Genomic DNA, 72089 nt, shown 5'->3' on the forward strand with positions numbered 1-72089 from the left:
AATAGTTTTGAATGTTTGAATGAAATGGAATGGAATGTGGAACGGAATGTGGACTGCAATGGAACGCAATGTGGAATGGAATGTGCAACCGAATGTTTAATGGAACGTGGCATGAAATCTCGAGTGGAACGTGGAATAGAACATGCAATGGAATGGAATGGATCACGGAATGGAACGTGGAATGGAAGGTGGAATGGGGCGTGGAATGGAATGGAATGGAACGCAGAACGGAATGTGGAATTGAATGGAATGGAATGTGGAACGGAATGGATTGGAATGTGGAATGGAATGTGGAATGGAACGGAAAGGAATGTGGAATGGAATGTGGAATGCAATGGAATGGAATGTGAAATGGAATGTGGAATGGAATGCAACGGAATGTGAGATGGAATGGAAAGTAATATGGAATGGAATACAAGGGAATGTGGAATGGAAAGTGGAGTGGAATTTTGAGTGGCACGTGGAATGGAACGAAGTGCAATGTGGAATGGAATGTGAAATAGAATGTGAAATGGAACATGGAATGGAAAGCAATGTGGAATGGAACGTAGATTGGAATGGAATGGAACGCAGAATGGAATGTGGAATGGAAAGCGGAATGGAATGAAATAGAATGTGGAATGGATCGTGCAAAGGAATGGAATGGAACGTGGAATGGAATGTGAAATGGAACGTGGAATGGAACGTGTAATGGAGAGTGGAGTGGAATGTGCAATGGAAATTGGAAAGGATTGGAATTCAAAGTGGAATGGGATGTGGAATGGAATGGAAAAGAAAGTGGAATAGAATGTGGAAAGGAATGTGGAATAGAATGTGGAATGGAATGAAATGGAATGTGGAAAGGAATGTGGAATGGAATTGAATGGAATGTGGAATGGAACGCGGAATAGAATGTGGAATGGAAAGTGGAAACAAACATGGAATGGATCGTGGAATGGGATGTGCAATGGAATGTGGAAGGGAAAGTGGAATGCAATGAAGTGGAATGGAACTGAATGTGGAATGAATGTGGAATGCAATATTGAATGAAATGGAATTCAATGTGGAATGGAATATGGAATTGAATGTGGAGTGGAACGTCAAATGGAATGGAAAGGAATGTGGAATTCAACATGGAATGGAATGGAATGGACAGTGGAATGGAAAGTTGAATGAAAGGGAATGGAACGTGGATTGGAACATCAAATGGAACATGGAATGGATTGGAATGGAACGTGGAATGGAATGAGGAATGGAACAAGAATTAGAGACTGAAATGGAATGTGGAATGTAATGGAATGTGGAATGGAATGTAGAATGGAATGGAATGGAATGTGGAATGGAATGGAACAAAATGTGGAATGGAATGTGGATAGGAAAGTGGAATGGAATGGAATGCAATGAGGAATGGTATGTGTAATGGAACGTGGAATGGAATGGAATGGAAAGTGGAATGGAAGGTAATGGAATGTGCAATGGAATGTGGGATGGAATGTGGAATGAAATGTGGAATTGAATGGAATGTTATGTGGAAAGGAATGGAATGGAATATGGAATGGAATTGAATGGAATACGGAATGGAATAGAATGGAATGGAAAGGCATATGAAATGGAATGTGGAAGGGAATGTGAAATGGAATGTGTAATGGAACATTGAATGTAATGTGCAATGGAATGTGGAACGGAACGTGGAATGAAATGTTTAAAGAAATGTGGAATGGAACGTGGAATGGAATGGAATGGAATTTGGAATGTAACTGAATGGAATGGAATGTGGGATGGAACCTGGAATGGAACGAGGAATGGAATGTGGAATGGAAATTGGAATGGAAAGTACAACGGAATTTGGAATGGAACATGGAAGGGAACGTGGAATGGAATGTGGAATGGAACGTGGAATGGAAAGTGGAATGGAATGTGGAATGGAAATTAGAATGGAAAGTGAAATGGAAAGTAATGGAACTTGCAATTTAACGTGCAAAGGAATGTGAAATGTCATGTGGCAAGGAACTTAGAATGGCATGGACAGTGGAATGTGGAATGGAACGTGGAATGTAATGGAATGGAAATTGGAATGGAATGTGGAAAGGAATGGAATGAAAAGTGGAATGGAATGTGGAATAGAATGTGTAATGGAACGTGGAATGGAAAGAGGAATGAAATGCAATGGAATGTGGAGTTGAATGGAATGCAATGTGGAATGGAATGTGGAATGGAATGTGTAATGTAATGCAGAATAGAATATGGAATGGAAAGGAATGGAATGAAATGGAATGTGCAATGGAATGTGGAAAGGAATGTGGAATGGAAAGGAATGGAATGAAATGGAATGTGGAATGGAATGTGGAAAGGAATGTGGAATGGAATGTGGAATGGAACGGAATGACATGTGGAACGGAATGTGGAATGGAACGTGGAATTGAATGGAATGGAATGGAGTGGATTGTGGAATGCAATGTGGAATGGAATGTAGAATAGAAAGTGGAATGCAATGGAATAGAACGTGAAATGGGATGGAATGGAACGTGGAACAGAAACTGGAATGGAAAGTGGAATGGAATGTGGAATCGAAAGTTGAATGGAACGTGGAATGGAACGTCGAATGGAAAGTTAAATGGAATGGAATGGAATGTGTAATCGAATGGAATGGAATGGAATGGAATGTGGAATGGAGTGTGGAATGGAATGGAATGTGGAATGGAGTGTGGAATGGAATGTGGAATGGAATGGAATGGAATTTGGAATGAAATGTGCATTGGAATGGAATGAAATACGCAATGTAATGGAATGGAATGTGGATGGGAATGTGGAATGGAATGGAATAGAAGGTGGAATGGAATGGAATAGGATGTGGAATTTAATCCAATGGATTGTGGAAATTAATGCGGAATGGAATTTAATAGAATGTGAAATGGAATGGAATGGAATGTGGAATGGAAGGGAATGGAATGTGGAATAGAATGGAAGGGAAAGGAATGTGCAATTGAATGGAATGGAATGGAATGGGATGCGGAATGGAAGGGAATGGAATGTGGAATGGAATGTGCAATTGAATGGAATGGAATTGAAGGGAAATTGGAAAGGAATGGAATGCAATGTGGAATGGAATGGAATGCAATGCGGAATGGTATGGAATGAAATGTGGAATGGAATGGAATGGAATAATTAATGGAATGGAATGTGTAATGGAAAGTGGAATGGAATGGAATGGAAAGTGGAATGGAAGGTGGAATGGAAAGTCTAATGGAAGGTGGAATGGAAATTGGAATGCAGTGGAATGGAATGTGGAATGTAATGTGGAATGGAAGGTGGAAGGTAATAAAATGTAATGGGGAGTAGAATGGAATCGAATGTTGTATGGAATGTGTAATGAAATGGAATGGAATGTGGAATAGAATGTGGAATGTACCGTAATGGAATGTGGAAGGGAATGTGCAAATGAATGAGGAATGGAAAGTGGAATGAAAAGTAATATAATCTGGAATGGAATGGAATGTGGAATGGAATGGAATGGAATGTGGAAGGCAATGAGCAATGGAATGTGGAATGGAATGTGGAATGAAATGAAATGGAATTTGAAATGGAATGTGGAATGGAATGGAATGTGGAGTGGAATGGAATGGAATGTGGAATGGAATGTGGAATGGAATGTGGAATGGAATGTGAAATGTAATGGAATGGAATGTGGAATGGAATGTGCAATGGAAAGTGGAATGTAATGTGGAATGGAAAGTGATAAGGAATTTGTATTGGAAAGGAATGGAATGTGTAATGGAAAGTGATAAGGAATTTGTAGTGGAAAGGAATGGAATGTGGAATGGAATGTGGAAAGGAATGGTATGGAATGTGGACTGGAATGTGGACTGGAATGCGGAATTGAATGTGCAATGGAATGGAATGGAATGTGGAATGCAATGTGGAATTAAACGTGGAATGCAATGGAATGGCATGTGGAATGTAATAGAATGTGGAATGGAATGAAATGGAATGCAATGTGAAATGGAATGGAATGGAATGTGCAATGGACTGTGGAATGGAAAGTGTAATGGAATCTGGAATAGAAATTTAAATGGAAAGTGTAATGGAAAGGAATGGAAAGTGGAATGGAATCTGAAATGAAATGGTATGGAATGAGGAATGGAATCTGGAAGGTAATGTGGAATGGAATGTGGAATGGAATGGAATGGGAAGTGCAATGCATTGGAATGTGGAATGGAATGCAACATTGAATGGAATGGAATGTAATATTGATTGGAATGCAAAGGAATGTGGAATGAAATGGAATGGAATGGAATGCAAAATGGAATGTGGAATGGAATGTGGAATGGAGTGTGGAATGCAATGCGGAATGGAACGGAATGGAATGTGGAATGGAATGTGGAATGGAACGGAATGGAATGTGGAATTGAATATGAATGCAATGTCAAATGGAATGGAATGGATTGTGGAATGGAATCGAATGGAATGGTATGCAATATGGGATGAAATGGAATGGAATGTGGAATCGAATATGGAAAGGAACGTGGCTTGGAACTTGCAATGGAACGTGGAAAGGAAAATGGCATGGAATGGAATGTAACGTGGAATGGAATGTGGAATGGAATGGAACGGAACGTGAAATGAAATGTGGGATGAAAAGGAATGGAATGTGGAATGCAAGGTTGAAGGGATCTCTGAATAGGAAGTGGAATGGAATGTAGAGTGGAATGTGGAATGTAATTTAATGGAATGTGGAATGGAACGGAATGGGATGTGGAATATAAAGGAATGGATTGGAAAGTGGAATACAATGGAATAGAATGTGGAAAGCAATGTAATTGAATGGAATGTGAAATTGAATGAAATGGATTGTGGAAAATAATGGAATGGAAAGTGGAATGGAATGGAAAGGAACGTGGAATGGAAAGGAATAGAATGTGGAATGGAATGTGGAATGGAGTGGAATTGAATGTGGATTGGAATGTGAAATCGAATGGAACGGAAGGTGGAATGGAATGTGGAATGGAATGGAATGAAATGTGGAATCGAATGTGGAAAGAAACAGAATGGAACATGGAATGGAATGGAATGTGGAATGGAAGGAGGAAAGGAATGGGATGGAATGTGCAACGGAATGTAATGGAATGTGGAATGGAAAGGAATGGAATGTGGAACGGAAGGCAATGGTATGTGGAATGGAACTGAATGCAAAGGAATGGAACGTGGAACTGAATGGAATGGAAAGGGGAATGGAATTTTGAATGGAATGTGGAATGGTGTGTGTAAAGGAATGGAATGGAATGTGTAATGGAATGTGTAGTGGAATGTGTAATGGAATGTGGAATGGAATGGAATGCAATCGGGAAAGAATTGCGGAAGGGAATGTGGAATGGAATGTGGAATGGAATGGAATGGAACGTGGAATCGAGTGGAATGGAATGTTGAACGGAATGTGGAATGGAACAGACTGGAATGTGGAATGGATTATGGAATGGAATGTGGAATGGAATGGATTAGAATGTGGCATGGAATGTGCAATGTAATGGAATGGAATGTGGAATGCAATGTAGAATAGAACGTAATGGAGTATGGAATGGAATGTGGAATGGAACGTGGAATGGAACGTAAATTGCAATGGAATGGAACGTGGAATGGAACGTGGAATGGAACGGAAAGGGATGTGGAATGGAATGTGGAGTGGGATGGAATGAAATGTGGAATGGAATGAAAAGGAATGTGGAATGGTATGTGGAACGGAATTGAATGGAATCTGGAATGGAATTTTGAATGGAATGTGGAATGTAATTTGGAATGGAACGTGGAATGGAACATAGAATGGAATGTGCAATGGAATAGAATGGAATATGGAATGGAATGGAATGTGGAATGTAATGTAATGGATTATGGAATGGAATGTGGAATGGAATGGAATGGAATGGAATGGAATGGAATGGAATGTGGAATTGAAGTTGGAATGGAATGGAATGGAATGGAATGTGGAGTGGAATGGAATGGTATGTGTAATGTAATGGAATGGCATGTGGCATGGAATGTGGTATGTAATGTAATGTAGTGGAATGTGGAATTGAAGTTGGAATGGAATATAACGGAAAGTGGAATGGAATGGACTGGAATGTAGAATGGATTGTGGAATGGAAAGGAATGCAATGTGGAATAGAATTTAATGGAAGGGAATGTGGAATGGAATTTGGAATTGAAAGGAATGGAAAGTGGAATGGAATGTGGAATGTAATGGAGTGGAATTTGGAATGGAAGGTGGAATGGAATGGAATGGAATGTGGAATAGAATGGAATGAAACGTGGAATGGAACATGGCATGGAATGTGGAACGGAACATGGAATGGAATGTGGAATGGAACGTTTAACTGAAGGTGGAATGCAATGGAATGGAAAGTGGAATGGAACTTCGAATTGAAGGTGGAATGGAACGTGGAAAAGAATGTAATGCACTGTGGAATGGAATGGAATGGAAGGTGGAATGGAATCAAATGGAACGTGTAATGGAAAGGAATGGAAGGTATAATGGAAATGAATGGAATGTGGAATGCAATGGAATGGTATGGAATGTGGAATGGAATGGATAGGAATGGAATGGAAGGTGCAATGGAAAGGAATGGAATGTGGAATGGAATAGAATTGAATGTGGAATGGAGTGTAAAGTGGAATGGAACACAGTGGACTAAAATGGAGTGGAATGGATTTGGAATTGAACGTGGATTTGAATGGAATGGAACGTGGAATGGAATGTGGAATAGAAAGTGGAATGGAATGTGGTATGGAATGTTGAAGGGAACGTGGAAGGAAATGTGAAATGGAATTTGGAATGGAACGTTGAATGGAACCTGGAAAGGAATGTAGAATGGAACGTGGATTGTAATGGGGAATGGAATGGAATGGAATGTGGAAAGAATTTGAAATTGAATGGGCTATAGGATGGAATGGAATGTGGAAAGGAATGTGGATTGGAATGCAATGGAATGTTGAATGGAATGGAATGTGGAATTGAATGTGGAACGGAATGTAGACTGGAATTCAGTGTTATGCGGAATGGAATGTGAAATGGAATGGAATGAAATGTGGAATGCAATGATATGGAATGTGGAATGGAATTGAAAGGAATGGAATGGAATGTGGAATGGAATGTAATGGAATGTTGAATGGAATGGAATGGAATGTGGGAAAGAATGGAATGGAACGTGGAATGGAATGTAATATGGAATGTGGAATGGAATATGGAATGGAATGTGGAACAGAAGGGAATGGAATGTGGAATGGAATGCAACAGAATGTGGAATGGAATGGAATGGAACATCGAATGGAATGTGGAATGGAATGGAATAGATGGTGGAATGGAATGAGGAATATAATGTGGAATGGAATGGAAAGGAATGTGGAACGGAATGTTTAATGGAATGGAATGGAATGTGGAATGGAATGGAATTTAGTGGTATGGAATATGGAATGGAATGGAATGGAATGTGGAATGGAATGTGGAATGGAATGCAAAGGAACGTGGAATGGAAAGTTGAATTGAACGTGGAATGGAAAGTTGAATTGAATGTGGAATAGTACGTGGAATCGAACGAAGAATGGAACATGGAATGATATGTGGAATGGAATGGAATGGAATGTGGAATGGAAGGGAATGGAATGGAAAGGAATGTGGAATGCAATGGAATGGAATGTGTAATGGAAAGAATGGAATTTGGAATGGAATGGAAAGGTATGGAAACTGGAATGGAATGGAATGGAATGCAATGTTGAATGGAATGTAACGGAATGCGGAATAGAATGGAATGGAATGTGGAATGGAATTGAATGGAATTTGTCATGGAATGGAATGGAATGTGGATTGGAATGGAATTGAACGTGGAATGAAATGGAATGGAATGGAATGGAATCTGCAATTGAATGGAATGGAATGTGGAATGGAATGCAACAGAATGTGCAATGGATTAGAAAGTGGAACGAAATGCAATGGAACGGAATGTGGAATGGAATGCAATGAAATGGATTGGAATAGAATGTGGAATGGAATGAAGTGGAATGGAAAGTGAAATGCAATGGAATGGAATGTGGAATGGAATGGAATGGTATGTGAAACGGAATGGAATGGCATGGAATGTGGACTGGAATGTGGAATGGAAAGTGGACTCCAATATGGATTCTATTGGAATGGAATGTGTAGAGGAACACGGAATTGAATGGATTGGCAGTGTAATAGAAAGTGGAAAGGAACGTGGAATGGAACGTGGAATGAATTAGAATGCAAAGCGGAATGCAATGGAATGGAATGTGGAATGGAATGGAATGGAAAAGTGTATGGAATGAGGAATGGAATTGAATGCAGAATGGAATGTGGAATCGAATGCAATGGAATGTGGAATGGAACTGAATGTGGAATGGATTGGAATTGAATGGAATGTGGAATGGAACAGAATGTGGAATGGATTGGAAATGTGGAAATGAATGGAATGGAATGTGGAAAGCGATTTGGAAGGGAATGGAATGCAATGTGGAATGGAATGTCGAATGGAACGGAATGGAATATGAAATAGAATATGGAATGGAATGTGGAATGGAAATTAGAATGGATTGGAAAGGAGTATTGAAAGGAACGTGGAATGAAATGGAATGGAACGTGGAATGAAATGGAATGGAACGTGGAATGAAATGGAATGGAACGTGGAAAGGACCCTGGTATGGAACGAATAATGGAACATGGAATGGAACGAGGAATGTATCGTTGAATGGAATGTAGAATTGAATGTGGATTGGAACATGGAATGGAATGAAACAGAATGTGGAAAGGAAAGTGGAATGGAATGTGCAATTGAATGGAATGGAATGTGGAACCGAAATTAGAATGGAATGGAATGGAATGTGGAATGGAATGTGGAATGAAATGCAATGGAATGTGGAATGGAATGGAAAGGAATGTGGAAAGGAATGTGGAATGGAATGGAATGGAGAGAGGAATGCAATGTGAAATGGAATGTGGAATAGAATGGAATGGAATGTAGAATGGAACGTGGAATGGAATGTGCAATGGAATGTGGAATGGAACGTGGAACAGAATGGAATGGATTCTGGAATGGATTGTGGAGTGGAATGTGGAATGTAATGAAATGGAATGGGGAACGGAATTTGTAATGGAATAGGGAATTGAATGCGGAATTGAATGGAATGGAACGTGGAATTGATTGTGGAATGGAATGAGGAATGGAACAGAATGGAATGTAGAATGGAACGTGTAATGGAATGCAATGGAATGTGGAATGGAATGTGGAATGGAAAGAAATTGAATTCAATGGAACTTGGAATGGAATGTGGAATTTAATCTGGAATGGAATGTGGAAAGCAATGGAATGGAATGTTGAATGGATTGTGGAGTGGAAGGGCATGAAATGTGGAATGGAATGTGGCATGGAATGTGGACTGGAACGTCGAATACAAAGTGGAATGGAATGGATTGGAATGTGGAAAGGAATGTGGAATGGAGTGTGAAATGGAATGGAATGTGGAATGCAATGTGGAATGGAATGGAATGGTATGTTTAAATGGAATGTTATGTGTAATGGAATATGGACAGGAATGGAATGCATTGTGGAATGGAAAGTGGAATGGAATGGAATGGAACTTGGAATGGAACGTGGAATGGCACGTGGAATGGAATGTGGAATGGAATGGAATGGAATCTGTAATGTAAGCGAATGGAATGCGGAATGGAATGTGGAATGGAATGGAATGGAAAGGAATGGAAAGTGGAATACAATGGAATGGAATGTGGAGTGGAATGGAATGGAACGTGGAATGCAACATGGAATGGAACATGGAAAGGAAAGCAGAATGGAATGGAATGGAATGTGGAATGGAAAATAATGGAACGTGGAATGGAACATGGAATGCAAATTGGAGTGGAAAGTGGAATGGAATGTGGAATTGAATGGAATGGATTGTGGAATGGAATGGAATGGAATGTGGAAGAGAAAGAATGGAATGGAATGTGGAATGGAATGGAATGGAATGGAATGTGGAATATAATGGAATGGTATGTGGAATGGATTATGGAATGGAATGTGGAATTGAATATAAGGGAATGTGGAATGGAATGGAATGGAATATGGAAGGGAATGGAATATGGAATGGAATGAAATGGAATGGAATGGAATGGAATGGAATGGAAGGTGAAAACTTATGTGGAATGGAATGTGAAAATGAATGTGGAATGGAATGTGGAATGGGATGAAATGGAAAGTGGAATGCAATGGAAAGGAACGTAGAAGGGAATGGAATAGAACGTAGAGTGGAACGTGGAATGGAACATAGAATGGAATGTGGAAACTAATGTGGAATGGAATGTGGAATGGAATGCAATGGAATGTGGAATGGAATGGAATGCAACGTGGAATGGAATGTGGAACAGAAGGTGGAATGGAACGGATGGGAATGTAGAATGGAATGTGGAATGGAAGGTGGAATGTAACATGGAATGCAATGTAATGGAACGGAAAGTATTGTGGAATGTAATGTGGAATGGAACATGGAATAGAATAGAAGGGAACGTGTAATGGAATGGAATGGAAAGTGGAAAGGTATGGAATGGAATTCGGGATGGAATGTGAAATAGAATGGAATGTAATGTGGAATTGACTGTAGAATGTAATGTGAAAGGGAATGTGGAATGCAATGTGGAATGGAATGTGGACTTTAATGCGGAATGAAATGGAATGGAATGCGTAATGGAACATGGAATGGAATGAAATGTAAGGTGGAATTGACAGTGGAATGCAATGGAACGGAATGTGGAATGGAATGTGGATTTGAATGGAATGGAATTTGGAATGGAATGTGAAATGGAATGTGGAATGGATTGGAATGGAATGTGGAATAGAACTTGGAATGGAATATAGAATGGAACGTGGAATGGAATGAAAGGAATGGAATTGAATGTGGAATAGAATGGAATGGAATGGAATTCAATGTGAAATGTAATGGAATGCAATGTGGAATAAATAAAGAGGAATTTGGAATGGAATGAAATGTGGAATGGCATAGAATGAGGAATGTAATCAAATGGAATGGAATGTGAAACGGAATGGAATGGAATGTGAAATGGAATGGAATGCCATGGGTAATGGAATGGAATGTAAACGAATGTGGACTGGAACGTGGAATGGAACGTGGACTGCAAATTGGAGTGGATTGGTATTTAATGTGGAACGCAACGTTCAACGGAAAGGAATGGTATGTGAAATAGAACCTGGAATGGAACGAGGAATGGAACATGGAATGGAACATGGAATGGAATGGTTTGGAATGTTTAATGGAATGAGGAATGGAATGGAATGGAATGTGGAATGGAATGTCGTCTGGAATGGAATGCAAGGTTGAATGGAAAGTGGAATGGAATGGAATTGAATGTGGAAAGGAATGTGGAAAGCAATTTGGAATGGAATGTAATGGAATATGGAATGGAAGGCAGAATGGAATGTGGAATGGAATGTGGAATGGAACGGAATGGAATCTGGAATGGAATGTTGAATGGAATGGAATGCAATGTGGAATGGAACGTGGAATGCAATCGATTGGAAAGTGGAATGGAATTTGGAATGTAATGCAATGGGACGTGTAATGGAATGTGGAATGGAAGGAGGAATCGAACGTGGAATGGAATGGAATGGATCGTGGAACGGACTGTGGAATGGAACAGGGAATTTTTTGTGGAATATAATGTAGATTGGAAAGGAATGGAATGTGAAATGAATGGAATGGAATGTGGAGTGGAATGGAATGGTGTGTGGAATAGAATGTCAAACGGAATGTAATGGAATCCAGAATGAAATGGAATGGAATGGTGTGGAATGTGTAATGGAATGGACTGGTGTGGAATGTGTAATGGAATGGAATGGAATGGAACGTGGAATGGAACGTGGAATGGAACATGGAATGAAATGTGGAATGCAATGAAATGGAATGTAGAATGGAAGGGAATGGAATGTGGAATGGAATGTGGAATGGAATGGAATGGATTGGAATGCAATGGAATGTGGAATGGAATCGAATGGAATGTGGAATGGAATTTAATGGAATGTGGAATGGAATGGAATGCGGACTGGAATGGAATGGAATGTGGAATGGAATGTAATTGAGTTCAAAGAATGTGGAATTGAATGGAATGGGAAGTGGAATGGTATGGAAAAGAATGGGGAACAGAATGGGTAATGGAAAGGAATGGAAGGTGGAATGGAATGTGAAATGGAATCTAGAATGGAACATGGAATGGAATGAAATGGATCGCGGAATGCAATGGAATGGAAAGTGTAATGGAGTGGTATGGAATGTAGAATGGAACGTGGAATGGAATGGATTGGAACCTGGAATGGAAACTGGAATGGAATGTGGAAAGGAATGTGGAATGCATCGTACAATAGGATGTGAAATTTAATTTGGAATGGAATGTGAAATGGAATGTGGAAGGCAATTGAATGGAATGTGGAATGGAATGTGAAATGCAATGGAATGGAATGTAGAATGCAATGTGGAATGGAATAGAATAGAATTTGGAATGGAATGGAATTATTGGAATGTGGATTGGAATGGAATTGAATGTGGAATGGAATGAGGAATGGAATAAAATGGAATGTGGAGTGGAACGGAATGGAATGGAAAGTGAAATGGAATGGAATGTGGAGAGGAATGGAATGGAATGTGAAAGGGAATGGAGTGGAATATGGAATGGAAAGGAATGGAAAGGAATTTAATGTGGAGTTGAATGGAATGGAGTGTGCAACGGAATGCTGAATGGAATGTGGAGTCTTATGTGGAATGGAATGTAATGGAATGTGGAATGGAATATGGAATGGAATGTGGAATGGAATGTGGAATGGAATGAAATTTAATGGGCAAAGAAATGTGGAATGGAATGTGGAATGGAATGTGGAATGGAATGCAATGGAATGTGCAATCGAGTGGAATGGAATGTTGAATGGAATTTGGAATGTAATGCAATGGATTGTGGAAAGTATTTTGGAATGTAATGTGGAATGGAATTGATTAGAATGTGGAATGTATTGTGAAATGGAATGGAATGGAATGTTTAATGGAATGTGGAATGGAAAGGAATGTGGAAAGGAATGGAATGTAGAATGGAATAGAATGGAATGTGGAATGGAAAGCAATGGAATGTGGAATGGAATGGAATGGAATGCAATGGAATGCGAAATGGAAAGCGAAATGGAATGTGGAATGGAATGTGGAATGGAAGGTGGAATAGAACGAAATGTAACGTGGAATGGAATGGAATGGAAAGTGAAATGATATGGAATGGAACGTGGAATGGAAGGTGGAAGACAACGTGGAAAGGAATGTGGAATGAAATAGGGAATGGAATTCAATGGAATGTGGAATAGAATGTAAAATGGAATCGAATGGAATTTGGAATGTAATGGAATGGAATGTTTAAGGAAATGTATAATGGAACGGAATGTGGAGTGGAATAGAATGGAATGTGGAATGGAATGTGATGGAATGTGGAATGGATTGTGGAATGGATAGGAATGGAATGGAAGGGAATGTGGAATGGAATGGAATGTGGAATGGAATGGAATGGAATGGAGTGTGGAATGGAATGGAATGGAACTTAGAATGGAATGGTATGTAATTTGGAATGGAATCAAATGGAACATGGAATCGAATGGAATGGAATGTGGAATGGAATGGAATGCAATGGAATTGAATGGGGAATGGAAAGGAATGATATGTGGAATGCAATTTAATGGAATGGAACGTGGAATGGAACGGAATGGAATGTGGAATAAAATGGAATTGAATGTGGAATGGAATGAGGAATCCAATGGAATGGAATGCGGAATGGAAAGTGGAATGCAATGGAATGGAATTTGGAATGGAATATGGAATGGAATGTTGAATAGAATGGAATGTGGAGTGGAATGTGGAATGCAAAGTGGAATGGAAGGGAGTGTAATGCAGAATGGAATGTGGAATGGAAAGTGTAAAGTAATGGAATGGAATGTGGAATGGAATGTGGAATGGAATGGAATGGAACGTGGAATGGAACGTGGAATGGTACGTGGAATGTAACGTGGAATGGAACGTGGAATGGAATGGATTGGAATGGAATAGAATGTGGAATGGAAGGTAAAGGAATGTGGAATAGAATGTGGAATGAAATGGAATACATTGAAATATGGACTGGAAAGGAATGGAATGTGGAATTCAAAAAATGGAAAGTGGAAAGGAATGGAATAGTATGGAATAGAAAGTCATGGAATGTGGAATGGAATGGAAAGGAATGGAATGGAATGGGATGGAATGTGGAAGGGAATGGAATGGAATGTATAATGGAATGGAATGGAATGTGGATTGGAATGGAATAGAAAGTGGAATGGAATGTAATGGAATGGAACAGAATGTGCAATGGAATGTGGAATGGAATGTGAAATGGAATGTGGAATGGAATGTGAAAAGGAATGAATGGAACATGGAATGGAATGGAATGGAACATGGAATGCAATGGAATGGAACGTGGAATGGAATGTGGAATGGAACTTGAAATATAACTTGGAATATAATGTGGAAGGAATGGGGAATGGAATGGAATGGAATGTGGAATGGAATGGAATGTAATACGGAATGGAATATGGAATGGATTGCTGTGGAATGTGCATTATAATGTGGAATGGAATGGAATGCAATGCCATGTGGATTGGAGTGTAATCGAAAGTGCAATGGAAGGGAATGGAATGTGGAATGGAATTGAATGGAATGTGGAATGGAATGGAATGGAATGTGGAATGGAGTGGAATGGAATGTGGAAAGGAATGGAATGGGATGTGGATAGCAATGTGGAATGGAATGTGGAATGGAATAGAATGGAATGTGAATTCGAATGTGGAATGAAGGTGGAATGGAATGTGGAATGGAATGGAATGGAATGAAGAATGGAATATGGAATGGAATGGAACAGAATGTGGAATGAAATGAATAATGGAACGGAATGGAATGTGGAATGGAATTGTATGCAATATGAAATAGAATGTGGAATGGAAGTTGCAATAGAATGTTGAATGTAATGGAATGGAATGTGAAATGGAATATGGAAAGTAATGGTATGGAATGTGGAATTTAAATGGAATGCAAAGTGCAATGGAACGTGCAATGGAACGTGCAATTTAACGTGGAATGGAAAGTGGAACAGAATGTGGAATGGAATGGAATGGAATGCGGAATGGAAGGGAATGTGATGTGGAATGGAATGTGGAATGTAATGGAATTGAATGTTTAACGGAATGCAATGCAATTTGGAATGGAATGGAAACGAATATGGAATGGAATGGAATGCAATATAATGTGGAATGGAATGGTATTGAATGGAAAGAAATGTGGAATTGAATAGAATGGAGTATGGAATGGATTGGAATTATACGTGGAATGGGACGTGGAATGGAACATGCAAAGAAAAGTGAAATGGAATGGGCAATAGAAAGTGGAATGGAAAGTGGAATGGAAAGTGGAATGGAATGTGGAATGGAATGGAATGCGAAGTGGAAATGGACGTGGAATAGAAAGTGAAATGGAACGTGGAATAGAACTTGCAATGGAACATGGAATGGAACGTGGAATGGAATCTGCATTGGAATGGAATGGAATGTGGAATGGAAATTGGAATGGAACGTGGTATGGAACGTGGAATGGAACGTCGAATGGAATGTGGAATGGAACGTCGAATGGAATGTGGAATGGAACGTGGAATGGAATGTGGATTGAATGGAATTAAAAGTTTAATGCAATGAAATTGAATGGAATATGCAATGAAATGTGGAACGGAACAGATCGTGTTGTTGAATGGAATGGAATTTGGAATGTTATAGAATGGAATGTGGAATGGTATGTGGAATGGAACGGAATGGAATGTGGAATGGAAAGTGGAATTGAATGGAGTGTAATGAGGAATGGAATGGAGGGGAATATGCAATGGAATGGAATGGAATGTGGAAAGAAATGGAATTGAATGTGGAAAGGAATGGAATGGAATGTGGAATTCAATGGAAAGGATCATGGAATGGAACATGGAATGGAACGTGGAATGGAATGGAAAGGAAAGTGGAATGGAAGATGGAATGGAACGCGGAATGGAATGGAAGGTGGCAATGAATGGAATAGAAAGTGGAATTGAATAGAATGGAATTTTGAATGGAATGGAATGGAATGTGGAATGGAATGTAATGGAAAGTGGAACAGAACGTGGAATGAAATGTGGAAAGAAATGTGGAATGTAAAGGAACGCAATGTGGAATGGAAAGGAATGGAATGTGGAATGGAATGTAACGTGGAATGGAAAGGAATGGAATGTGGATTGAAATGGAATGGAATGTCGATTGGAACATGGAATGTGGATTGGAACATGGAATGTAAGGTTTAATGGAAAGTGGAAAGGGATGTGGAATGGAATGGAATGAAATGTGGAATGGAATGGAATGGAATGTGGAATGGAATGTGAAAAGGAATGTGGAATGGAATGTGGAATGGAATGGAATGGAATATGGAATGGAATGGTGAATGGAATTTGGAAGGGAAACTGGAATGGAATGGAATGTGAAATGGAAGGGAATGGAAAGTGGAAAGGAGCGTGCAATGCAATGCAATGGAATGTGGAATGGAATGGTTTGTGGAATGGAATGGAATGGAATGGTACGGAATGTGGAAAGGAAGGGAATGGAATGTGGAATGGAACGTTCAATGGAACGTGGAAGGAAGTGGAATGGAATGTGGAATGTAATGTGAGATGGAAAGGAAAGCAAAGAGGAATGAAATGTGGAATGGAATGTGGAATGGAATGGAATGGAATGCAATGGAATGTGGAATGGAACGGAATGGAACGTGGAATGGAATGTGGAAAGGAATGTGGAATGGAACAGAATAGTATGAGGAATGGGAAATGGAATGGGATGTGAAACGGAATGGAATGGAATGTGGATTGGAATGGAATGGAATGCGGAATGGAACGTGGAATTCAACGTGGAATTGAACGTGGAATGCAATGCGGAATGGAATGGATTGGAATGTGTAACGGAATGTGGAATGGAAAGGAATGGAATGTGGAATGGAATGTGGAATGGAATGGAATGGAATATGGCATGCAATGTGAAATGGAATGTGGAATGGAATGGATTGGATTGTGGAATGGAATGTGAAGTGGAATGTAAGGGAATGTGAAATGGAATGTGGAATGGAATGGAATGTGGAACAGAATGGAATGGAATGGAATGTGGAAAGGAATGTGGAATGGAATGTGGAATGCAATGTGGAATGAAAAGTGGAAAGAAAGGAATACTATGGAATGTGGAGTGGAATGGAATGGAAAGTAATGGAATGAAACGTGGAATGGAATGGATTGGAATCAGGAATTGAATGGAATGGGAAGTGGAACTGAATGGAATGGAATGAGGATTGGAAAGGCATGGAATGAAATGGAAGGTGGAATGGAATGTGAAATGGAATGTGGAATGGAATGAAATGGAACGTGGAATGGAATGGAATGGGAGGTGGAATGGAAAGTGAAATGGAATGTGGAATGGAACGTGTAATGGAATGAAATGGAAAGTGGAATGGATTGGAATGGAACGTGGAATGGAATGGAATGGAAAGTAGAATAGAAAATGGAATGGAACGAGTAATGGAATGGAATCAACGTGGAATGGAATGGAATGGAACGTGGAATGGAATGGAATGGAATGGAATTTGGAATTGAATGGAATGGGAAGTGGAAATTAATGGAATGGAATGTGGAATGGAAAGGAATGGAATGAAATGGAACGTGGAATGGAACGTGGAATGGATTGGAATGGAATGGTACGTTGAATGGAAGGTAGAATGGAACGTCCAATGGTAAGAGGAATGGAACGTGGAATGGAATGGAATGGAAAGTGGGATGGAATGTGGAATGAAACGTGGAATGTAATGGAATGGAATGTGCAATGGAAAGGAATGGAATGTAGTACGGAATGGGGAATGGAATGGAATGGAATGGTACGTTGAATGGAAGGTAGAATGGAACGTCCAATGGTAAGAGGAATGGAACGTGGAATGGAATGGAATGGAACTTGGAATGGAATGTGGAATGGGATGTGGAATATAATGGAATGGAATGTGTAATGGAATGTGTAATGGAATGGAATGTGGTATGGAATGTGGAGTGGAATGTGTAATGGAATGGAATCGAATGTGGAAGGGAATGTGGAAAGGAATATGGAATGGAACGTGGAATGGAATGTGGAATGGAACGTGAAATGGAATGTGGAATGAAAGGTGGAATGGAAACGAATGGAATCTGTAATGGAATGGAATTGAATGTGGAATGGAATGGATTGGAATGTGGAATGGAACGCGTAATGGAATGGAATGGAATGTGGAATAGAATGGGGAATGGATTGTAATGGAATCCGTAATGGAATGGAATGGAATGGTATGGAATGTGGAATGGAATTGAATGGAATGGATCGTAAAATGGAAGGAGGAATGGAAAGTGGAATGTAATGTGGAATGGAATGGAATTGAATGTGGAATTCAGGGTAATAGAATTTGGAATGGAATGTGGAATGGGATGCAATGGAATGGAATGGAATGTGGAATGTAATGGAATGCAATGTTGAATGGAAGGGAATAGAATGTGGTGAGGAATATGGAATGGAATCGAAAGGAATGGAATGGAATGTGCAATGCAATGTAATGGAATGTGGAATGAAAAGAAATGCAATGTCAAATAGAAAGGAATGGAATTTGGAATGGAATGGAATGTTATGGAATGTGGAATGAAAAGGAATGGAATGGAATGGAATGTGGAATGAAAATGAATGGAATGGAATGGAATGTGGAATGGAATAGAATGCAATGTGGAATGGAACAGAATGGAATGTGGAATGGAATGGAATGGAATGTGGAATGGAATGGAATGGAATGGAATGCGGATTGGTATGGAATGGAATTTGCAGTGGAATATAATGGAATGGAATGGAATGTGGAATTGAATGGAATGGGAAGCGGAATGGAATGGCATGGAATATGGAATGGAATGGAATGGAATGGAACATGGAACGGAATGTGAAATGCAGTGTGGAATGTAACGTGGAATGGAATGAAACGGAACGTGGAATGGAATGGAATGGGAAGTGGTACGGAACGGAATGGAACGTGAAATGGAACGTGGAATGCAAAGTGGAAAGGAACATGGAATGGAATGGAATGGAAGGTGGAAAGGAATGGAAGGGAATGTGGAATGGAATGGAATGGAACACGGAATGCAACGTGGAAAGCAAAGGAATGGAATGTGGAATGGAACGCGGAATGGAACGTGGAAGTGAATATCCAATGGAATGTGGAATGGAACGTGGAATGGAATGGAATGGAAAGTGGAATGGAATGTGGAATGGAACGTGGAATGCAATGGAATGGAATGTGCAATGGAAATGAATGGAATGTAGTACGGAATGTGGAATGGAATGGAATGGAATGGTACATTGAATGGAAGGTAGAATGGAATGTCCAATGGTAAGAGGAATGGAACGTGGAATGGAATGGAATGGAACTTGGAATGGAATGTGGAATGGGACGTGGAATATAATGGAATGGAATGTGTAATGGAATGGAATGTGGTATGGAATGTGGAATGGAATGTGTAATGGAATGGAATGGAATGTAGAAGGGAATGTGGAATGGAATGTGGAATTGAACGTGGAATGGAATGTGGAATGGAACGTGGAATGGAATGTGGAATGAAATGTGGAATGGAAACGAATGGAATCTGTAATGGAATGGAATTGAATTTTGGAATGGAATGGATTGGAATGTGGAATGGAACGTGTAATGGAATGGAATGGAATGTGGAATAGAATGCAGAATGGAATGTAATGGAATCCGTAATGGAATGGAATGGAGTGGTGTGGAATGTGGAATGGAATTCAATGGAATGGATCGTAAAATGGAAGGAGGAATGGAAAGTGGAATGGAATGTGGAATGGAATGGAATTGAATGTGGAATTCAAGGTAATAGAATTTGGAATGGAATGTGGAATGGGATGGAATGGAATGGAATGGAATGTGGAATGGAATGGAATGCAATGTGGAATGGAAGGGAATAGAATGTGGTGAGGAATATGGAATGGAACCGAAAAGAATGGAATGGAATGTGCAATGCAATGGAATGGAATGTGGAATAAAAAGAAATGCAATGTCAAATGGAAAGGAATGGAATTTGGAATGGAATGGAATGTTATGGAATGTGGAATGAAAAGGAATGGAATGGAATGGAATGTGGAATGAAAAGGAATGGAATGGAATGGAATGTGGAATGGAATAGAATGCAATGTGGAATGGAACAGAATGGAATGTGGAATGGAATAGAATGGAATGTGGAATGCAATGGAATGGAATGGAATATGGATTGGTATGGAATGGAATTTGGAGTGGAATATAATGGAATGGAATGGAATGTGGAATTGAATGGAATGGGAAGTGGAATGGAATGGCATGGAATATGGAATGGAATGGAATGGAATGGAATGGAACATGGAACGGAATGTGAAATGCAGTGTGGAATGGAACGTGGAATGGAATGAAACGGAACGTGGAATGGAATGGAATGGGAAGTGGTTTGTAACGGAATGTAACGTGGAATGGAACGTGGAACGCAAAGTGGAAAGGAACATGGAATGGAATGGAATGGAATGTGGAAAGGAATGGAATGGAATGTGGAATGGAATGGAATGGAACACGGAATGCAACGTGGAAAGCAAGGGAATGGAATGTGTAATGGAACGCGGAATGGAACGTGGAAGTGAACATCCAATGGAACGTGGAATGGAACGTGTAATGGAATGGAATGGAAAGTGGAATGGAATTTGGAATGGAACGTGGAATGGAATGGCATGGAATGTGCAATGGAAAGGAAAGGAATGTAGTATGGAATGTGGAATGGAATGTGGAATGGAATGGAATGGAATGTGCAAAGGAATGTGGAATAGAATGGAGTGGAAAGTGGAATGGAATGTGTAGTGGAATGTGGAATGGAATGGAATGGATTGTGGAATGGAATGTGGAATGGAATGGAAAGGAATGGAATGTGGAATGGAATGGAAAGGAATGGAATGTGGAATGGAATGGAATGGAATGGAATGTGGAATGGAATTGTATGGAATGAAATGGAATGAAAAATGGAATGGAATGGAATTGAGTGGAATGTGGAATCGAATATGAAATGGAGTAGAATGCGGAATGGAATGGAAGATAATGGAATGTGGTATGGAATGGATTGGAATGGAATGGAATGTGGATTGGAAGGGAATGGAAAGTGGAATGGAAAGTGCAATTGAATGCAAAGGAATGTGGATTGGAATGTGCTACTGAATGGAATGGAATGGATTGGAATTTGGAATGGATGGAATGGAACGTGGAATGGAATGGAATATGGAGTGGAATTGAATGGAATGTGGTTTAGAATGGAACGGAATGTGGAATGGTATGGCATATTTAGTGGAATGTGAAACGGAATGTCGAATGGAACGTGGAATGGAATGAAATGGAACATGTAATGCAAAGTGGAAGAGAACGTGGAATGGAATGTAATGGAACGTGGAAAGTAATGGAATGGAATGTGGAATGGAGTGGAACGGATCATGGAATGCAACATGGAATGGAATGGAATGGAACGTGGAATGGAACGTGGAATGGAACGTCCAATGGAAAGCGGAATGGAACATGAAATGGAATGTAATGGAAAGTAGAATGGAATGTGGAATGTAATGGAATGGAATGTGGAATGGTACGTGGAATGGAATGTGTAATGGAACGTGGAATGGAATGTGGAATGAAATGTGGAATGGAAACGAATGGAATCTGTAAAGGAATGGAATTGAATGTGGAATGGAATGGATTGGAATGTGGAATGGAACGTGTAATGGAATGCAATGGAATGTGGAATAGAATGCGGAATGGAATGTAATGGAATTCGTAATGGAATGGAATGGAATGGTATGGAATGTGGAATGGAATTGAATGGAATGGATCGTAAAATGGAAGGAGGAATGGAAAGTGGAATGGAATGGAATTGAATGTGGAATTCAAGGGAACAGAATTTGGAATAGAATGTGGAATGGGATGGAATGGAATGGAATGGAATGTGGAATGGAATGGAATGCAATGTGGAATGGAAGGGAATAGAATGTGGTGAGGACTATGGAATGGAATCGAAAGGAATGTAATTTGGAATGGAATGGAATGGTATGGAATGTGGAATGAAAAGGAATGGAATGGAATGGAATGTGGAATTGAATAGAATGCAATGTGGAATGGAACAGAATGGAATGTGGAATGGAATGGAATGGAATGTGGAATGGAATGGAATGGAATGGAATGCGGATTGGTATGGAATGGAATTTGGAGTGGAATATAATGGAATGGAATTGAATGTGGAATTGAATGGAATGGGAAGTGGAATGGAATGGCATGGAATATGGAATGGAATGGAATGGAACGTTTAACGGAATGTGAAATGCAGTGTGGAATGGAACGTGGAATGGAATGAAACGGAATGTGGAATGGAATGGAATGGGAAGTGGTATGGAACGGAATGGAACGTGGAATGGAACGTGGAATGCAAAGTGTAAAGGAACATCGAATGGAATGGAATGGAATGTGGAAAGGAATGGAATGGAATGTGGAAGGGAATGGAATGGAATATAGAGTGGAATGGAATGGAACACAGAATGCAACGTGGAAAGCAAAGGAATGGAATGTGTAATGGAACGCGGAATGGAACGTGGAAGGGAACGTCCAATGGAACGTGGAATGGAACGTGGAATGGAATGGAATGGAAAATGGAATGGAATGTGGAATGGAACGTGGAATGGAATGGAATGGAATGTGCAATGGGAGGGAATGGAATGTAGTACGGCATGTGGAATGCAATGTGGAATGCAATGGAATGGAATGTGGAATGGGATGTGGAATGGAATGGAATGGAATGTGGAGGGGAATGTTAAATGGAATGTGGAATATAATGTGGTATGGAATGTGGAATGGAATGGAAAGGAATGTGGAATATAATATGGATTGGAAGGCAATGGAACGTGGAATGGAATGTTGAATGGAAACGAATGGAATCTGGAATGGAATGGAATGGAATGTGGAATGGAATAGAATGGAATGTAACTGAATGTGGAATGGAATGGAATGGAATGAGGAGTAGAATGCGGAATGCAATGGAATGGAATGCCAAATGGAAAGGAATGGAATGGAAAGTGGAAAGGAGTGGAAAGGAATTTGGAATTGAAAGTGGAGTGTAATGGATTGGAATCTGGAATAGAATGCGGACAAGAATGGAATACGGAATGGAATGGTATGGAATGTGGAAAGGAATGGAATGCAATGTGGAATGGAATGGAATGGAACATGGAATGGAATGTGGAATGGAATGCGGAAAGTGGAATTTAAAGTAGAATGGACAGGAATTTAATGGAATTGAATGTGGAATGGAAAGTGGAATGGAATGGAATTGAATGCAATGTGGAATATACTGGAATGGGATGGAATGTGGAATGGAATGGAATGGAATGAAGAATGGAATGTGGAAAGGAATGTGGAACGGAATGAGGAATGGAATGTGGAATGGAATGTGGAAAGAAGTGTGGCATGTGATGGAATGGAATGTGGAATAGATGTTGGAGTGGAACTTGTAATGGAATGGAATAGATGGTGGAATGTAATGTGGAATGGAATGGAATGGAATGTGGAATGGATCACGGAATGGAAAGTAGAATGAAACGTGGAATAGAATGGAATGGAATGTGGAATGGAATGTGGAATGGAATGGAATGTGGAATGGAATGTGGAAAGGAATGTGTTATGGAATGTTGAATAGAACAAAATGGAATGAGGAATGGAATGTGGAATGGAATGCGGAGTGGAATGTTGAATGGAATGTTGAATGAAATGTGTCAAGCAATGGAATGGAATTGGGACTGGAATGTCTAATGGAAATTAATGGAATGTTGAATGGAATGGAATGGAATGTGGAATGGAATGATATGGAATGTGGAATTGAATGTGGAATGGAATGTGGAATTGAATGTGGAAAGGAATGGAATGGAATGAGGAATAGAATGTGGAATGCAGTGGAATGGAATGCGGAATGGAAAGGAATGGAATGGAAAGTGGAAAGGAATGGAATGGAATATGGATTAGAATTTAATGGAAAGTGGAATGGAACGTGGAATGGAATTGAATGCAATGGAATGTGGTATAGAATGGAATGGAATGTGGAATGGAAAGGAATGCAATGTTCAATAGAATTTAATGGAAAGAGGAATGGAGCGTGGAATGGAATGTAATGGAATGGAAATAATGGAATGTGGTATGGAATGGAATGGAATGTGGAATGGAATTTGGAATGGAATGTGGAAAAGAATGGAATGAAATATGGAATGGAATGTGTACTGGAATGGAATGGAATGTGGAATGGAATGGTATGGACTGCGGAATGGAATGTGGAATGGAATGTAGAATGGAATCTGGAATGGAATGGAATGGAAAGTGTATTGGCATGTGAATTGGAATGCAATGGAACGTGGAATGGAATGTGAAATGAATTGCAATGGAATGAGAATGCAATGTGGAATGGAATGCGGAATGGAATGTGGAATGTACTGCGAAATCGAATGTGGAATTGAATGTGGAATGGAATGGAATGCAATGGATTTTGGAATGGAATTTGAATTGGAAAGCAAAGGAATGTGTAAAAGAATGTGGAATGAAATGCAACGAAATGAGAATGGAATGTGGAATGGAATGTTGAATGGAATGGAATGGAATGTGGAATATAATGTGGAATGGAACGTGGAATGAAATGTGGAATGGAATGGTACGCAATGTGGAATGGAACGTGCAATGGAACGTGGAATGGAACGTGGAATCGAACATGGAACGGAACATGGAATGGGACATGCAATGGAATGTGGAAAGGAAAGTGGAATGGAATGGAGTGGCATGGAACGGAATGTGGAATGGAGTGTGTAATGGAATGTTGAATAAAATGTAATGCAATGTGGAATGGAATATGGAATTGAATGTGGAGAGGAACGTTGAATGGAATGGAAAGGAATATGGAATGGAGAGTGGAATGGAATGGAATGGACAGTGGTAAGGAAAGTGGAATGAAATGGAAACGAACGTGGTTTGGAACATAGAATGGAACATGGAATGGATTGGAATCAAACGTGGAATGGAATGTGGAATAGAACGATTAATAGAAAGTGGAATGGAATGTGGAATGGAATGGAATGTGGAAAGGAATGGAATGAAAGGTGGAATGGAATGGAATGCAACGTGGAGAGGTATGTGAAATTGAAAGTGGAGTGAAATGGAATGGAATGTGGAATGGAATGGAATGGAATGTGGAATGGAATGGAATAGAATGTATAATGGAAAGGAATGGAATGTGGAATGTAATGGAATGGTATGGAATGTGGAATGGAAAGGAATGGAATGTGGAATAGAATGAAAAAGTATGCAATGTGTAATGGAATGGAATGGAATGGAATGTGGAGTGGAATGGAATGTGTAATGGAGTTGATGGAATGTGGAATTTAACGGAATGGAATGAAATGTGGAATGAAATGGAATGGAATTGAATGCGGAATGGAATGTAATGGAATGTGGAATGGAAGGGAATGGAATAGAATGGAATGTGGAATGGAACGGAGTGAACTGTGGAATGGAATGTGGAATGGAATGGAATGCAAAGAAATGGATTGTGGAATGGAATGTGGAATGGACTGTGGAATGGAACGTTTAATGGAATGGAATGGAACGTGGAATGGGATGGAATAGAATTAGGAATGAAACATGGAATGCAACGTGGAATGGAATATTGAATGGAATGTCCAATGGAATGTGCAATGTGCAATGAATGAATGTGCAATGAATGTGGAGTGGAATGTAATGGAATCTGGATTTGAATGTGGAATGGAATGGAATGGAATAGGGAATGGAATGGTATGGAATGTGGAAAGGAATGGAATAAAATGTGGAATGGAATGGAATCTGGAATGGAATGGAATGTGGAATGGAATCGAATGGAGTGGAATTAAATGCGGAACGGAATGTGGAATGGAATGTGGAATGGAATGTGGAATGAAGTGTGGCATGGAATGGAATGGAATGTGGAATGCATGTTAGAATGGTAAGTGGAATGGAATGGAATGGAACGTCGAATGGGAAGTGGAATGGAACGTGGAATGGAAGTTGGAATGAAACGTGGAATGGGATGTAATAGAAGATGGAATGGAATGTGGAATGGAATGTGGAATGCAATGGAATTGAATGTGGAAAGGAATGTAATCGAACATGGAATGGAATGTGGAATGGAATGGAATGGAAACTGGAATGGGATGTGGAATGGAATGGAACAGAAAATCGAAGGAAATGTGGAATGGAATTTGGAATGGAATGGTATGGAATGTGGAATGGAACTTGGAATTGAATGGAAAGTGGAATGGAAAGGAATGTGGAATGTAATGTGGATTGGAATGCAACCAAATGACGAATGGAATGTGGAATGGAAAGGATTGTGGAATGTAATGTGGATTGGAATGCAACCAAATGACGAATGGAATGTGGAATGCAATGGAATGGAATGTGGAATGCAATGGAATGGAATGTGGAATGGAATGGAATGGAATGTGGAATTGAATGGAATGGAATGTGGAATGGAATGTGGAATGGAATCTGGAATGGAATGTGGAAAGCAAGGGAATGGAATGTGAAATGGAAAGTGCAATGGAATGGAATGGAATGTGGAAGGGAAGGTGGAATAGAATGTGCAATGGAATGTGCAATGGAATGTGGAATTGAACAGAATGGAAACTGGAATGGAAAGGAATGGAATTGAATTCAATGGATCGTAGAATGGATTATTTAATTGAACGTGGAATGGAACGTAGAATGGAACATGGAATGAAATGTGGAATGGAATGAAATGGAATGGGGAATGGAAGGGAATGGAATGGAATGGAATGCGCAATGGAATGTAATGGAATGTTTAATGGAAATAATGGAATTTGGAATGGAATGGAAAGGGATGGAAACTGGAATGCAATTGCATGGAATGGAATGTGGAGTGTAATGGAATGGAATGTGGAGTGTAATGGAATGGAATGTGGAATAGAAATTAATGGAATGATGAATGGAATTGAATGGAATGTTGAATGGAACAGAATGGAACGCAGATTGGAATGGAATTGAATGTGGAATGAAATAGAATGGAATGGAATGGAATGTGGAATTGATTGGAATGGAATGTGGAATGGAATGGAATGCAATGTGGAACGAAATGGAATGCATTTTGGAGTGGAATGGAATGGAATGAAATGTGGAATGGAATGGATTGGAATGAGGAATGGAATAAGAGGGAACGAGGAATGGAAAGGAATGGATTGTTTAATGGAATGGAATGGAATGTGGAATGGAATGGAGTGGAATGTGGAATGGAATGCAAAAGAAAGTGGAATGGCATGGAATGGAACGTAGAATGTAATATGGAAAGGAATGGAATGGAATATGGAATGGAATGTGGAATGGAATGTGGAATGGAAAGGAATAGAATGTGGAATGTAACGTGAAATGGAATGTGGAATGGAATGGAATGGAACGTGGAATGCAATGTGGAATGCAATGTGTAATGGAATGTGGAATGGAACGTGCAATGGAAGGGAATGGAATGTGGAATGGAAAGTGGAATGGAATGTGGAATGGAACGTGGAATGGAATGTGGAATATAATGTGGTTTGGAATAGCATGGAATGTGGAAAATAATGGAATGGAATGTGGAATAGATAGTAATGGAATGTGGAATGGAATGTAGAATGGGATGGAATGGAATCTGGAATAGAATCTGGAATGGAATGGAATGCAGTACGGAATTGAATGGAATGGTAAGGTATGGAATGTGAAATGGAATGGAATGCAATCTGGAATGTAACGTGGAATTGAAGAGAATGGAACATGGAATTGAACGTGGAAAGGAACATGGAATGGAATGTGGAAGGGAATGGAATGGAATCTGCAATGGAAGGGAATGGATGTGGAATGGAACGTGGAATGGAATGGAATTGAATGTGGCATGAAATTCAATGGAATGTGGAATGGAAATTAATGGAGTGTTGAAGGAAAGGGAAGGGTAAGGAAAATGGAATGGAGTGGAATGGAATGGAAAAAATGTGGAATTGAATGGAATGGAATGTGGAATGGAATGGAATGTGGAAAAGAATGGAATGTGGAATGGAATGGAATGTGGAATGGTAAGGAATGGAATGTGGAATAGAATGGAATGGAATGTGGAATGAAATGTGGAATGGAGTGGAATGGAATGTGGAGTGGAATGTGCAATGGAATGGAATGGAAGGTGGAATGGAATGTGGAATGGAATGTGGAATTGAACGGATTGGAATGCGGAATGGAATGTGGAATGGAATTTGGAATTGAATGGAAGGGAACGTGGAATTGACTGTGCAAAAGAATGTGGAATGGAACGTGGAATGGAATGGAAAGGAACGTGGAATGGAAAGTGGAATGGAATGTGGATAGGAAAGTTTAATGGAATGTGGAATGCGGTGTGGAATGAAAAGGAAAGAAAAGTGGAATAGAATGGAATAGAATGCGGAATGGAATGGAATGGAATGTGGAATGGAATGTAATGGAATGTGGAATACAATCTGGAATGGAATGGAAAGGAATATGGAATGGAATGGAATTGAATGGAGTGGTATGGAAAGTGGAATGGAATGGAATGGAATCTGCAATGGAACGTGGAATGGAATAGAATGGAACGTGCAATGGAACATGGAATGCAACGTGGAATGGAATGTGGAGGGAATGGAATGAATCTGAAATGGAAAGCAATGGATGTGGAATAGAATGTGGAATAGAATGGAATGGAATATCGAATGAAATTCAATGGACTATGGAAAAGAAAGAATGGAATGGGGATTGGAAGGGATTGGAATGGAATGTGGAATGGAATGCAATGGAATGGAATGGAATGTGGAATGGAATGGAAGGGAATGTGGAATTGAATGGAATGTGGAATCGAATGGAATGGATTGTGGAATGGAATGTGGAATGGAATGGAATGGGATGTGGAATGGAATGTGGAACGAAACGGGGAAAGGAATGGATTGGAATGTAGAAGGGAATGTGGAATGGAATGGAATATAAAGTGGAATGGATTGCAATCTAAAGTGCAATGGAATTTGGAATGGAATGTGAAATGGAATGTTTAATGGAATGTGGAATGCAAAGCAATGAAACCTGGAATGGAGTGGAAAGGAACCTGGAATGGATCGTCTATTGGAACGTGGAAGGGAACCTGGAATGGAAAGTGGAATGGAATGGAATGGAACGTGGAATGGAACTTGGAATGCAATGTGGAATGGAATGCAATGGAATGCGGAATGGAATGTGGAAAGAAATGGAATGGAATGTGGAATGCAATGTGGAATGGAATGTAATGGAACATGGAACTGAACTTTGAACGGAATGGAATGGAAGGTGGAATGGAATGTGGAATTCAATGGAGCCGAATGTGTAATGGAATGTGAGATGGAATGGATTGGAATCTGTAATGGAAAGTGGAATGGAACGTGGACTAGAACGTGGAATGGAATACGGAATGCCATGTGGAATGGAATGTGGAATGGAATGGAATGTATCGTGGAATGGAATGGAATGGAATCTGGTAAGGAATGGAATGGAATGTGGAAGGAATGTGGAATGGAATGCAATGTGGAATGGAATGGAATGGAAAGGAATGTGGAACAGAATAGAATGTGGAATGGAATGGAATATTCAATGGAATGTGTAATTGAATGGATTGGAACGTCAAATGGGAAGGAAAGTGGAATGCAATGGAATGTAGAATGGAATGGAAAGTGGAATGGAATGTAATATGGAATGGAATGGAATGGAATGGAACGTGGAATGAAATGGAACAGAATGGAAAGTGGAATGGATTGGAATGGAATTGAATGGACCTTGGAATGGAATAGAACATAACATGGAATGGAATGCATTGCAATGTAATGTCGAATGGAATGGAAAGTCGAATGGAATGGAATGGAAAGGAATGGAATAGAATGCGAAATGGAATGTGGAATGGAATGTGAAACGGAATGAGGAATGTTATGTTTAATGGAATGAAATGGAACGTGGAATGCAAAGGAGCAGCACGTCGAATTCAAAAGAATGGAAAGTCAAATGGAAAGTGAAATGGAACGTGGAATGGAATGTTGAATGGAACGTGCAATGGAATGTAGAATGGAATGGAATGGAACATGGAATGTTATGTGGAATTTTATGGAATGGAATGGAATAGAATGGAATGTGGAATGGTAAGGGAATGTGGAATGGAATGGAATGGAATGTGCAATGGAGAGGAAAGTGGAAAGGAATGGAATGGAATGTGGATTGAAATGGAAAGGAATGTGGAGTGGAATGGAATGGAATGCAATGAAATGTGAAATGGAATGGGAAGTGGAATGTGGAACGGAATGTGGAATGGAACATGGAATAGAATGAAATGGAACGTGGAAGTGAATGGAATGGAACGTGGAATGTTATGGAATGGAATGGGGAATGGAATGTGGAAGGTAAGGTGGAATGGAAAGCAATGGAATGTGGAATGGAATGTGGAAAGAAATGGAATGGAATGTGTAATGGAATGTGGAATGAAATGTAATGGAACATGGAATTGAACTTGGAATGGAATGGAATGGAATGTGGAATGTAAGGGAATGAAACGTACAATGAAATGTGGAATGGAAAGGAATGGAATGTGTAATGTGATGGAATGGAATGTGGAATGGATTGTGGAATGGAACATGGAATGGAAAGTGGAATAGAACGTGGAATGGAATGTAACGGATTGCGGAATGGATTGGGAGTGGAATGTGGACTGCAATGGAATGTAATGAGGAATGGAATGTGTAATGTAAAGGGGAATGAAATGTGAAATTGAATGGAATGGAATTTGGAATGGATTGTGGAATGGAATGTGGAATGGAAGGGAATGCAATGGGGAAAGGAATGTCGAATGCATTTGGTAACGGAATGTTGAATTTACTGGAATGAAACGGGGAAAGTAATGTGGAAATGAAAGGAATGGAATGTGGAAAGGAAAATGGAATGCAATGTGGAAATGAAAGGAATGGAATGTGGAAAGGAAAATGGAATGCAATGTGGAAAGGAATGGAAATGAATTTGGAATGGAATGTGGAGTGGAATGGAATGGAATCTGGAATGGAATGGAATGGAACGAGGAATGGAATGTGGAATGAAATGGAATGTGGAATGGAATTTAATGGAATGGAATGGGATGGAATGTGGTATGGAAAGTGCAATGCAATGGAATGGAATGTGGAATGGAATGTGGAATAAAATGGAATGGAATGTGGAAAGGAATGCGGAATGGAATGGATTGGAATGTGTAATGGATTGTGAAACGGAATGGAATGAAATGTGTAATGGAAAGAGGAATGGAACGTGGACTAGAACGTGGAATTGAATATGGAATGGAATGGAATGAGAAAGGGAATTCGGAATAGAAATGAATGTGGAATGGAATGGAATGGAATGTGGAATGAAATGGAATGGAATGAGAAAAGGAATGTGGAAAGGAATGGAATGTGGAATGTAATATAATGGAATGGAATCAAACGGAATGCAATGGAATGGAATGCAGTGGAATCTGTAATGGAAAGTGGAAAGCAACGTGGACTAGAACGTGGAATGGAATATGGAATACCATGTGGGATGGAATGTGGAATGGAATGGAATGAAAAGTGGAAAGGAATGGAATGGAATCTGGTAAGGAATGGAATGGAACGTGGAAGGGAATACGGAAAGGAATGCAAAGTGGAATGGAATGGAAAGAAAAGGAATGAGGAATGGAATAGAATGTGGAATGGAATGGAATGTGGAACGGAACATGGAATTGAATGGAATGGAACGTCGAATGGGAAGGAAAGTGGAATGGAATGGAATGTAGAATGGAATGGAATGGAATGGAATGGAATGTGCAATGGAATGAGGAATGGAATGTGGAATGGAACGTGGAATGCAATGGAATGGAATGTGGAATGAAATGTAGACTGGAATGTGGAATGTAATTGCATGGAATGTGTTATAGAATGGAATGGAATGTGGAATGGAATGTGGTATGGAATGGAATGGAATGTGGAATTTTATGTATAAAATGTATTTTATGTAGAAAATGTATTTTATGTATAAAATGGAATTTTATGTATAAAATGGAATGGAAATTGGAATGGAATGGAAAACAAAGTGGAATGGAATGGAATGGAATGGAATGCGAAATGGAATGTGGAATGGAATGTGCAATGGAATGAGGAATGTTATGTTTAATGGAATGAAATGGAACGTGGAATGCAAAGGAGGGGAACGTTGAATTTAAAAGAATGGATAGTCAAATGGAAAGTGGAATGGAAAGTGGAATGGAATGTGGAATGGAACGTGCAATGGAATGTAGAATGGAATGGAATGGAATGTGGTAGGTTATGTGGAATTTTATGGAATGGAATGGAATAGAATGGAATGCGGAATGGTAAGTAAGGGAACGTGGAATGGAATGGAATGGAATGTGGAATGGAGTGGAAAGTAGAAAGGAATGGAATGGAACGCAGATTGAAATGGAATGGAATGTGGAGTGGAATGGAATGGAATGCAATGGAATGGGAAATGGAATGCGAAGTGGAATGTGGAAAGGAATGTGGAATGGAACATGGAATAGAGTGGAATGGAACATGGAATAAAACGAAATGGAAAGAGGAAGTGAATGGAATGGAACGTGGAATGTTATGGAATGGAACGAAGAATGGAATGTGGAAGGTAACGTGGAATGGAAAGCAATGGAATGTGGAATGGAATGTGAAATGGAATGGCATGTGGAATGGAATGTGGAATTCAATGGAATTGAATGTGGAATGGAATGTGGAATGGAACGTTGAATAGTATGAAATGGAACGTGGAAGGGAATGGAATGGAATGGATCGTGGAATGTTATGGAATGGAACGTGGAATGGAACGTGGAAGGGAACGTGGAATGGAATGTGGATTGGAATGTGGAATGGAATGGAGTGGAAAGTGAAATGTAATGTGCAATGGAATGTGAAAAGGAATGCAGAAAGGAATGTGGAATGGAATGAAATGGAAAGTGGAATGTAATGCAATGGTATTTAATGGAAAGTGGAAAGGAACATAGAATGGAATGTGGAATGGAATGGAATGGAATGTGGAATGGAATGGAATGGAATGTGGAATGGAATGGAATGGAATGTGGAATGGAATGGAATGGTATGTAAAATTGACCGGAATGGAATGTGGAATGAAATGTGGAATGGAATGGAATGGAATGTGCAAAGGAATGTGGAATGAAATGTGGAATGGAATGGAATGGAATGTGCAAAGGAATGTGGAATGAAATGTGGACTGGAATGTGGAATGGAATGGAATAGAATGGAATGGAATGTGGAATGGAATGTGGAACGGCAAGCGGAATGGAACGGAATGGAATGTGGAATGGAGTTTGCAATTGAATGTGGAGTGGAATGTGGAATGAAATGTGGACTGGAATGTGGAATGTAATGGCATGGAATGTGGTATGGAATGGAATGGAATGTGGAATAGAATGTGGTATGGAATGGAATGGAATGTGGAATTTTATGTATAATGGAATGGAATGGAATGTGGAATGGAATTTATTGGAATGTGGAATGGAATCTTGAATGGAATGTACAATGGAATGCAGTAGAATGTGGAATGGAACGTGGAATAGAATGCAATGGATCATGGAATGGAACGTTTAATGGAAAGTGGAATGGAACTTGGAGTGGAATGGGCAATGGAATGTGGAATGGAACGTGGAATGGAATGTGGAATGGAACAGGGAACGGAATTTGAAATGGAATGTGGAGTGGAAAAAAGAATGGAAGGGAATGGAATGTAGAATTGAACATGGAATTGAGAGGAATGGAACGTGCAATGGAACATTAAATGGAATGTAGAATGTAACATGGAATGGAATGTGGAGTGGAAAGTGGAATGCAACGCGGAATTGAATAGAATGGAATGAGGAATGGAATGGAATGGAACTTGGAATGGATTGTGGAATGAAACGTGGAATGGAATGTAATGGAATGAGGAATGGAATGGGGAATGGAATGGGGAATGGAATGTGGAATTGAATGGAATGGAATGGGAAAAGAAATGTGCAATTGAAAGGAATGGAATGTGGAATGGAATGTTCAATGCAAAGTGGAATGAAACGGAATGGAATGTAGAAGGGAATGTGGAATGGAATGGAACGTTGAATTGAATGGAATGGAATGGAAGGGAATGTGGAATGGTATGTGGAATGGAACGTGGAAAGGAATGGAATGGAAAGCAATGAAATGTGGAATGGAATGGAATAGAATGGAATGGAATGTGGAATGGAATGGAATGTAATACGGACTGGAATGGCATGCAATAGAATGGAATTTGTAATAGAATGGAATAGAATGTGGAATAGAATGGAATGGAATGCAATGTGGAATGCAATGGAATGCAATCTGGATTAAATGAAATAGAATGTGGAATGGAATGGAATGGAATGAGCAATAGAATGGAATTGAAAGTGGAAAGGAATGGAATGGAATGTGGAATGGAATGGAGTGGAATGTGGAATGGAATTTGGATTTGAATGAAAAGGAATGGAAGGGAATGTGGAATAGAATGGAATGCGAAATGGAATGGAATGGAATTTGGAATGGAATGGAATGGAATTTGGAATTGAATGAAAAGGAATGGAAGGGAATGTGGAATAGAATGGAATGCGAAATGGAATGGAATGGAATTTGGAATTGAATGGAATGGAATGTGGAATGGAATGTAATTGAATGTAGAATAGAATTGAATGGAATTTGGAATGGAATGTGGATTGAAATGGAATGGAATGTGGGACAGAAGGCAATGCAATGGTATGTAGTGTGGAAAGGAATGCAATGGAATATGTATTGAAATGTGGAAGGGAACGTAAAAAGGAACGTGGAATGGAATGTGGAGTGGAACATGGAATGGAATGTGGAATGAAATCGAAAGGGATGTGGAATGGAATGTGGAATGCAATGGAATGGAATGCGGAATGGAATGGAATGGAATGCATAATGGAAGGCAATGGAATGTGGAATCGAATAAAATGCTATAGAATATGTAAAGGAACGGAAAGGAATGCAACGGAATGTGGAATATAAGGGAAAGAAATGTGGAATGGAATGAATGCAATGGAATGGAATGAATGCAATGGAATGTGGAATGGAATGTTGAATTGAAAAAATGGAATCTGGAATGGAATGGAATAGTATGGAATGTGGAATGGAATGAAAAGGTATGGAATGTGGAATGGAATGGAATGGTATGGAATGTGGAATGGAAGGAAAATGTATGGAATGTGGAATGGAATGTAACGGAATGGAATGGAATGGAATGTGCAAGGGAATGGAATGGAATGTGGAATGGAATGGAATGGAATGTGGAATGGAATGGAATGGAATGTGGAATGGAATGCAATGGAATGTGGATTGGAATGGAATGTAATCTGGAATTGAATGGAATGGAATGCGCAATGGAATGTGGAATGGAATGTGAAATGTAATGTGGAATGGAATGTAAAAAGGAATGGAATAGAATATGGAATTTAATGGAATGGATCACGGAACGCAATGGAATGGAACACGGAATGGAACGTGGAAGGGAAGTTGGAATGGAACGTGGAATGTAATGTGCTAGGAATGCGGAATTGAATGGAATGGAATGTGTAATTGAATGTTTAATTAAACGGAATGCACTGTGGAATGGAATGTGGAATAGAATGGAATGGAATGTGAAATGGAATGTGGAATTGACTGTGGAATGGAAGGTGGAATAGATCGGAATGGAATGTGGAATGGAATGTGGAATGAAACGTTGAATGGAACGTGGAAACTAATGGAATGGAACGTGGAATGGAATGTGGAATGGAATTTGGAATGGAATGTGGAACCGAATGTCGAGTGGAATGGAATGTGTTATGGAATGAAATGGATTAAGTAATAGAATGTGGAACGGAATGCAATGGAATGTGGAAAGGAATGTGTAATGGAAAGAATGAAATTTGGAATGGAATGTTGAAAGGAATGTGGAATGGAATGTGTAATGTAATGGAATGGAATGGAATGTGGAATGGAATAGAATGGAATGTGGAATGGAATGGAATGGAATATTGAATGGAAAGGAATGGAATTTGAAACGGAATGGAAAGTGGATTGGAATGGAATGGAATGTGGAACGGAATGGTATAGAACTTGTAAAATAATGGAAATGAATTCGGAAAGGAATGAAATGGAATGTGGAATGCAATTGAATGGAACTTCGAATGGAATGCTGAATGGACTGGAATGGAATCTGGAATTGAATGTGGAATGGAATAGAATGGAATGTGGAATGGATGTGGAATGGATTGGAATGCAAAGAAAAGTAATGTGTAATTGATTGTGCAATGGATTGGAATGTAATGTGGAATGGAATGTGAAATTGAATGGAATGAAATGGAATTGAAAGTGGAATGGAATGGAATGGAATGCAATGTGGAATGGATTGGAACGGAATGCAATGGAATGGAATGAAATCTGGAATGGATTGGAGCCTAATATAATGGAATGGATTGCGGAATTGAATGGAATGGATTGTGTAATGGAATGAAATGAAACGTGAAATGGAATGGAATGGAATGGATAGTGGAATGGAATGGAATGGAAAGTGGAATGGAATGTGGAATGGAATGGAATGAAATAGAATGGAATTTGGAATGGAATGGAATGGAATGGAAAGGAATATGGAATGGAATGGAATGTGGAATGGAATTCAATGCAACGTGGAATGGAATGGAATGGAATCTGGAATGGAATGGAATAGAATGTAGAATGGAATGGAGTGGAATGTGGAATGGAATTGATGGGTATGTGAAATGGAATGGAATGCAATGTGGAATGGAATGGAATGGAATGTGGAATGCCAAGTGGAATGGAATGTGGAATGGAATTTGTAATGGAATGGAATGGAACGTGGAATACAATGTGGAATGCAACGTGTAATGAAAAGTGTAATGGAACATGGAATGCAACGCAGAGTGCAATCTAACGGCATTAAAAGGAATCTGGAAGGCAAGGGAAAGGTATGTTTAATGGAATGTGGAATAGAATGGAACACAATGGAATGTGGAATGGAATGGAATGGAAAGTGGAATGGAAAGAATGGAATGTGGAATGTAATCGAATATTATGGAATGTGGAATGGAATGGAATGCTATGGAATGTGGAATCTAATGGATTGGAATGGAATGGAATGTGATATGGAATGGAATTGAATGTGGAAAGGAATGTAATTGAATTTGGAAAGCAATGGAATGGAATGTGGATTGGAATGCAATGGAATGCGGAATGGAATGGAATGGAATGCAATGGAATGTGAAATGGAATGTGGAATGGAATCTGAAATGGAATGTGGAATGGAATGTGAAACGGAATGAAAAGGAATGTGGAATGGAATGGAATGGAACTTGGAATGCAATGGAATAGAACATAGAATGGAATGGGGAATGGAACGTCGAATGGAACGAGGTATGTAACGTGGAAGGAATGTGGAAAGGAATGGAAAGGAATGTGGAATGGAATGCGGAAAGGAATGGAATGGACTGCTGAATGGAATGTGGAATGGAATGGGATGGAATGTGGAATGGAATGTTGAATGGAATGTGGAAAGAAATGTGGAATGGAATGGAATGAATGGTGGAATGGAATGTTAAATTGAAAGTTGAGTGGAATGGAATGGAATGTCGAATGGAAAGTGGAATGGAAAGGAATGAAATGTGCAATGGAAAGTCGAATGTAACGCGGAATGGAACGTTGAATGGAATCTGGAATGCAATGCAATGGAATATGGAGTGGAGTGGAATGGAAAGTGGAATCGAATGTTGAATGGAATGGAATGGAATGTGGAATGGAATGGAATGGAATGTGGAATGGAATGTCGAATAGAAAGGAATGGAAAGTGGAATGAATTGTGGATTGGAACGTGGAGTGGAATGGAATGGATTGTGGAATGGATTGTGGAATGGAATGTGGAATGTAATGGAATGGAATGGGGAAAGAAATGTCGAATGTAATGGGGAATGGAATGTGGAATTGAATGGAATGGAATGTGGAATGGATTATGGAATGGAATGTGGAATGGAATGGAATGGAATGGGGAATGGAATGTGGAATGGAATGGGGAATGGAATCTGGAATTGAATGGAATGGAATCGGGAATGTAATGTGGAACTGAATGGAATGGAATGTGGGAAAGAATGTTGAATGCAATTTGGAATGGAATGAAATGGAATGTGGAATGGAATGGAATGTTGAATGGAATGGAATAGAATGTAGAATGGAATGGAACAGAATGAGGAATGGATTGTGGAATTGAATATAATGTGGAATGGAATTCAATGGAATGGAATCGAATGGAATGCAATGCACTGGAAAGTTGAATGAAATGTGGCATGGAATGGAATGGAATGTGGTCTTTAGTGTGGAATAGAGTGGAATGGAAAGAGGAATGGAATGGAGTGGCATGTTCAATGGAATCTGAAATGTTGTGGAATTGAATGTGTAATGGAAAGTGGAATGGATCGTCAATTACAACGTGGAATGGAATATGGAATGTAATGTGGAATGAAACGTGGAATGGAATGGAATGGAACGTGTAATGCAATGGAATGAATTGTGGTAAGTAATTGAATGGAAAGAGGAAGGGAATGTGGAATGGAATGGAATGTGGAATGGAATGGAATGGAATGGAATGTGGAATGGAATAGAAGGTGGAAAGGAATGGAAGCTGCAATGTAATGGTACGTGGAATGGAAAGTTGAGTTGAATGGAATGGGACATGGAATGGAATGGAACGTGCAATGGGATGGAAAGTGTAATGGAATGGAATGTGGAATGAAATGGAATCAGGAATGGAATGGAATGGAACGATGAATGAAATGGAATGGAATGGAATGTGGAAAGAAATGGAATGTGGAATGGTTTGGAATGGAATGGAATGGAAAGTGGAATGGCATGGAATGGAACTTGGAATGGAATGGAATGGAACGTGCAATGGAATGGAAGGGAAAGTGGAATGGAATGGAATGGAACGTGGAATGGAATGGGTTGGAATTAAATGTCGAATGGAATGGAACGTGGAATGGAATTGAATGGAAAGTGGAATGGAATGGAATGGATTGGAATGGAATGGAACGCGGAATGGAATGGAAGAGAATGTGGAATTGAATGGAATGGTATGGAATGTGGAATGGAATGGAATGGTATGGAATTTGGAATGGAATGGAATGGAATCTGTAATGAAATGGAATGGAAAGTGGAATGGAACTTAATGGAATTTGGAATGGAATGGAATGGAATGGAATGCGGAATTGAATGGAATACAATGTAGTATTTAATGAAATGCAATGGAAAGGAATGCGGAATTGGATGGAATGGGAAGTGGAAAGGAATGGAATGGAATGGGGAATAGAAAGGGGACTGGAAAGGAATGGAAGGTGGAAAGGAATGTGAAATGGAAGGTGGAATGCAATGGAACAGAACGTGGAAGGGAATGGTATGGAACGTGGAATGTAATGTGGAATGGAATGGAATGGAACTTGGAACGGAACGTGGAATGGAATGTGGAAGGGAATGTGGAATGGAACGTGGAATGGAATGTGGAATGGAATGTGGAATTGAATGTGGAATGCAAAGGAAAGGATTGTGAAATGGAATGTGGAATGGAATGGAATGGAAAGGAATGTACAATGGAATGTGGAATGGAATGGAATGGTATGTGGAATGGAATGGTACGGAATGGGGAATGGAATGTAATCGAATGGAACGTGGAATGGAATGTGGAATGGAATGTAATGCAAAGAGGAATGGAATGTAATGGAATGTGGAATAGAATGGAATGGAATGGAATGTGGAAAAGAATGTGGAATGGAATGCAGAATTGAATGGATGGAATGCGGAATAGTATGGAATGGAATGTAGAATGAAATGTGGAATGGAATGGAATAGAATGTGGAATGGAATGTGGAATGGAATGTGAAATTGAATGTCGAATGGAATGAGAAATGGAATGGAATGGAATGTGGAATGGAATGTAGAATGAAATGGAATGGAATGTGGAATGGAATGCGGAATGAAGCATGGAATGGAATGTGGAAAGGAAAGCGAAATGCAATGGAGTGCAACGTGGAATGGATCGTCGAATGGAACGTGGAATGGATTGTGGAATGTAGTATGGAATGGATCGGGAAATTGAATGGAATGGAATGTTGAATGCAACGTGGAATGGAATGGAGTGGAACGTGGAATGGAATGTGGAATCTAATGTGGAATGGAACATGGAATGGAACGAGGATTGGAATGGAATCTAATGTGGAATTGAGTGTAGAATGGAATGGAATGGAATGTGCAAATCAATTTGGAATGGAATGGAATGGAATGCTTAATGCAATGCGTAATGGAATGGAATGGAATTTGGAATCGAAAGTGGAATGCAATGGAATGGAATGTGGAAGGGAAGGTTGAATGGAATGTGGAATGCAACGTGGAATGGAATGTTGACTGGAACAGAATATAACGTGCAATGTAATGTGCAATGGAATGTGAAAAGGTATGTGGAATGGAATGAAATAGAATGAGTATTGCAACTTGGAATTGAAAGGAATTGAACGTGGAATGGAATGTGGAATGGATGGTGGAATGTAATGAGGAAAGAAATGTGGAAAGAGACCTTGAATGGAATGTGGAATGGAATGAGGAATAGAATGGAATGGAATGTGGAATGGAATGGAACAGAATGTGGAATGGAATGGAAGGCAATCTGGAATGGAATGTGGAAATTTATGGAATGGATTGTGGAATGGAATGGAATGGAATGTTATATAATATGCAATGGAATGGAATAGAATGTGGAATGGAACGTGGAATGTATTGGAATATAATGTGGAATGGAATGCGGAACGGAATGGAATGGAAAGTGTTATGGAATGTGGAATGGATCGTGGAATGGAATGGGCAATGTAATGTGGAATAGAAAGTGGAATGGAATGGAATGGAAAGTGGAATGGAACGCGGAATGGAATGTGGAATGGAACGTTGAATGGAATGTGGAATGGAATGTGCAATGGAACATGGAATGCAATGGGCAATGGATTGTGGAATGGAATGTGGAATGGAAAGGAATGGAAAGTGGAATGGAAAGTGGAATGAAATGGAATGGAACGTGGATGGGAATGTGGGATGGATTGTGGAATAGAACACGGAGTGGAATGTGGAATGGAATGGATTGGAATGTGGAATGGAATCTGGAATGCAATGGAATGGAATGTGGAATGGAATGTGGAATGGAATGGATTGGAAAGTGGAATGGAATGGAATGTGGAAAGGAATGGAACAGAATGTGGAATGGAATGGAATGCAATATGCAATGGAATGTGGAAACTTATGGAATGGATTGTGGAATGGAATGTAATGGAATGTTGTGGAATGTGCAATGGAATGGAATGGAATGTGGAATGGAACGTGGAATGAAATGGAATATAATGTGGAATGCAATGGGGAACGGAATGGAATGGAAAGTGTTATGGAATGTGGAATGGATCGTGGAATGGAATGGGCAATGGAATGTGGAATGGAAGGTGGAATAGAATGGAATGGAAAGTGGAATGGAACGCGGAATGGAACGTGGAATGGAACGTTGAATGGAATGTGGAATGGAATGTACAATGGAACTTGGAATGCAATGGGCAATGGATTGTGGAATTTAACGTGGAATGGAAAGGAATGGAAAGTGGAATGGAAAGTGGAATGGAATGGAATGGAACGTGGATTGGAATGTGGTATGGATTGTGGAATAGAACATGGAGTGGAATGTGGAATGGAATGGATTGGAATGTGGAATGGAATCTGGAATGCAATGGAATGGAATGTGGAATGGAATGTGGAATGGAATGTGGAATGGAATGGATTGGAATGTGGAATGGAATGGAATGTGGAATTGAATGGAATGGAATGGAATGTGGAATGGAATTGAACATGGAATGGAATGGAAGTTGCAATGGAATCGCATGTGGAATGGAAAGTTGAATTGAATGGTATGGAAGTTGGAATGGAATGGAACGTGGAATGGAATGAAAAGTGGAGTGCAATGGAATGTGGAATGAAATGGAATCAGGAATGGAATGGAATGGAATGGAATGGGACGTATAATGAATAGGAGTGTAATGGAATGTGGAATGAAATGGAATGTGGAATGGTTTGGAACGGAATGGAATGGAAAGTGGAATGGAATGGAATGGAACTTGGAATGGAATGGAGTGGAACTTGCAATGGAATGGAATGGAAAGTGGAATGGAATGAAATGGAACATGGAATAGAATGGGCTGGAATTAAATGTCGAATGGAATGGAACGCGGAATGGAATGGAATAGAAAGTGGAATGGAATGGAATGGATTGGAATGGAATGGAAAGTGGAATGGAATGGAATAAAATCTGGAATTGAATGGAATGTTATGGAAAATGGAAGGGAATGTAATGGAATGGAATATGTAATGGAATGGAATGGAAAGTGGAATGGAACTTAATGGAATTTGGAATGGAATGGAATGGAATGCGGAATTGAATGGAATGAAATGTGGTCTGGAATGTAATGTAATAGAAAGGAATGTGGAATTGGATGGAATGGGAAGTGGAAAGGAAAGGAATGGAATGGGGAATAGAATGGGGACTGGAAAGGAATGGAAGGTTGAAAGGAATGTGAAATCGAAGGCGAAATGAAAGATGGAATGGAATGAAATGGAACGTGGAATGCAATGGAATGGTACGTGGAAGGGAATGGTATGGAACGTGGAATGCAACGTGGAATAGAATGGAATGAAACATGGAATGGAACGTGGAATGGAATGTGGAATGTAATGTGGAATGGAACGTGGAATGGATTGTGGAATGGAATGTGGAATTGAATGTGGCATGCAATGGAATGGACTGTGAAATGGAATGTGGAATGGAATGGAATGGAATGGAATGTACAATGGAACATGGAACGGAATGGAATGGAATGTTCAATGGAACATGGAACGGAATGGAATGGAAAGTGGAATGGAATGGTACGGAATGGGGAATGGAATATAATCGAATGCAATATGGAATGGAATGTGGAATGGAATGTAATGAAATGAGGAATGGAATGTGGAATAGAATGGAATGGAATGGAATGTCGAATTGAATGGAATGGGATGTAGAATGAAATGTGTAATGGAATGGAATAGAATGTGGAATGGAATGTGCAGTGGAAGGTGGAATGGAATGTCGAATGGAATGAGAAATGGAATGGAATGGAAAGTGGAATGGAATGTGGAATGAAACGGAATGGAATGTGGAATGGAGTGTGGAAAGAAGCATCGAATGGAATGTGGAATGGAACACGAAATGGAATGGAATGCAACGTGGAATGGATCGTTGAATGGAACGTGGAATTGTCTGTGGAATGGAATGTAGAATGTAGTATGGAATGGATCATGAAATTGATTGGAATAGAATGTTGAATACAACGTGGAATAGAATGTAGTGGAACATGGAATGGAATGTGGAATGTAATGTGGAATGGAACGTGGAATGTAATGTGGAATGTAACGTGGAATGCAACGAGGATTGGAATGGAATCTAATGTGGAATGGAGTGTAGAATGGAACCGAATGCAATGTGCAAAGCAATTTCGAATGGAATGGAATGGAATGTTTAATGCAATGCGGAATGGAATGGAATTTGGAATCGAAAGTGGAATGGAATGGAATGGAATGTGGAATGGAAGGTTGAATGGAATGTGGAATGGAAGGTGGAATGGAATGTGAAAAGGAAAGTGGAATGTAATGGAATAGCATGAGGAATGGAACTTGGAGTTGAATGGAATTGAACGTGGAATGGAAAGTGAAATGAACCGTGGAATGTAATGAGGAAAGGAATGTGGAAAGGGAAGTGGAATGGAATGTGGAATAGAATGGAATGCAATATGGAATGGAATGGAACGGAATGTGGAATGGAATGGAATGCAATCTGGAATGGAATGTGGAAAGTTATGAAATTGATTGTGGAATGGAATGGAATGGAATGGTATGGAATGTGCAATGGAATGGAATGGAATGTGCAATGGAATGTGGAATGGAACGTGGAATGAACTGGAATATAATGTGGAATGGATTGGGGAACGGAATGGAATGGAAAGTGGAATGGAATGTCGAATGGATCGTAGAATGGAATGGGCAATGGAATGTGGAATGGAACGTGGAATGGAATGGAATGGAAAGTGGAATGGAACGTGGAACGGAACGTTGAATGGAATGTTGAATGGAACGTGGAATGGAATGTGCAATGGAATGTGGAATTCAATGGGCAATGGAATGTGGAATGGAAAGTGGAATTTAAATGGAATGGAAAGTGGAATGGAAAGTGGAAAGGAATGGATTGGAACGTGGAATGGAATGTGGAATGGATTGTGGAATAGAACATGGAGTGGAACTTGGAATGGAATGGATTGGAATGAAGAATGGAATCTGGAATCCAATGGAATGGAATGTGGAATGGAATGTGGAATGGAAGGGATTGGAAAGAGGAATGGAATGGAATGGAATGTGGAATGGAATGTGGTCTGGAATGGAATGCAATATGGAAAGGAAAGTGGAATGGAATGGAATTGAATGTGGAATGGAATGTGAAATGCAATTTGGAATGGAATGTAATGGAATATGGAATGGAATGTGGAATGGAATGTGGAATGGAAAGTGGAATGTAAAGGAATGGAATTTGGAATGGAATGTGGAATGGAATGGAATGCAATGTGGAATGGAACGTGAAATAGAATGGAATGGAAAGTGGAATGAAACACGGAATGGAATGGAATGGAACGTGTCATGGAATGTGGAATGGAAAGTAGAATGGAAGATGGAATGGAACGTGGAATGAAATGGAATGGAACGTGGAGTAGATCGTGAAATGGAACACAGAATGGAATGTGAAATATAATGTGGTTTGGAAAGGAATGGAATGTGGAAATGAATGGAATGGAATGTGGAGTGGAGTGGAAAGAATGTGGAATAGAATGTGGAATCGAATAGAATGCAATACAGAATGAAATGTAATGGAATGGTATGGAATGTGGAATGGAATGGAATCGAATGCGGAATGGAATGGAATGGAATGTGGAATGAAATGGAATTGAATGGAATATGGAATGCAATGGAATGTGGAATGGAACGTGGAATGGAATGGGGAATTGAATGGAATGGAATGTGTAATGGAATGGAAAAAGTTGTGGAATGGAATGTGGAAAAGAATGGAATGTGGAAAGGAACGGAATGGAATGTGGAATGGAATGTAATGGAATGTGGAATGGAACATGGAATGGAATGTGGAATGCCACGTGGAAGGGAATGGAATGGAATGTTGAAAGAAGTGTGGAATATAATGTGGAATGTTATGTGGAATGGAATGGAATAGAATGTGGAATGGAATGGAATGGAATGTGGAATGGAATGTGGAATAGAATGTGTAGTTGAATCTGGAATTGAATGGAATTGAAAGTGTAATGGAATGTAATGTAATGTGGAAAGCAATGTCAAATGGAACGCAATGGAATGTGGAATGGAACGGAATGGAATGTGGAATGGAATGTGGAATGGAACGGAATGGTATGAGGAATGGAAAGTGGAAAGGAACGTGCAATGGAATGGAATGGAATGTGGATTTGAACGGAATGGAAAGTGGAATGGAACGTGGAATGCAACCTGGAATTGAACGTGGAATGCAACGCGGAATGGAATTGATTGGAATGTGGAATGGAATGTGGGAAGGAAAGGAATGGAATGTGGAATGGAAAGTGGAATGGAATGGAATGGAATGTGGCATGCAATGTGGAATGGAATGTGGAATGGAATGGATTGGATTCTGGAATGGAATGTGAGGTGGAATGTAACGGAATGTTAAATGGAATGTGGAATTGAATGTGGAAAGGAAGGGAAAGGAATGTGCAATGGAATGTGGAATGGAGTGTGGAATGGAACTTGAAATGGAATGCAATGGAATGTGGAATGCAACGTGGAGTGGCATGGAAAGATATCTGCAATGGAACGTAGAATGGAATCAATGGAATGTGGACTGGCACGTGGAATGGAATGGAAAGGAATATAAAGGAATGGAATGGAATGTGGAATGGAATGGAATGGAATGTGGACTGGAATGCGGAATGGAATGTGAAACGAAATGTGGAATTGAAAGTAATGGAATGTGGAATGGAATGTGGAATTCAATAGATTGGAATGTGGAATGCAGGGTGGAATGGAATGTGAAATGGAATGGAATGGAATGGAATACAATGCGGAATGGAATGTGGAATGGAATGGAATGGAATGTGGAACGGAATGTGGAATGCAATGTGTAATGCAATGTGGAACAAAATGTGCAATGGAATGGAATGGAAAGTGGAAACGAATGTGTAATATAATGCATTGGAAGGTGGAATGGAATGTGGAATGGAATGTGGAATGAAACATGGAATGTATCGTGTAATTGAATGGAATGGAACTTGCAATACAGTGTGGAATGGAATGGAAGGGAATGTGGAATGGATTGTGGAATGGAAAGTGGAATGGAAAGTGAAAAGGAATGTGGAAAGGAATGGAATGGAATGTGGAATGGAATGTGAAATGGAATGAGGAATGGAATGGAATGTGGAAGGAAACGTGGAATGGAATGTGGAATGGAATGTGGAGTGGAATGGAATAAAATGTGGAATGAAATGTGGATTGGAATGGAATGGAATGTGGAATGGAATGCATTGGAATGTGGAATGAAAAGGAATAGAAATTAATGGAAAGTGGAATGGTATTTGAAATGGAATGGAAAGTAATGGAGTGGAATGTGGAATGGAATGGAATGGAATGAGGAATGCAATGTGGAATGGAATTTGGAAGGGAACATGGAATGGAATGGAATGTGGAATGGAAGGGAATGGAAAGTGGAAAGGAATGTGCAATGGAATGCAATGGAATGTGGATTGGAATGGAATGGAATGTGGAATGGAATGTGGAACGGAATGTGGAATGGAATGGAATTGATTGTGGAATGGAATGGAATGGAATGGTAAGGAATGTGGAATGGAGTGTAATGGAATGTGGAATGGAAAGTGGAATGGAACGTGGATTGATACGTGGAAGGGAAACGAATGGAATGTGGAATGTAATGTGGGATGGAAAGGAATGCAAAGAGGAATGGAATGTGGAATGGAATATGCAATATAGTGGAATGGTATATGGAATGGAATGTGAAATGGAATGGAAAGGAATGTGAAATGGAATGTGGAATGGAATGTGGAATGGATCGTGGAATGGAACGTGGAATGGTATGGAATGTAACTTGCATTGGAAAGTGGAATTGAATGGATTGGAATGTTGAAAAGAATGTGGCATGGAAAGTGAAAAGTAATGGAGTTCCTTGTGGAATATAATGTGGAATGGAATGGAATGGAATGTGCTATGGAATGTTGAATGGAACGTGGAATGGAATGTGGAATGGAATGGCAAGGAATGTGGAATGGAATCTGTAATGGAATGTGGAATAGAATGGAATATAATGTGGACTGGAATGTGGAATGTAATGTGGAAGGAAAGTGGTATGGAATGGAATGCATTGTGGAATGGAAAGTGGAATAGAAAGTTGAATGAAATTTGGATTTAATGGAATGGAATATGGAAAGAAGTGTGGAATATAATGTGGAATGGAATGTGGAATGGAATGGAATAGAATGTGGAATGGAATGGAATGGAATGTGGAATGGAATGTGGAATAGAATGTGGAGTGGAATGTGGAATTGAATGGAATGGAATGTGGAATGGAATGGAATGGAATGTGGAAAGCAATGTCAAATTGAATGCAATGGAATGTGGAATCGACCGGAATGGAATTTGGAATGGAATGTGGAACGGAACGTGGAATGGAACGGAATGGTAGGAGGAATAGAAAGTGGAATGGAATGTGGAATGGAATGGAATGGCATGTGCATTGGAACGGAATGGAATGTGGAACGGAATGGAATGGAATGTGGTATGCAATGTGGAACGGAACGTGGAATGGAATAGATTGCATTGTGGAATGGAATGTGAAGTGGAATACAACGGAATGTGTAATGGAACGAGGAATGGAATGTGGAATGGAACAGAATGTGAACAGAATGTAATGGAATGGAATGTGGAATGGAATGTGGGATGGAATGGAATGGAATGTGGAATATAAAGGAATGGAATGTGAAATGGAAGGAAATGGAATGTAGAATGGAATGTGGAATGGAAAGGAATGGAATGGAATGTGGAATAGAAGGTGAAACATAGTGGAAAGCAATCAGGAATGGAATGGAATGGAATGGTATGGAATTTCGAATGGAATGGAAGGGAATAGTAAGGAATTTGGAATGGAATGGAATGGAATGTGGAATGGAAAGTCGAATGGAATGGAATGGAATGGAATTGAGTGGTAAGGAATTTGGAGTGGAATGGAATGGAACGGAGAATGGCATGTGGAATGGAAGGGAATGGAATGTGAATGGAATGTGGAATTAAAATTGGAAAGGAATGGAATGCTGTGGAATGAGGAATGGAATGGAATGGAAGTGGAAAGGAATGGAATGGAATGAGGAATTGAATGGAATGGGAAGTGGAATTGAATGGAATGGAATGAGGATTGGAAACGCATGGAATAGAATGGAAGGTGGAATGGAATATGAAATGGAATGTGGAATGAAATGTGGAATGGAATGAAATGGAACATGAAATGGAATGTAATGGAAGGTGGAATGGAAAGTGAAATGGAATGTGGAATGAAACGCGGTATGGAATGCAATGGAGTGTTGAATGTAATGTGGAAAGGAATGTACAATGGAATGTAATGGAATAGAATGTGGAATGGAATGTGGAAAGGAATGTGTAATGGAACGTGGAATAGAACGGAATTGAACGTGGAATGGAATGTGGAATAGAATGTGAAATGGAATGTGGAATTTAATGTGGAATGGAAAGTAACGGAAAGTGGAATGGAATGTTGTATGGAATGTGGAACGGAAAGTGTAATGGAAAGGAATGGAATGTGGAATAGAAGGTGGAATGGAATGGAACTTGGAATGGAACTTGGAATGCAACAGCAAATGGAAGGTGGAAAGGAATGTGGAATGGAACGTGGAATGGAACATGGAATGGAATGGAATGGAAGGTGGAATGGAATGGGGAATGGATCATTGAATGGAAAGTGGAATGGAATGAAATGGAAAGTGGATTTGAATGTGGAAGGGAATGTGGAATAGAAAGTGAAATGGAATGTGGAATGGAATGTTCAATGGAAAGGAAAGGAATGTGGAAAGGAATGGAATGGAATGTGGAATGGAATGGAATGGAATGTAGACCAGAATGGCATGGAAAGGATCGGAATGTGGAACGGAAGTTGGAATGGAACGTGGAATGGAAAGCAATGGAACGTAGAATGGAAAGTGGAAAGGAACGTGCAGTGGAAGGTGGAATGAAATGTGGAATGGAATGGAATAGAAGGTGGAATGGACAGTGGAATGGAATGGCATGGAATGTGGAAAGGAATGCAATCGAATGTGGAATGGAATGTGGAATGGAATGGATTGGAATGTGGAATGGCATGTGGAATTGACTAGAATGTAATGGATTGGAATGTGGAATGGAATGTGGAATGGAATGGAATGGAATGTGGAATAGAGTGTGGAAAGGAATGTGTAATGCAATGTGGAATGGAATGGAATGTGGAATGGAACGTGGAATGGAATGGAATGGAATGTGGAATTCATTGGAATAAGGAATGCAATGTGGAATGGAATGAAATGTATTATGGAACGGAATGAGGAATGGAATGATGAACGGAACGTGGAATGGAATGTGGAATGGAATGTGAAATAGAATGGAATGAATTGTGGAATGGAATGTGGAATTGAATGGAATGGAACATGGAATGGAACTTGGAATGGAACGTGGAATGGAACATGGAATGTGCAACGGAATGGAATGGAATGACGAATGGAATGGAAGGGAAAGTGGAATGGAATATGGAATGGAATGGAATGGAATGCGGAATGTAATGTGGAATGGAAAGGGATGTGCAATGGAATGTGGAATAGTATGTGGAATGGAATGGAAATGAATGTCAAAAGGAATGGAATGGAATATGGAATGCAACGTGGAATGGAATGCAATGGAATGTGGAATGGAAAGCAATGGATCGTGGAGTGGAACGTGGAATGGAATGTGGAATGGAATATGGAATGGAATAGAAAGGAATGTGTAATGGACTGGAATGGAATGTCTAATAGAAAGGATAGGAATGGAATGTGCAATAGAATGGAATGGAAAGGAAGGTGGAACGGAATGTGGAATGGAATGTTTTGGAATGTGGAATGGAATGGAATATGGAAAGGAATGGAATGGAGTGTGGTATGGAATGAGGAATGGAACGTGGAATGGAACGTACAATGGAATTGAATGCAAATTTGGGTGGAACGTGGAATGGAACGGAAAGGAATGTGGAATGGAATGTGGAATGGAATGTGGGACGGAACGTGGAACGGAATGGAAAGGAACGTGGAATGCAACGTAGAATGGAATGTGGAATGGAACGTGGAATGGAATGCAATGGAATGTGGAATGGAATGTGAAATGGAATGTGGAATGGAATGTAATGGAATACAATGTGGAATGAACTATGGAAAGGAAAGTGTAATGGAATGTGGAATAGAATCGAATGGAATGTGGTATGGAAAGTGGAATAGAATGTGAAATGGAATGTGGAATTTAATGTGGAATGGAACATAATGGAAAGTGGAATGGAACGTGGTATGGAAAGTGGAATGGAAAGTGTAACGGAATGGAATGGAATGTGGAATGGAAGGTGGAATGGAATGGAACGTTTTCTGAATGTTGGAATGGAACGAGGAATGGAACGCAATGGAACGTCGAATGGAAAGTGGAATGGAACCTGGAAGGGAAGGTGGAATGAAACGTGGAATGGAATGGAATAGAAGGTGGAATGTAATGTGGAGTGGAATGCAATGTGGAATGGAATGTGGAATGGGATGGAATGGAATGTGGAAAGGAATGTCATAAAATGTGGAATGGAATGTGGAGTGGAATGTAGAATGGGATGTGGAATGGAATTGAATGGAATGTGGAAAGGAATGTGGAGTGGAATGTGGAATCGAATGCGGAATGGAATGGAATGGAATGTGGAATGGAATGTGGAATGAAATTGGGAATGGAATTGAAAGGAATGTGGAATGTAATGTGGATTGTAATGCAATGGAATGTCGAATGGAATGTGAAATGGAATGTAATGATATGTGAAATGCAATGGAATGGAATGTGGAATGGAGTGGAATGGATTCTGGAATGGAATGTGAAATAGAATGTGGAATGGAATGGAATGGAATGTGGAATGGAAAGTGGAACGGAATGGAATGGAAAGTGGAAGGGAATGTGGAATGGAATGTGGAATGGAATGTGGAATGGAATGGAATGGAAAGTTGAATAGAATGTGGACTGGAATGGAAAGGAATGTGGAAAGGAATCTGGAATGGAATGGAATGGAATGTGGAATGGAATGTTGTAAAGAATGAGGAATGGAATGGAATGGAATGTGGAATGGAATATAATGGAATGTGGACTGGAATGTGGAAGAGAATGTGGAATGGAATGTGGAATGCAATGTGGAGTGTCATGTGGAATTCAAAGGAATGGATCATGGAAAGGAATGTGGAATGGAATATGGAATGGAATGTGTTAAGTAATGAAAAGGAATGTGGAATGGAACGTGGAATGGAATGTGGAATGGAATGCAATGTGGAATGTAACGTGGAATGGAAAGTGGAATGAAACTTGGAATGGAATGGAAAGGAATGTGGAATGGAAGGTGGAATGGAATGTGAAATGGAATGGAATGGAATGGAATGTGGAAAGGAATGTGGAAAGGAATGTGTTATGGAATGTGGAACAGAACAGAATGGAGTGTGGAATGGAATGTGAAATGGAATGGAATGGAGTGGAATGGAATGCGGAATGTGGAACAGAACAGAATGGAGTGTGGAATGGAATGTGAAATGGAATGGAATGTAGTGGAATGGAATGCGGAATGGAATGTTGTATAGAATGTGAAGTGGAATGTTGAATGGAATGTGGAATGAAATGTGGAAAGGAATGGAATTGAATGTGGAATGTAATGTGGAATGGAAATGAATGGAACGTTCAATGGAATGGAATGGAATGTGGAGTGGAAAGGAAAGGAATGTGGAATTGAATGTGGAATGAAATGGAATGGAATGAGGAATAGAATGTGGAATGCAATGGAATGGAATGTGGAATGGAAAGGAATGGAATGGAATGTGGAAAGGAATGCAATGGAATTTGGAATTTAATGCAGTGTGGAATGGAATGGAATCTGGATTTGAATGCGGAATGGAATGGAATTGAATGCAGAATGGAGTGGTAAGGAATGTGGAAATAAATGGAATGTAATGTGGAATGGAAAGGAGTGGAACATGGATGGAATGTGGAATGTGGAATTTAATGTGGAATGGACATGAATGAAACGGAATGGAATGTGGAATGGAATGTGGAATGGAATGTGGAATGGAATGGAATGGAATGTGGAATGGAATGGAATGGAAAGGAATTAAATGCCGAATGCAATGCGGAATTGAATGTGGAATGGAATATGGAATGGAATGTGGAATGATGTGTGGCATGGAATGGAATGGAATGTGGAATGGAAGTTGGAATGAAACGTGGAATGGGATGAAATAGAAGATGGAAAGCAATGGGGATTGGAATGTGGAATGCAGTGAAATATAATTTGGAAAGGAATGTAATAGAATGTGGAATGGAATTTGGAGTGGAATGGAATGGAAAGTAAAATGGAATGTGAAATGTAATGGAACGGAATGTGGGTGTAAATGTGGAATGGAATGCGGAATGGAATGGAATGTGGGATGGAATGGGGATTGGAATGCCATGGAACGTCAAATGGAAAGTGGAATGGAATGGAATGGAATGTGGAATGCAATGGAATGGAATGTGGAATGCAATGGAATGGAATGTGGAATAGAAAGGAATGGAATGTGGAATGGAAAGAGGAACAGAATGTGGAATGGAATGGAATGGAATGTGGAATGGAAAGGAATGGAATGTGGAATGGCATGTGTAATGGAAAGGTATGGAATGGAATGTGGAATAGAAGTTGGTGTGCAATGGAATGGAACGGAATCGAATGTGGAATGGAATGGAATGCAATGCTATGTTTAATGGAATGCAATGGAATGTGGTATGGAATGTGGAAGGGAATGTGAATTGGAACGTGGAATGAAATGTGCAATGAATTGTGGAATGGAATGTGCAATGGAATGGAATGGAATGTGGAATGGAAAGGAATTGAATATGGAATGGCATGTGGAATGGAATGGTATGGAATGGAATGTGGAAAAGAAGTTGGAATGGAATGTAATCGAATGGAATGGAATGTGAAATGGAATGGAATGCTATGTTTAATGGAATTGAATGGAATGTGGTATGGAATGTGGAATATACTGTAATGTAGTGGAATGTGGAATTGAATTTGGAATGGAAAAGAATGGAATGTGGAAAGGAAGGTGGAATGGAATGGACTGGAATGTGGTATGGATCGTGAATTAGAATGGTATGCAATGTGGAATGGAATGAAATGGAGAGGAAAGTGGAAAGGAAGGTGGAATGGAATGTAATGTAATGTGGAATGGAGTGCGGAATGGAATGGATTGGAATGTGGAATGGAATTTGGAATGGAATGGAATGCGATGTGGAATGGAATGGAATGAAACTTGGAATGGTTCATTGAAAGGAATGTGGAACGGAACTTGGAATTGAAGGAACAATGGAACGTGGAATGGAACTTGGAATGGAATATGGAATAGAATGGACTGGAATGCGGAGTAGAATGGAATGGAATGTGGAATGGAATGGAATGAAACTAGCATTGAGGAATAGAATGTGTAATAGAATGGAATGGAAAGGAATGTGGAATGGAATGTGAACTGGACAGGAATGGAATGTGGAACGGAATGGAATGGGATGTGGAATGGAATGAAATCGGGAATGAAATGCAATGTGGAATGGCATGGAATGGAATATGGATTGGAAAGGAAAGGAATGTAGAATGGAATGGAATGGAATGGAAGGCGAAATGGAATGTGGAATGAAATGTGAAATGGAATGTTGTATGGAATGTGGAATGCAATGAAATGTAAGGTGGAATGCACAGTAGTGGAACGTGGAATGGAATGGAATGGAATGTCAAATGGAAAGTGGAAAGGAACGTTCAATGGAAAGTGTAATGCAACGTGGAATCGAATGTGGAGTGAAATGGAATGGAACGTGGAATGGAATGTGGAATGGAATGGAACGGAATGTGGAATGGAATGTGGAATAAAAATGTAATGCCATGTGGAATGGAATGTGGAATGGAATGGAATGGAATGGAATGTGGAATGGAATGTGGAATGCAAAATGGAATGGAATATGGAACGGAATGTGGAATGGAAAGTGGAATGGAATGTGGAATGGAAGGGAATGGAATGGAATGGAATGTGGAAAGGTGTAGAAAGAAAGGTGGAATGGAATGGAATGGAATGCGGAAAGGAATGTGAAGTGGAATGTAGTGGAATGGAATGGAATGGAATGGAATGTAGAATGGATTGCGGAATGGAATGGAGTGGAATGGAAGGCAATGGAATGCAATGGGGAATGGAACGTGGAAAGGAACTTGGAATGGAGTACAAAATGGAATGAGGACTGGAATGCAGTGGAATGGAAGGGAAGGTGTAATGGAATGAAATGCAATGTGGAATGGAATGGAAAGGAATAGAATAGAATGGAAAGGAGTATAATGGAATGGAATGGAATTTGGAATGGAATGTGGAATGGAATGGAATGTGGAATGGAATGGAATGGAATGTGTAATGGAATGGAATGGAATGTGGAATGGAATGGAAAGGGATGGAATGGAATGTGGAAAGCAAAGTGGAATGAAACATGGATTGGAACGCGGAATGGAACGTGGAGTGGAAAGTGTAATAGGAGGTGGAATGGAATATAATGGAATGAGGAATGGAATGTGGAATGGAATGGAAGAGAATGTGAAATGGAACAGTATGGAATGTGGAATAGAATGGAATGGCATGGAATGTGGAAGATAATCGAATGGAATGTTGAATAGAATGGAATGAAATGGAATGTGAAATGGAATGAAATGGAATGTTCAATGTAATGTAATTGAATGCAATGTGGACTGAAATGGAATGGAATGGAATGGAATGTGGAACAGAATGGAATGGAGTGCGGAGTGAAATGCGGAATGGAATGAAATGGAATATGTAATGGAATTGAACAGAATGTGGAATAGAATATAATAGTATATGGAATGGAACGTGGAAAGGAATGTGGAATGGAATGTGGAATGGAATGGAATGGAATTTGGAAAGGAATATGGAATGGAATGGAATGGAAAGTGGAATGGAATGGAATGGAATGTGGAATGGAATGAAATGGAATGCGGAATGGAAATTGGAATGAAACGTGGAATGCAATGTGGAAAGGAATGTGGAATGGAATCGAATGGAATGTGGAAAGGAATGGAATGGAATGGAAAGGAATGTGGAATGGATGTGGAATGGATTGTGGAATGGAATGCGGAAAGGAATGAGAAATGCAAAGGAATGGAATGTGGAATGGAATGTGGAAAGGAGTGTGGAATAGAATGTGGAATTGAACAGAATGAATTGTGTAATTGAATGTGGAATGGAACGAAGAATGGAGTTTGGAACGCAATGTGGAATGGAACGGATTGGAGTGTGGGATGGAATGTTGAATGGACCGGAATGGAATGTGGAATGGAATGTAGAATGGAAAGTGAAATGAAATGGAATTGAACGTGGAATTGAACGTGGAATGGAAAGTAATGGGACATGGAATGGAATGTTTAATAGAATGTGGAATGTGATGAAATGGAAAGTGAAATGGAATGTGGAATGAAATGTGGAAAGGAATGGAATGCAATGTGGAATGGAATGGAATGGAATGTGCAATGGAATGGAATGGAATGGAATGGAAGGTGGAACGGAAAGTGGAATGGAACTTTTAATGGAAAGTGAAATAGAACGTGCAGTGGAACGTGGAATGGAACGTGAAATTGAATGGAATGGAATGTGGAATGCAATGTTGTGGAATGGGGAATGTAATGGAATGGAATGTGGAATGCAATGGAATGGAATGTGGAATAGAATGTGGAATGGAATGTAATAGAATGGAATGTGGTATGCGGAATGGAATGGAATGGAATGGATTGGAACATGGAATGGAATATGGAGTGGAACGTGGAATCGAAAATGGAATGGAATGTGGAAGGGAATGTGGAATAGAATGTGGAATAGAATGGAATGGAATGGAATGTAGAATGGAATGTGGAATGGAATGGAATGGAATGTGGAATGGAATGGTATGGGATGTGGAATGCAATGGAATGTGGAATGAAATACAAGGTTGAATGGAATGCAATGGAATATGAATTGGAACAGAAAGGAATGCGAAATGGAATGTAGCATGGAAAGTGAAATGGAATGAGGTATGAAAAGTGGAATGGAATGAAATTGAATGTGGAGTGGAATGAAATGGAACGTGGAATGAAAAGGATTGGAATGTGGAATGAAAAGGAGTGGAACATGGAATGGAATGGAATGGAATGTCAAATGGAAAGTGGAATGGAACGTGTAATGGAATGTGGAAAGGAACGTGGAAAGCAATGTTGAATGGAATGGAATTGAACGTGGAATGTAATATGGAATGGTATGGAATGGAATGGAATGGACTGTGGAATTGAAAGGAAGGGAATGCGAAATGGAATGTGGAATGGAATGGAATGCAATGTGGAATGGAAGGGAACGTGGAATGGAATGGGAAGGAATGTGGGTTGGAATTGAATGGAATGTGGAATGGAATGGAATGGAAAGCAATAGAAAGCAAAATGGAATGCGAAATGGAATGTGGAATGGAATGTGGAATGGAACATGGAATAGAATGAAATAGAATGTGGAATGGAACGGAATGGAACGTGGAATTGTATGGAGTGGAACATGGATTGGAATGTAGAATGGAATGTGGAATGGAATGTGGAATGGAATGGAATGAAATGTGAAATGGTATGTGGAAAGGAAAGTGAAATGGAATGTGGAATGGAATGGAATGTCATGGAATGTGGAATGGCATGATGAAAGGAATGGAATGGAATGTGGAATGGAATATGGAATGAAACGTAATGGAATGTGGAAGGGAATGTGGAATGGAATGGAATAGAACGTGGAATGGAACGTGGAATGGAACGTGCAATGGATTGTGGAAATGAACGTGGAATGGAATGTGGAGTGCATTGAAATGGAATGTGAAATGGAATGGTATGTAATGTGGAATGGAAAGGAAAGGAATGAGGAATGGAATGGAATGGTATGGAATATAGAATAGAATTAAATGGAATGGAATGTAATGTGAAATGAAATGGAATGGATTGTGGAATTGAATGGAATGGAATGCAGAATGGAAACGAAAAGAATGCGGAATGGAATGCATTGGAAAGGAATGGAATTTGGAATTGAATGGAATGGAATGTGGAATGGAATGGACTGGAATGGAAAGGAAAGGAATTTGGAATTGAATGGAAAGGAATGTGGAATGGAATGGAATGGAAAGAGGAATGGAATTTGGAATGGAATTTGGAATGGAATGGAATGGAATGGAATGCGGAATGGAATGGAATGGACTGTGGAATGGAATGGAATGGAATGGAATTGAATGGAATGGAATTTGGAATGGAAAGGAATGGAATGGAATGGAATGCAAAGCGTAATGGAATGTAACGGAATGCGGAGTGGAATGGAATGGAATGGAATGTGGAATTGAATTCAATGGAATGTGGAAAGGAACTGAATGGAATGTGGAATGAAATGGAATGGAACGTAGAACGGAATGTGGAATGGAATTCGGAATGCAATGGAATGGAAAGGAATGTGGAATTTAATAGAAAGGAGTGTGTAATGAAATGGAATGGAATGTGGAATGGAATGGAATGGAATGTGGAATGGAATAGAATGGATCTTGGAATGGAATGTGGAATGGAATGTGGAAAGGAAAGTGGAATGGAATGGAATGGAATGTGGAATGGAATAGAATGGAACGGAATGTGGAATGGAATGGAATGGAATATGGAATGAAATGGAATGGAATGTAGAATGGAATGTGGAATGGAATTCGGAATGGAATGTAATGGAAAGGAATGTGGAATTTAACAGAATGGAATGTGTAAAGGAAAGGAATGCTATGTGGAATGGAATAGAATGGATCGTAGAATGGAATGTGGAATGGATTGTGGAAAGGAATGTGGAATGGAATGGAATGGAATGTGGAATGGAATTGAATGGAATGTGGAATGGAATGTAACGTGTAATGGAAAGCAATGGAATGTGGATTGGAATGTAAATGAATGTGGATTGTAATGCAATGTAATGGAATGGAATGTGTAAGGGAATGTGAAATGGAATATGGAATGGAATGTGAAACTGAATGTGGAATGAAACGTGGAAACGAAAGAAATGCAACATGGAATGCAATTTAATGGAACGTGGAATGGAATGGAATGCAACATGTAATGGAACATAGAATGGAACGTGGAATGGAATGTGGAATGGAAAGTGGAATGGAATGTGGAATTGAATGGGGAATGGAATGGAATGGAATCGAATGTGAAATGGAGTGAGGAAAGGAATATGAAATAGAATGTGGAATGGAATGCTGAATGGAATGTGGAACGGAATGGAATGGAATGTGGAATGGAATGCGGAATGGAATGGAACGGAATGAGGAATGGAATTAAAGGGAATGTGAAATGGAATGTGGAATAGAATGTGGTATGTAATGTGGAATGGAATGGAATGGAATGTGGAATAGATCATGGAATGGAACGTGGAATGGAAAGCGGAATGGAAAGCGGAATGGAATTTGGAATGGAACGTGGAATGGAATGGAATGGAATGTCGAATGGATTGAAATGCAATGGAATGCAATGCGGAATGCAATGGGATGGAATGAGGAATTGAATGGAATAGAATGGAATGTGGAATTGAATGGAATGGAACGTGGAATGCAATGTGAAAAGCAATGTGGAATGGTAGTTGGAAAAGAAGGGAATGGAAAGTGGAATGGAAAGGAATGGAATGTGGTATAGAATGGAATGGAATGGAATGTGGAATAGAATGTAATGGAATGTGGAATGGAACGGAATGGTAGGTGGAAGGGAATGGAATGGAATGTGGAATGGAATAGATCATGAAATTGAATGGAATGGAATGTGGATTGGAATTGAATGCAATGTGGAATAGAATGGAATGGAATGGAATGTGAAATTGAATGCGTAAAGGAATGTGTAAACGAATGTGGAATGGAATGAATTGTAACGTGGAACGGAGTGCAGTGGAACGTGGAATGGAATGCAATGGAACATGGATTGGAACGTGGAATGGAATGTGGAATGGAATGGAATGTAGTGTGAAATGGAATGTGGAGTGGAATGGAATGGAATGTCGAGTGGAATGTAAAATGGAATGGAATGGAATGTGGAAAGGAATGTGGAATGGAATGGAATAGAACATGGAATGGAACGTGGAATGGAATGTGGAATGGAATGCAATGGCATGTGGAATGGAATTGATTGGAGTGTGAAATGGAATGTGGAAAAGAAGGTGGAATGGAATGTGGAATGGAATGGAATGGAACGAAGAATGGAATATGGAATGCAATGGAATGGAATGTGGAATGGAATGTATAATAGAAAGGAATGGAATGTTTAATGCAATGGAATGTGGAATGGAATGTATAATGGAAAGGAATGGAATGTGTAATGGAATCGAATGGAATGTAAAAGGAATGTGGAAAGCAAGGTGGAATGGAACGTGGAATGGAATGGAATGAAACGTGGAATGGACTATGGAATGGAATTTTATGAAACCTGGAAGGGAATGGAATGGAATGTGGAATTGAACGTGGAAAGGAACGTGGCATGGAACGTGGAATGGAACATGGAATGGAATGTGGAATGGAACGTGGAATGGAATGGAATGGAAAGGAATGCAGAATGGAATGGAATGGAATGAGGAATGGAATGGAATGGAAAAGAAAGTATAATTGAATGGAATGGAATGTAGAATGGAATGGAATGGAACGTGGAATGGTATGTGAAATGATATGTGGAATGGAATGTGGAATAGAATGGAATAGAAAGTGAAATGGAATGGAATGGAATGTGGAATAGAATGCAATGGAATGGAATGTGGAATGGAATGTGGAATGGAAGGGGGAATGGAATGGAATGGAATGTGGAATGGAAGAGAATGGAATGTGGAATGGAATGTGGAATGGAGTGAAACGTGGAAAGGAATGGAATGGAAAGTGGATTTTAAATGAATTCAATGTGGATTAGAATGGAGTGTAACGGAATATGTAATTGAATGTGAAAACGAATGTGCAATGGAATGAATTGGAACGTGGAATGGAGTGTAGTGTAACGTGGAATGGAGTGTAGTGGAACGTGGAATGGAATGTAATGGAATGTGGATTGGAACGTGGAATGGAATGTGGAATGGACTGTGGAATGGAATGGAATGTGAAATAGAATGTGGAGTGGAATGGAATGGAATGTCGAATGGAATGTGTAATGGAAGGGAATGGAAAGTGGAATCAAAAGTGGAATGGAATGGAATAGAACATGGAATGGAATAGAACATGGAATGGAACGTGGTATGGAATGGAATGGAACGTGGAATGGAATAGAATGAAACTTGGAATGGAATGTGTAATGGAACGTGGAGTGCAATGTGGAAGGGAATGTGGTATGGAATGGAATTGAATGTGGAATGGAAAGTGGAATGGAATGGAAAGAAATGTGGAATGAAATGGAATGGAATGTGCAATGTAATGCAATGGAATGTGGAATGGAATTGAATGTTATTTGGAATGGAATGTGGAATGGAATTGAATGGAATGTGCAATGAAATAGAATGGAATGAACTGGTATGCAAAATGAAATGTGGAATGGAATATGTAATGTAACGTGGATTGGAATGTGGCATGGAATGAAGTGGGTCATGGAATGGTATGGAAAGGAATGTGGAATTGAATGGAATGGATTGTGGAATGGAACATGGAATAGAACGCAGAATGGTACGTGGAAAGGAATGGAATGGAATGTGGAATGGAAAGTGAAAGGAAATGCAAAGGAATGTGGAATGGAAAGTGGAATAGAATGGAATGGAATGCGGAAAGGAATGGAACGGAATGTGGAATGCAATGTGGGATGGAATAGAATGGAATGTGGAAAGGAAATTGGAATGGAATTGAATGGAATGTGAAATGGAATGTGAAATGGAATGTGGAATGGAATGTGAAATGCAATGTAGATTGGAATGTTGAATTGAATGACACAGAATGTACAATGGAATGGAATGAAATGTGGAATGGAATGAAATGAGATGTGGAATGGAATGAAATGAGATGTGGAATGGATGTTGGAATGGAACGTGGAATGGAATGTGCAATGGAATGCGGAATGGAATGTCGAATGGAAAGGCATGGAATATGGAAGTGATCGTGGAATGGAAAGTGAAATTGAATGGAATGGAATGTGGAATTGAATGTGGAAAGGAATGGAATGGAATGTGGAATTGAATGCATAATGGAATGGAATGGAATGTGGAATAGAATGAGCAACAGAATCGAATGGAATGTGGAATGGAATGTGGATTGGAATGCAGGGGAATGTGGAATGGAACGGAATGCAACTAGGAATGGAATGTGGACAGGAATGCAATGGAATTTGGAATGGTATGTGGAATGGAAAGCAATGTGGAGTGGAATGTGGAATCGAAAGTGGAATGGAATAGAATGGGACGTGGAATGTAATGTGAAATGAAACGGAATGTTATGTGGAAAGGAAAGTGTAATGGAAAGTGGAAGGGAAATTGGAATGGAATGGAATGGAATGTGGAATGGAATGGAATGTGGAATGGAATATTGAATAGAATGGAATGGAATGTGGAATGGAATGGAATGTGGAATGGAATATTGAAGGGAATGGAATGGAATGTGGAATGGTATGTGGAATAGTCTGTGGAATGGAATGTGGAATGAAATGGAATGGAAAGTGAAATGTAATGTGGAATGGAAAGTGGAAAAGATCGTGGAATGGAATGAGGAATTGAACGTGGAATGGAATACGGAATGGAATCTGGAATGAAAAGTAATGGAATGGAAGATGGAATGGAACGTGGAATGGAATGGAATGGAACGTGGAATCCAAACTGGAATTCAAAGCGGAATGGAACGTTGAGTGGAACATGGAAAGGAATGGAATGGAACGTGGAATGGAATGTGGAATGGAATTTGGAATGGAACGTTAAGTGGAATGTGGAATGGAATGTGGAATGGAAAGGAATAGAATGTGGAAAGGAATGGAATGGAATGGAATGGAATTTGGAATGGAATTTGGAATGGAATGGAATGGAATGTTATGGAATGTGGAATGAAATGGAATACAACGCGGAATGGAACGTGGAATGGAAAGTGCAATGGAATGCGGGAAGGAAAGTGGAATGGAATGTGCAGTGGATTTGAAAGGTATGTGGAATGGAACGGAATGGAATGTGGAATGGAAAGGAATAGAATATGGAATGGAATGGAATGGTATGGAATGTAGAATAGAATGAAATGAAATGGAATGGAATGTTGAATGGAACTTGGAAAGAAATGGAATGAATTGTGGAATGGAATGATGTGGAATGTTTAATGGAATGGAATGGACTGTGGAATGGAATGGAAAGGAACGGAATTTAGAATGGAATGGAATGGATTGAAGTGCAATGCAGAATGGAATAGAATGGAATGCAGAATGGAATGGAACGGAAGGAAATGGAATGTGGAATGGAATGGAATGGAATGTGGAATGGAATGGAATGCAATGTGGAACGGAATGGAATGCAATGTGGAATGGAATGGAATGGAATGTGGAAAGGAATAGAATAGAAAGGAATGGAATGGAATTTGGAATGGAATGGAATGGAATGGAATGCAATGCGCAATGGAGTGGAATGCATTGCGGAATGGAATAGAATGGAATGGAATGGAATGGAATGTGGAATTGAATTGACTGGATTGTTAAATGGACTGCATTAGAATGTGGAATGAAATGGAATGGAACGTGGAATAGAATCTAGAATGGAATTCGGATTGGAATGGAATGGAAGGGAATGTGGAATTGAATAGAATAGGATGTGGTATGGAATGGAGTGGAATGTGGAATGGCATAGAATATAACATGGAATGGAATGTGGAAAGGAATGTGGAATGTAATGGAATGGAATGTAGAATGAAATGGAATGGAATGTGAAATGAAATGTAACGTGGAATGGAAAGGAATGGAAAGTGCATTGGAATGTAAAGGAATGTGGATTGTAATGGAATATAATGTAATGGAATGTGAAATGGAATGTGAATTGGAATTTGTAATGCAATGTGAAACGCAATGTGGAATGCAATGTGGAATGGAATGAAATGCAATGTGGAATGGAAAGGAATGGAACGTGGAATGCAATGGACTACAGCAGGTAATGGAACATAGAAGGGAAGGTGGAATGCAATGTGGAATGAAATGGAAATGAATGTCTTCTGGAATGTGGTATGGAAAGGAATCGAAAGTGGAATGGAATGTGGAATAGAAATGAATGGAATCGAATGTGAAATGGAAGGTGGAAAGGAACGTGAAATGGAATGTGGAATGCAATGATAAATGGAATGTGTAATGGAATGGAATGGAATGTGAAATGGAATGTGGAATGGAATGTGGAATGGAAGGAAATGGAAAGTGGAATGTAATGGAACGGAATGGAATTTAACGTGGAATGGAACGTGGAATGGAATGCTGAATGGAATTTGATGGAATGTGCAATGGAATGTGGAATGGAATGGAATGGAATGTTGAATGGAAAGTGGAATGAAATGTGGAATGGAAAGTGGAACGGAATGGAATGGAATCTGTAGTGGAGTGGAATGGAATGTGAAATGGAATGTGGAATGGAAGGTGGAATGGAATGTGGAATTTAATGGAATGGAACGAGGAATGGAATATTGAATGGAAAGGAATGGAAAGTGAAATGGAATGAATAATGGAAAGGAATGGAAAGTGGAATGGAATTGAATGGAATGTGAAATTGAATGTGGAAAGGAAGATGGAACGGATCGTGGAATGTAATGGAATGAAACGTGGAATAGACTATGGAATGGAATGGTATGTAATGTGGAATGGAACGGAATGAAATGTGGAATGGAACTTGAAATGGAACGTGGAATGGAACGTGGAATATAACGTGGAAAGGAATGTGGAATGGAACGTGGAATGGAATAGAATGGAATGCAATGGAATGGAATGGAATGGAACGAGGAATGGAATGGAAGGGAAATCAATGTGGAATTGAATGGAATGCAATGTAGAATGGAAAGGAATGGAACGTGGAATGGAATGTGAAATGGAATATGGAATGGAATGTGGAATAGGATGGAATGGAAAGTGAAATGGAATGGAATGGAATATGGAATACAATGGAATGGAATGGAATGTGGATTGGAATTTGGAATTGAATGTTGAATGGAAATGAATGGAATGTGGAATGTAACGGAATGGAATATGGAATGGAATGGAATGTGGAATGGAATGGAATATGGAATGGAATGGAATGTGGAATGGAATGGAATGTGGAATGGAATGGAATGTGGAATGGAATGGAATGTGGAATGGAAGTGAATGGAATGTGGATTGGAATTGAATGCAATGTGGATTAGAATGGAATGGAATGGAATGTGAAATGGAATGTGTAATGGAATGTTGAAACGAATATGCAATGCAATGAATTGGAACGTGGAATGGAGGGCAGTGGAACGTGGAAAGGAATGCAATGGAATGTGGATTGGAACGTGGAATGGAATGTGGAATGAAATGGAATGAAATGTGGAATGAAATGGAATGGAATGTGGAATGGAATTGAATGCTATGTGGAATGGAATGTGGAGTGGAATGGAAAGGAATGTCGAATTTAATGTTGAATGGAATGGAATAGAATGTGGAATCGAATGTGGAATGGAATGGAATAGAACATGGAATTGAACGTGGAATGGAATGGAATGCAACGTGGAATGGAATGTGGAATGGAACGTGGAGTGCAATGTGGAATGGAATTGAAAATGGAATGGAAAGTGGAATGGAATGGAGTGGAATGTGGAACGGAATGGAATGGAATGTGGAATAGAATGGAATGAAAGGGAATGTGGAATGGAATGGAATGGAATTTGGAATGGAATGGAATGAAATGTGGAATGGAATGGAATGAAATGTGGAATGAAATGGAATGGATTGTGGAATGGAATTGAATGGTATTTGGAATGGAATGTGCAATGGAATTTAATGTAATGTGCAATGGAATAGAATGGAATGAAATGGCATGAGAATAGGAATGTGTAATGGAATGTGAAATGGAAAGTGGATTGGAATGTGGAATGGAATGAAGTGGATCGTGTAATGATATTTAATGGATCATGGAACTGAATGGAATGGAATGTGGCATGGACGGTAGAATGGAATGTGGAAAGGAACGTAGAATGGATCGTGGAAAGGAATAGAATGGATTGTGGAACGGAATGGAATGGAATGTGAAATGGAAAGTGGAATGGAATGCAATGAAATGTGGAAGGGAAAGTGGAATGGAATGGAAAGGAATGTGGAAAGGAATGGAATGGAATGTGGAACGCAATGAGGGATGGAATGGCATGGAATTTGGAATGGAAATTTGAATGCAATGGATTGTGGAATGTAAAGAGAAATGCAATGTGGAATGGAATGGATTGGAATGTGGAATGGAATGTGGAATGGAATGCAATGGAATGTGGAATGGAATGGAATTGGTTTGTATGGAATGAGGAATGGAATTTGATTGAATGTGGAATGCAATGTGGAATGGAATGGAATGGAAAGTGAAATGGAACGTGGAATGGAAAGTGGCATGGAACATGGAATGTAACGTGGAATGGAAGGTGGAATGGAATGGAAGGGAAAGTCGAATTAAATGCAGTGGAATGTGTAATGGAATGGAATGGAATGGAATGGAAGGTGAAATGGAATGTGGAATGGAATGTGAAATGGAATGATGAACGGAATGTGGAATTGAATGAAATGGAACGTGAATGGAATGGAATGGAACGTGGATTGACATGAAATGGGACATAGAATGGAAGGTGGAATGGAAGGTGGAAAGGAATGTGCAACGGAATGAGCAATGGAACGTGGAATGTAATGGAAAGGAACGTGGAATTGATCGTGGAATAGAATGGAAAGGAACGTGTAATGGAATGTGGAATTGGTCGTGGAATGGAATGTGGAATGCAATGGAATGGAGTGTGTTATGAAACGTGGAATGGAACAGAAAGGAATGTGGAATGGAATGAGCAATGCCATTGAATGGAATGTGGAAAAGAATGTGGATTGGAATGGAGGGGAATCTGGAAAGGAATGGAATGGAAAGTGGAATGGAATGTGGACAGGAATGCAATGGAATTTGGAATGGAATGTGGAATGTAAAGGTATGTGGAAAGGAATGTGGAATCAAAAGTGGAATGGAATGGAATGGAACGTGAAATGTAACGTGGAGTGGAATGGAATGGTATGTGGAATGGAATGTGGAATGGAAAGTGGAATGGAAATTGGAATGGAATGGAATGGAATGGAATGTGGAGTGAAATGTGGAATGGAATGTGGAATAGAATGGAATGGAATGTGGAATGGAGTCTGGAATGGAATGTGGAATGGAATGTGGAATGGAATCTGCAATGCAAAGTGGAACGGAATGTGGAAACTAATGGAAAGGAACCAGGAATGGAATGTGGAAACGAATGCAATAGACCGTAGAATGGAATGTGTAATGGAATGGAATGCAATGTGTAATGGAATGGAATGGAAAGTGGAATGAAATGGAATGGAATGTGGAATGGAATGGAATGGAATGTGGAATGGAATGGAATGGAATGAAGATTGGAATGAAATGGAATGGAATGTCGAATGGAATGTGGAATGGAATGTGCAATACAATGGAATGCAATGTGGAATGGAATGCAATGGAATGGAAAGTGGAATGCAATATAATGGAATGTGGAATGGAAGGGAATGTTTTGGAATGTGGAATGGAATGCAATGGAATGTGGAATGGAAGGCAAAGGAATGTGGAATGGAAAGGAATGGAATGTGGAATGGAATGGTATGGAATTTGGAATGGAATGGAATTGAAAGGAATGCTGAATGGAATGGAGTGGAATGTGGAATGGAACGGAATGGAATGTGGAATGGAATATAGAACGGAATGGAAAGGATTGTGAAATGAAATGGAATGGAATGTGGAATGGAGTCTGGAATGGAATGTGAAATGGAATGTGGAATGGAATGTCGAAAGAAATTCAATGGAATGTGGTATGGAATGAGAAATTGAAAGGAATGGAATGTGGAAGGGAATGTGGAATGCAATGAATTGGAATGTGCAATGGATTGTGGAATGGAATGGAATGGAATGGAATGTGGAATGGAATGGAATGTGGAATTCAATGTAATGGAATGGAATGTTGAATGGAATGGAATGGAATAGAATGCGGAATGTAATGGAAAGGATTGTGGAATGGAATTTGGAATGGAATGGGATGCATTGTGTAATGGACTCTGGAATGGAATGTAATGGAATGTGGAATGGAATGGAATATGGAATGGAATGTGGAATGGAATGGAATGGAATGTGGAATGGAATGCGGAATGGAATGAAATGGGAAGCGGAATGGAATGTGGAATGGAACGTGGAATGTAATGTGGAATGGAGTGGAATGGATTGAAGAATACAATATGCAATGGAATGGAATGCACTGTGGAATGGAATGAGGAATTGAATGTGGAATGGAACGTGGAATTCAAAGGAATGGAATGTGGAATGGAACGTGTAATGGAATTGATTGGAACGTATTATTGAACACGGAATGGAATGGAATGGAACTTTGAGGGCAGTGTGGAATGGATTATGGAATGGAATGTGGAAAGGAATGTGGAATGGAATGGAATGGAATGTGCAATGGAATGGAGTGGAACGTAGAATGGAACGTGGAATGGAATGGAACGGAAAGTAGAATGTAATGTGGAATGCAATCAAATGGAATGGAAAGCAATGTGTAATGGAATTGAATGGAATGTGGAATGGAATGTGGAACGGAATGTGGACAAGACTTTAATGCAATGTGTAATGGATTGCTGAATTCAGTGGAAAGGAATGTGGATAGGAATGTTCAGTGGAATGGAATGGAATGTGAAATGCAATGGTGTTGAATGGAATGTGGAATGGAATGGAAAGGATTGTCGAATGGGGTATTGAATGGAATGGGATGCAATGTGGAATGGAATGTGGAATGGAATGGATTGGAATGTGGAATGGAATGAGGAAAAGAATGAGAAACAGAATTGAATGGAATGTGGAATGGAATGTGGAATGAAATGGATTGGAATGAGGAATGGAAAGTGGAATGGAATGGAAAGAAATTGATTGGAATGTGGAATGCAATGGGGAATGGAATGTAATGGTATGGATTCTGGAATGGAATGGAATGGAATGTGGTATGGAATGGAATGGAATGGAAACTGTAATGGAGTGGAAAGTATTGCGGAAAGGAATATGGAATGGAATGGGATACAATGTGGAATGGAATGTGCAATGGAATGGAATGGACTTTGGAATGGATAGGAATGGAATGGCATTTAATGTGGAATGCAATGTGGAATGGAATGGAATGGAATGTTGAATGGAATGCAATCGAATGTGGGCTGAAATGGAACGGAATGTAGAATGGAATGGAATGGTATATGGAATGGAATATAGAATGGAATGGAAAGGAATGTGGAATGGAATGGAATGGAATGTGGATTGGAGGGAATGGAATGTGGAATGTAATGGAATGTAATGGAATGGAATGGAATGGAACGTGCAATGGAATGTGGAATGGAATGTGGAATGGAATGGAATGGAATGTGGAATGGAATGCAGTGGTATATGGAATGGAATTGAATGGAATGTGGAATGGAATGGAATGGAATGTAGAATACAATGTGGAATGGAATGGAATGGAATGGAATGCAACACGAAATGGAACGTGGAATGGAACGTGGAATGGAAAGTGAAATGGAATGCAAAAGAATGAGAAGGGAAGGTAATGGAATGTGGAATGGAAAGTGGAATGGAATGGAATGCAATGTGTAATGGAATGGAAAAGAATGTGGAATGGATGGTCAGGGAATGTGGAATGGAATGTGGAATGGAACGGAAAAATTGTGGAATGGAAGGTAATGGAAATGGAATGGAAAGTAACGGATCGTGGAATGGAATGGAATGGAACGTAGAATGGAACGAGGAATGGAATGTGGAATGGAGCATAGAATGTAAAGTGGAATGTAATGTGGAATGGAAAGGAATGGAATGTGGAATGGAAGGGAATAGAATGTGGAATGGAATGGAATGGAATGTCGAATATAGTTTGGAATGGAATGAAAAGAATCCAGAACGGAATAGAATGGAATTGAATGGAATGGAACGTGGAATGGAAAGTGGAGTGGAATGTGGAATGGAATGTGGAATGGAATGGAATGGAATATGGATTGGAAGGGAATAGAATGTGGAATGGAATGTGTAATGGAATGGAATGGAATGCGGAATGGAGAGGAATAGAATGTGGAACGGAATCTATTGGAATGTAAGGTGGAATGGAATGTGAAATATAATGTGGAATGGAACCTGGAATGCAATGAAATTGAACGTGGAATGGAATAGAATGGAACGTGGAATGGAAAAGAATGGAACCTGGAATGGAACATGGAATGGAAAGTAGAATGGAACGTGGAATACAATGGAATGGAATGTTGAATGGAGTGGATTGGAATGTGGAATGGAATGGAATAGAATATGGAATGTAACGTGGAATTTAATGGAATGGAACGTGGAATGGAATTCAGAATGGAACCTCTAACCAAACGTAGAATGGAAAGTGGAATGGAATGGATTGAAACGTCTAATGGAATGTAGAATGGAACGTGGAATGGAATGCAATGGAACGTGGAATGGAATGTGGAATTGAATGTGGAATGGGATGTTTAATGGAATGTGAAAGGGAATGTCGAATGCAATGTGGAATGCAGTGTGGAATAAAACGTGGAATGGAATGGAATGGAATGAAATGTGGAATGGAATGGAATGGAATGAGAAATGGCATGTGGAATGGAATGGAGTGGAAGGGAATGGAATGGAATGTGGAATGGAACGTTGAATGGAAATTGGAAAGAAATGTGGAATGGAATGTGGAATGGAATGTGGAATGCAATGGAATGGAATGTGGAATGGAAAGTACAATGGAACGTGTAATGGAATGCAGTGTGGAATGGAACACGGAATGGAATGGAATGGAACGTGGAAAGGAACTTGGAATGGAACGTGGAAAGGAACTTGGAATGAAACGTGGAATGGAAAGTGGAATGGAATGGAACGGAATAAGGATAGGATCGTGAAATGGAATGAAAAGAACCTGCAATGGAAAGTGAAAAGGAAGGTGGAAAGGACTGTGGAATGGAACGTGGAATGGAGCGTTGAATGTAATGGAATGGAACGTGGAATGGAACGTGGAATGGGATGTTGAATGGAATGTGGAATGCAAAGTGGAATGGAATGGAATGGAATGAGGAATGGATCATGAAATGGAATGAAATGGAACGTGAATTGGAAAGTGAAATGGAACGTGGAATGAAATGTGGAATAGAACGTGAAATGCAATGTGCAATGGAATGTGGAATGGAACGTGCAATGGAATGTGAAATGAAATGTGGAATGGAACTTGAATGGCATGGATTGTGGAATGAAACATGCAATGGAATGTAGATTGGAATGTGGAATTGAACTTGGAATGGAGTGTACAACGGAATGTGGAAAGGAACGTGGAATGGAATGGAATGGAAAGTGGAATGGAAAGTGGAATGGATTGGAAAGTGGAAAGTAATGTGGAATGGAATTTGTTATGGAAAGTGCAAAGGAACGTGGAGTGGAATGGAATGGAATGTGGAATTAAATGTGGAAAGGAACGTGGAATGGAATGGAACGGAATGTGGAATGGAACGTGGAATGGAATGTGGAATAGAATGCTGAATGAAATGTGAAATGGAATGGAACATGGAATGGAATGGAACGGAATGTATCAATGGAATGGAATGGAATGTGCAATGTAATGTTGAATGGAATGTGTAATGGTATGGAATGTGGAATGGACAGGGAATGGAATTTGGAATGGAATGTGTAATGGAATGGAATGGAAAGGAACGGAATGCAATGGAATGGAATGTGTAATGGAATGTGCAATGGAATGTGGAATTTAATGGAATGGTATGGAATTTGGAACGTAATGGAATGGAATGGAATGTGGAATGGAATGGAATGCAAATTTGAATGGAATGGAATCGAATGTAGAATTAAATGGAATGGAAGGGAATGCAGAAAGTTATGCAGTGGAATGTGGAATGGAATGTAATGGAATGGAATGGGATGTGGAATTGAATGGAATGGAAGGAGGATTGGAAATATATGGAAT

Source organism: Pongo abelii, chromosome 17 (assembly GCF_028885655.2).
Source record: "Pongo abelii isolate AG06213 chromosome 17, NHGRI_mPonAbe1-v2.0_pri, whole genome shotgun sequence".
Taxonomy (NCBI): domain Eukaryota; kingdom Metazoa; phylum Chordata; class Mammalia; order Primates; family Hominidae; genus Pongo; species Pongo abelii.